Source organism: Stegastes partitus, unplaced genomic scaffold (assembly GCF_000690725.1).
Source record: "Stegastes partitus isolate 25-593 unplaced genomic scaffold, Stegastes_partitus-1.0.2 Scaffold971, whole genome shotgun sequence".
NCBI lineage: Eukaryota > Metazoa > Chordata > Actinopteri > Pomacentridae > Stegastes > Stegastes partitus.
In genome coordinates this window covers 128,278-194,755 of record NW_007578702.1, presented here as the reverse complement: position 1 = coordinate 194,755, position 66,478 = coordinate 128,278, and the positions used below count along the sequence as shown (strand labels likewise).

At 41.6% G+C, this 66,478-nt stretch overlaps 1 protein-coding gene across 2 annotated transcripts; it reads left to right on the top strand.

The window, feature by feature from the left end:
* Positions 1-6,166: 6,166 nt before the first annotated feature.
* wnt7bb (wingless-type MMTV integration site family, member 7Bb) lies at positions 6,167-38,462 on the top strand. Of its 2 annotated transcripts, none has more exons than XM_008294557.1 (4): positions 6,167-6,367; positions 13,460-13,686; positions 30,397-30,668; positions 34,849-38,462. In XM_008294557.1, the coding sequence occupies exons 1-4, from the start codon at positions 6,297-6,299 to the stop codon at positions 35,326-35,328; spliced, it is 1,050 nt and encodes a 349-aa protein (XP_008292779.1). In that variant the 5' UTR covers positions 6,167-6,296; the 3' UTR covers positions 35,329-38,462. The 2 variants fall into 2 exon arrangements, with proteins under 2 accessions (XP_008292779.1, XP_008292778.1); XM_008294556.1 differs by lacking the exon at positions 6,167-6,367 and adding an exon at positions 8,767-8,900.
* The last annotated feature ends 28,016 nt before the right edge of the window (positions 38,463-66,478 follow it).

The following is a 66,478-nucleotide window of genomic DNA, read 5'->3' as shown; positions in this document are numbered from 1 at the left end:
AAACGACTGCTCTTTTGAAAATACCTTTGGTTGATTTTGTAAAGACAGTCTGGAGTTCATGGTTTATCCACCTTTTTTTTTTTTTATTAAACACTCTAAACTGAACGGAGGGCAAAAGCTTCCAGTGGCTTTGTGAACTTGGAGTACCGGCTTCTTCCCGACAGCAGGTTTGTCTTCGTGACTGCCATTGTTAAAAAAGTGAAATAGTGCACAGCTAATATCTCTGTGACCCTGATTGGAATGTAAAAACTAGCAATTGCCCGAGGAGCAAACCGGAGACGAAATTTATCAGGTGCATTTCTAAAATTCTAGTTGATTTCTCAATGAACTTGGCCCTTGTTTTCTTAGCGCGACCTGAGGCCAAGCCTTCTCGGTTTGTGTGAGTCTTCACAAAAGCAGGCCTCAGAGTGTGCTTGAATGGCAAGGGGACGGAAACGCATGCTGTTTGAGTTAGGTGCAGTGCAAACACAGACAGTGCATGGGTCATTGTGTGAGACAGAGAGGAGAACGAACGACCCGCTCGCACTGTAAACACTCCCAGCTGTTCAGAGCGGGGCCTGCATGTGTGTGTGCGTACACTTGTACCCGTCCATAGCTGCGGTCAGATACAAATATAGCGCCACACCTTAAGTCAATGCACTCTGTTTAGCTTTCACAGGTATGTAAACTCCAAAGCCAAAGCATGCATTTGATGTATCCGCAAAGTTTAACCAAAAGGGGAGGAAAGTTAATACCTAATGCAGTTTTGCAACGTTATCGCATCCATATTCCTCCCTATTGAGGCAAAACATGATCAGAGCATTCGCTAATAGCTCTCAGCCAATGAGCCCAATATGCGCTGGAGTCAATAATGCGGGATGGTTGTTGTAAGCACTGTGGACCATGTTGGAGTGAACATTCTTAATGTCCTACAGCGAACCTCAGACTTATTGTTTTATGTCATTCATGCTTTATTGATTCTTTATTTTTTTCATAAATCTGCCTTTTTTAAAAACAAAACAGCAATTATCCATATGAATTGTTGCTTCTGGACACAGGGAACATGTTACATTAATATTTCAGATGGAACCCTGTCCAAAGTGCCAAACTGATGTGGACTCTGTCTGCTCTCAGTCCTTTTTCTCATATCCTCAGGCTTATTACAGGGCAACAGAGAGTATTGCTTGTATTCGCTCCACTGCACACAAGGTCTGGGGTCTTTGCTACAGACACAAGCCATATGTCTGTCAGATTTTATTGGGAATGCAAATGCTTGGGTTCCATTCTCTGACCGAGGAGACCGAAGGTGGCTGATGCATTTCTTATGGTTACATTAGTCTTTTTGTGTCGGTTTTTGAGTGATTGAGTTTGTCCTGTATTTGTCTCACATCTCACAATTTTGCTGTCAGAGTTTTGTCAGTATTGAATTGTACTGTAACTTTTTGATGCTGCAACGGCCTTGGCAAGCTCCAAAAGATTTAAATTACAGGTAGATCTACCTGGTTAAATAACAGCTACATAAACAATGTGATGCCTATAGAAAAGAATACAGAAACATATAGAAACAGCAGTAATGTACTCTTAATGCACTCCACTGCATGTCCCCAAAGTACAAGACATATGCGCCTCTATGAGCATGCCATTCTCATTCCATCTGACAGATCCATCTGCCTCTTGTCTCTCTGATTTCAACTGAAGCATCTAAATACACATTGTTAATCCAGAGCAGTCAGAACAATCAAATATTTTGTGAAGAATTAAATGGAAGCATTGGCGCTATAGGACTTTCTAGTTATTCACAGGATGTGAAATATGTGACTGTATGCATTATGGTGTGCCTGAGTTAATATGTGTTGTGCACAGCCATTCATGGTGTTTTGATCCCTGTGTCAAGTATAACTTTAAAACTTTTTAACTAATCGTTATATTCCCCTTTTTATTCAGTCTATTGTTTCTGACATTTGGAAGGTGTAATGATTGGCTCGTGGGTTACTGACAATAGATAAAGTGGAACAAAGAGGACAGACATATTTTTCTGATTGCACATGCTCATTAGCAAATATTAGCCTGTCAATAAAAAAAGTTTAAGCGGACAACACATTACTTATGCTGTCTTGTGTGTGGCACACGGAGCTGACAGTGGCACCATGATCTGTTCTAGTAGGATTAGCAAGTGTATATTATATTACTTTTATGAAAACATACATACCCAGCTGAGTCACTTACACATACTCTTGAGCCAGGTTTAAACACATGGCACAGTAGCAACAAATCCTAATCTCGCTCATTCTTGGGCCTCTCCAACTTGAAACTGGACTCCTTTCTTTCCTCTATGTCATTTCATTCATTTTACCGAGTGTGCTCTTGAATAGAAGCTACAGCTTTGGCTTAGTGTCCCAGACTGTCAGATTTGGGTAAATTGATCCTGCCTCCCTGTTCTGTCTCAGAGCCCTGGCCTGATCAGGAAAACACCCATGACAGTTTGGCTAGCAGCCTTGCTAAGAAGTGAACCCTATTTAAAACAGCAACATTGCAAATTAGTGTTTGAAGGTTTTAACATGAGGGGAAAAAAACACTGCATTCTCTCTGAGCTTCAGTTAAAACTTTTTATTTTTTATTTTTTACAAGATCTGCAAGTGGTATTGGACACTATTTAGAGGGACCAACTCTCAGAAAACCTGTCTTCCATCAAGAGGGCATGGTGCAGCATTTCAGCCTGGGCTAATCAGCCAGTAAGAAGCAGGCTGGGATACATACCCAGAACCAGCCTGGCAGATCTGTGAGCACACACATGCACACAAATGAGCCGCTAAGGAGCTGATATATCAGTGAACATGGTGAGGAATTAATCAGACCACACCCTGTTTCCTTATCCACAGCTGTGACTGAACAAGGGAGATGAAAAGGTCAAACCCATTGGTCAGGATGGGAGGACTGGTGAGGTTGGTTTAACCTTTAACCTCACGGTTGGATGAACGAGGAGACATCTGACATCCAGGCCTGAAAGGTCACTTTCTCTCAGCATACCGCTGTGAACCATCTTCATTCAGGGCTGCATCACAATCACAGACTTCGTCTGAGCTTGGGTACTTGAAGGAAGTGTTAAAACCAAGGAGAGCAGAGAGTTAGAGGAGATGTCTGATGGAGATGGAAAGGGGGACTTTGTGAGTGCAATATAGCCATTTCCCCCCTCTTGCCTGGGGCCCAGTGTAGATGTGGTGGACCCAGCCCCAGACGCCACTCCGTGGTTTGGCACGCTCTGTATTTCAGCCCTCTCACTGTTTCCAGCTGAACCAGCTCCCATGCAAACACATGGGCAACCGGTGGGTTTTCTTATTTAGTTGTCGGTCAAGAGTACTTAATAATATTCAAAAAGACAGTGCGACATATCATCCCGTGCTTGCCAAAATATGATCCCCCTTCTTTTTTCCCCTCTTTTCTTCTCAACATTTTCCCCCCTCTACGTTTCGGGAAGAATGCATACAGATGAAAAGGAACAGATACACAATGGTGCAATGTTGGCTGACACTTATGAAAGTATAGAACAGACAGAGAGTAGGGTAAGTCCAGAGCACAGAGGATGGGGATTGCTTTCAGGAGACTGGAAGCGGAAATATTTCAAATACAATGGCCTGTAATGCAGCAAAAAAGCATAGGCAGTGATGTGGCGTATGACTTACTCAGATTGATATGTCCTCACTGACCCAAATGCTCTCATCCCTGCCTCAGCTTTTTGAAGTTAAATAAACAGTGTGTCACAAGATCCTCCTTATACCACCCAAGTGCTACAGTGTGTGAGAGAGTCTCTGTGTGTGTCCGCAGTGCTTGTGTCTACAGTTTGATTTGTGGGTCTGTATGCATACTTATTGTATGTGTGGACACAAAGAGACAGATAATGTGTGTTAGCGTGCACAGGAATGTGTTCGCCAACGAGCAAGCGTGGATGTGTGTGACATGTCTGCAATGACAATGGCGGGTGACAAATAACGCTGACGCACGCTGTCCCTGGTCTTGATCCTGCTACAATAAAAAAAAGAGTTGGTCCTTTGAACATTTTAATTAAACTAAACAGGACCATCCCCACCCAGGCCTATGAGTTATGTACATCTGAAGACAAACAAGACCATCTTTTACAGGGTAGACATCAAATACATGTCTTTTTTATGTCACCCTGGGCCTGCATGTTGACTTTCATTATTTCTAAAATCCATCTGGAATTTTGATGGGCATGTTTTGAAGGAAAAGGCCTTGAAACCACAATGCAGGGATGTCTTGAAACAAAGGTCTCTGCGGTTTTGTCTGTTTCTCGTGGTGAACAACAGCCCGGCAGTCTCTGTGCTCAGATAGCTCATGTCTGTAATTTTAGTTTATGCCATCATTATTACAACACGTTAGCCGTTTTTCATGTAGTTTCTTGGAAAAAAAAAATAAAGCAGAATTGATGGTTTATGTGTTCTTTTAAGAAACAGTACTAAGACCATAAAATTTAAAGAAAAGAGAAAGGGGTTTCATGGACTTTTAGACTAGCAAGGCAGAGGTTTGTTTCAGTGACATGATTGTTTTTTCATAGAAGTTATGTTGGGGGGGCTACGGTAAAATCTAAGACGAGAGTGACTTAATCAAAAATAATTGACATTTTATTACATTCTTCACACAGTGAGACTTTGTTCTCATTAACTTCACATATTTAGCTGAATTTTGACTGAGAAAACAATGATAAGTAGGTGTTTAGTTCAGTTCACTTGTAGTGAAAGTTCTATCATTTCTACCCTTATTATGAATTTGAATCTAATAGTAAGAAGAATCCTACTTTAGGACATGTAAGTGGTGTTGATTTGAAAAAGATTGGTTTAAATGTCTAAGATGGAAGTGGCCTTGTCACTAAAGAACTTTGCTTTTACGACACTCTTCACATGGGACGAGTTTATGTCAGAAGTTTAGTGGAATTCATAATCTAAGTAAACCGCTGATAGACTCTAGTTGTCTGTCATGTGGTGACAATTCTGGAGAGGCCCTGCAGCTTTACATAAATGTGAAGCTGCTGCACGAAAACAGGAGGCTAAGGCTTACTATAAAAAATAAAAAAATCAAGCGTGCTCAGAGTGTCAGGAGGAAAAAAAAAATCCTTAATTCCCACAATAAGATGAAAACAGTTGTGCAGACTGACCACGATAATTCATCCTTGGTTCGGAAAGAACTGTCATGCAGCAGTCCCATTGCATGAAGAGATTTATCTCTGTCTGTTGAACTAGATCAGTTCAACAGTGCCGTGTTGCCACCAGAGGGAGTCTTCTTAGTCAGACTATGGTTCCCAAAGGAGTAGATTGCACATTCTGAACATCTGCTCAAAATTCACATCACTCTGACTCAAAGCCTCAGAAATGGGAATATTGATGTTTTGTTTATGTTGTTTTGCTCATGCATTGTACTGTTAATCAAAGTGACTGACAGAGCCTCACTGAAACCAGAGTCATTTATCAGAATTCCAGTTCATTATTATTAGTCATTATTAGTCATGCAGTGAGGGACTTTTTTTTTACTCAAACAGCTGGAAAGCCATTTCTCGTCTGTTTGATTTTATGGGACTCACTGTTGTGGTGGAGCCCATCCGGGGAGCCCACACTGGTGGGGCAATGCCCAGTGTTGCAAGCGCCTATGGGCTGCGGGCCTATAAAAGGCAATTTCACTTGGTTTCTTTTAGTTTTCTGTACAACAACTACACGTGTTGAGCTCAGTCTGGAAGCCCGTCCCATTCCCTGCATATCCATGCTGGAGGAGGAGGAGGAGGAGGCGTACAGCCCTTTTGTTACCTGTATTAGACTACCTGGCTGTTGTAAGTTAGTAACAGAGTCTGAGTTTAAGATGCCTGCAAAAAAATAGATACAGCGAGCAGTGTACAAACACTTTAAACAAGCGAAAATCCACAGGGTTTATTACGCACCGCGGTATGCGCAGCTAGTTCGTTCTACCTGCGAGGCGCAGCAAATGGGAATTTTTAATTAGGTTCTACCGTCTAAGTAAGGACGAATAGGAGGCACTTCCTCCAAGAACTCATTCACCTTTTCAAGTCCGACCCTCTCTCAAGTTTCATTTTGGAGTTCTTAGCCACCTTTCAGGTCGTCATCAGCATCTCACCTGTCCCGGTGGACCATGGATTTCACACGGTCGAACATTTCCAAGGAGCTTCAGCTTGATGTCGCGGAAAATACGCGCTATACGTGCATCTGGAAGGGTTAGGAAACCTGCCAATGTGAACGGAAAGCAGCGTGGCCACTTTGTGTTACAGTGCATGGCCTCTGGACAAAGTGGTAACGATCATGCACAAACCCCTCCGAAAGCGGAGTCTCTACGTGTTCCTGTGTTTTGGCATCATATACCTCAGACTTGGGTGAGTTTTTATTACCTCTCATTACACGCATGAACTGTTTTCCTCACATGCGCACGGCTGAATGTGAAAATCATTGCGACACTGACAAATAAACACGTTAGAAGGAAGCTTCGGCTGCCCTCTGACCTCAAACTTAAGTATGATGTGAAAAAATAATTTTTATCATGTGTATTTAAAAAAAATATATCAAAAGCAGCACACCCAGACGCCTGCACCTGGGGAATGTGTTGTGCGTAAAAGCAGCAGATCGGTGTGATCGGGTCTCCTGCCAACAGACAGTAACTGTGATCGATTCATATTCACTGTCAGAGGGTGAGTTCACCTCATGAGACTCCTTCCCCTTTGTGGCACAAGATCATTTGAGCCGCTGTCTCCGCTCCAAATCCTGCTCACCCCTGCATACCTTCATTAATAGCGGCAGACTGAGTTGTATTTCCACATTCCATTGCCCAGACGGAGTTTTTACCTGTTTTGCAATAGCTCACCTTGATGCATAAACACAGAAGGACGACAATCCTTTCCTTCTTTAACGCAGTGCCCCCTAAGATTGAGCATATGAAGACGTCCGGGAAGACGCACATGACAAAGAACCGTGCGTTTTTGCCTATATTGTGCGCGCATGGTGGTTTATTGTTGTATAATTGTTTGCTTGTGAAACGCTAACTGAGCTGAATGTTTAGTTGTGATGATGCCCCTGCTGAGCGTAAACTGTATCAGATTAAAAAAATACTTTAACTAACAGGTAAGTAAGCAACAGTGTGTACCTGGAAAGTTAGATCAACAGAAGAATAAGTTATTTTAACTTGTTTTCACACTGCTGTTTGTTTTTATGCACCGCTGCATTCGCTCTCTGGATTAACTGCAACCAATTACGCACGAATTAGTTTAATTAGAAGACTTTTGCTTCATTTTCTGCTGCCACCAGTCACGCATTTTTACTTTCAAAATACACTGATCTGGCATATACATCTTTAAGACCTGATTTTATAGTGCTTTCTGAGACTCCTGCAGCCACAGTGAATCAAACAACACAAGTGTCAGTCCTCCCTGTAAAGCCTGTAACCGACTTAGAGTTCCACATATGCTCATATCACATTACAGTAGCTCCATTATGGGCTAAAAGTCACCTATCTTCGTGTTTACTAATCCCGAGCAGTTAGCTCATTCCTTCCATCCTTTTACTCGGGCTAAATCTTTCATGGTACCCTCTTCATTTACAATGACTGGAGCCTGCAGGTGTTGAGTGAGTCACGATGCTGAGGCGATAAAAAAAAAAAAAAGAACCCTGCACTCACTAAACTCTGCGCCAAAATCTTTAAGTATTTTATTTCTCTGCTCAGATCCAATCTCGGTTAGCAGGGGTGCTATTTTTATACGTTTGCTTTTACGCTGATTTTTTATCAATCCTACAATCTGAGGAAGTTCTCATTTAATTTTCAGACACCCGAGTCTGAAAATGAATCTGAATGTTAGAAGATGACAGCCATCAAATCCGATCAGAGCGCAGCAGACAGAGCAGACAGCAGGAATATTATAGACGCCTATAGGAATATTATAGTCTTACCACAGGAACTAATAAGGTCACTGAAACACATATTTGAGTACCACAACCATGCCTCATGTTCCTCAAGAAATATGATAGGAATATGTACCAGAGGACATAATACTGTAAATGTCCCGAGAATGTTATTATGATATTAAAAGAATAGAACAGCAGATAAGGACGTTTCTTGTCAGCGGTATTATAACGCTTTATGCTCACTGTCACAGACGAGATCATATCTGTTACGTTAGAAAGACTTCGTTGCCTTAATATGACACCAACTTGTTGATTCAAAACGAGGCATCCCGCCAAAGAAATGTGCAGATTTTTTTTTTTATTGTTATTATTTCGCGCGGAGCTGTGATGATGAGGCTCAAGCAGCTCCAGCGTCTATGTTTGTTTATTTTTGGCTGGATGGTGGGTTGGGGTGGTGTTGGAGGGTGTGTGTGTGTGTGTGTGTTGGGGGGTGGGGGGTGATGATGATGAATGAAACCTCCTGCACGTCCAACGGGGATCGGATCAGTGTCACCCTATTGTCCCGTTGTGGCAAAGTGGGCGGATAGCAGTGTCTCTCCCTGCCCAATGGCAGGCACGACTCTCATGAGAGTGGAGAGAGGCACTTTTCTGCCATGCAAAATCCCTAAAACCATCATCATTCCGGCTCGGGAACCCACAGTACTGTGTAACAGCCTCCGCTTGCTGAGAGATGACGGAGCCAATCTCAGCGCACACACGGCCCTGGGAGCTTGGAGCTGCGTAGAGCCACCGCACCAAAGACACGGAGACGCACAGCAAGTTCTTTTTTGATCTTGTGCGAAACGGACTTAAAGCCGGGAATTAAGGGAGTTTTTCATCCTGTCCGCGTCGTCTCACTCAATCCGAGCGTGGCCATTTGCTCAATGTCATCATGATCATCCTCTCGTCGCGCAGTGTACTGCTGTCAGTCTACTATCCGCAGATCTTCCTGATCCTGACGAGTGGCAGCTACCTGTAAGTTTGAGCCAATTAACGGCTCCATAATTAACTTCGGAGACTGCGCGCTCTCATCTTCAGCAACACAAAGACGCACGGTTTTTGGTTTTGCTCCTGTACAAGCTTCTGGCTGGACAACGAGCTGTATTTCCTTTGTCTTAATTAAACGCCGATTCAGAGATGATTTTGTTTAGTTTTCCGCATCCACAGATTGAAGACTCAGCTGAAGTTGTTCAGATTGTGTCAGCAGACTGTAACGCGCAGAGAGCAGGCATAACTAAAGCGCAACTTAGCCTGTAAATTTAATTGAATTCTAGGCATTTATCACACATCTCTTAATGCTACACAAACGTAAACTCCAACTGCGAACGCTCAAGAGTGGAAACATCACTCGAGAAAACGATCCACGTGGGAATGTACTAATTAGGTGAAAAGCTCAACGCTCTAATGGCACATCCACGCGGACGAGCATGTGTTGTGAGTAAGCACCGGTGGTTTGTCTTTAGCTGCTGTATTGCAAACATTTTGCAGGATCAGAAAAATAATACTTTTTGGGAAGTGCTACATGGATACATTTTGGCCACAGAGTGGCAGAGATGTTCAAGACAATTGCATGCGCAGAGATGTATTTCACTGTGAGGAAAATTTAATACAATCTGTGCACTTTTACGCATGCGAGCACCGTTAACCTGTCAGAGCGTGTGAAAGATTATCGTCGTGCATTACCTCATCTCTCGTTAATTCAGACTATTTCAATGTTATCGTTTCAACCCACATCTTAAAATATCCTCCTGCACCATGCACGTGATTGACACTATAATGCACTGCGGCTTTGAATTAAACTAGAAATCTCTTGAAGGAGAATACTGGCTTTTCTTAAAAGTTTCCAAAATAATTACTCACCCATGCTCCATCGCTCCTTCCTTTTCTGCCCGGAGACCCCAAACCTGATTCTGAAATAGATGTGGTTTTTGGTTTTCAGTTAAAAGTGGGCTACACTGCTAAGTATAGTGATGGCTTTCACATCAAAGCTACATACCATTGTTTGTTTTGATTATTTAAGAATATTTTCTGTTCGGCATGAACCGCAGAATATGTTATGGGAAGTATATTTCAATATGGATCCCAAATAAGACAATGCAGTTTCCTCGAAATTACTAAAAATAATATTTTGGGTTGTTACAGGGCAAAATTAGCAGATCTGTGGCAAGTTATCTGTCCATTTAGAGCTGAGGGGGCACTGCACACCTCACACTCCACTGTGGAGGAATCTCTCACTTAATATTCCAAAGGCATAAACACTGCTATTTTCACTTTTGCCTATATCACATTGACCTAAGCAGCATGTGCGTGCAGATATGGTTTAATAGTTTGCAGTTTAACATTTTAGCTTTGAGTTAAACAGCTGCGGTGCACGGCTGATCTTAGACTCATTTATAAATGAGCAGCTAAAGAGGAAAATCATATTCAGCACTAAAATAACAGCTAATTTCCTGCTCTTGGAAAAAGAAGAGTATTTATTCACTTGATTTAGTTAAGCTGTGTCTCAGGCATTTTTGTGAGTGCATTCCTCGGGAGAAGATGCATGCCTGAGAGCTTAATAGTGTGTCAGTAAGGTTCAAAGTGTTCCATGTGATGGAGTAGGTGGCTGTAAGCACACTGTATGCCGTGACGTAGACTATAGTTTCTTGTATGGCCACACAGCACTGGCATGAAATCTGTAGGCTCCTCGCCGCTGATACTGCCAGCGACTGAAGTTCCTCCAAAGGAATTCATTTATCCAATGTTTCTCTGACTATTTAATACTAGATGTTTGGCGTTTCTATTTTGTGATTAATATAACATTGACTTTAATGCATGTTTGTTTCAAAAAGGAACTGAAATTATTAACAAAAAAAAAATGTGCATCAAATGATTGTCAAAACCCTGGTGCACAGTAAGTTAACTAATTCATTTGCAGCTAATTGCACAGGAACACTCAACACTAATAGCGTCTAAATGTACTGTGTGTTTTGTGTGCAAGGCTCCGACTTGGCAAAAATTCCTGCCACCTGTTGCTTTTCAATTAACACACAAAAAAAAACTCCACTCATCTTTTTACAGCATCACCGCCGATCCACATTCAAATGGTGTTTTCAATTATCAGCTGGGCAGTTTTGTTTATTAACACAGGACGCAAAACGTTTTAATTATGCCCCATATTTTGCATAAACGTGACGGCCATTAACTCCGACTGCAGCAGCTACACAGATGATCCTGTGACAGTTCGTCTATCTGATGGGAGATCTGTGCGACCGTGGGCGAGCTGTCCCCAAGCTGCTGGCATACACACAGAGTATACGCTAAGCAAACAGAATCGCATTTGTGCACTTTGATGATGCGGGGATTTAAAAGCTTAGCTCTGGAATTCTCTGTTTGGTGTTGTCTGATGGCTTGGGTAGCCCGTGGTAGACTGGGATCCTGTGAATTAGCAGGTGAAGGACATGAGAAAACAGCCAAGAGAGGAGGTTACTAGGAGTTGTGTTTGTCAGACGTGAAAATATCAGTGTTGGATTTTCATCAGGTGACTGAACTATCAGAGATATAAACGGCTCATTTTATTGCCTTTGGATTTATGCAAACAAATCAATCCTATTTGTCCTTAACATTCATTATGCAAGAAAGTGGATTTCTCCAGTTGCACATTACTTGTCTTAATGAGCCTGCCCTTTTGGTTTGTACAGACTGGATGTCATCGTTGCCATGAACAACCACATATACAGCGGAGGGTCACAGAGGGTCAGAGGAGTTCAAGCCTCTTTAACAGCACAGAGAGCAAAGAGGGACTGAAAGCAGCAGCAGGCTGCAGAGTGTTTACTGTGGACACGGTATGCACCTGATGAATGTGTTGGGAGTATTCATTTTTAGCTGCTTTAGTTTTTATTGAAGTTGCGGCCTTCAGTTTGTAGCTGGTGTCGCGCCGCGCGTGTTTTGCGGACCGTAATGAATTATGCGCTTTGTCCAATCAACATCTGGCTCATGGTTTTTATTTGGAAATACACATCTTAACGTGTTTACTGTAATTGGACAAATCTTCTTAGCTCTCTTTTGTTGTTACTTTGAGAGTGGGGTTTGCAAAATCTAAAGTTTACACAATGGCACTTTCCTTTTATACGCTTTGTTGCGCTCCCCTGACTGCAAGACCAAGAGAATGTGTGCAGCTCTCCGTTTGGTAACAGATACTCGTCTCGTGGCCGTTGGGATTTATTTAAACTTATGCGTTTGCAGTTGAGATTTATGTTGTTCTGTGTCTGAAACTTTAGCAAGAATCGAAAAGAGAACGTGCTCGTCTGAGAGTGATTTCTAATAAACAATCACATCTACGGATTTAGTCAGGGGTCTGAGTGCTGTGAACTACAATCTGCATCCACAGGACGTTTCTTCAGTCTCTCTTCTTCTTCTCTTGCTCAGTGTTTCTCCCCCTTGCCCGTTCTTCCACTTCTCCCCCATACACACTGCCATTGCTTTTCGCTGACACACAACTTGCCTGCGTTAGTTTGCCCCGTTTGTGGTCAAGCCTTTGGAGGTCGACGTCATACTTCAAAGGCGGTGTTTGCCTCCACGCTCATTTATGGCTCCCCGTCCCTGACATGTTTGAAAAGTATGTATCTACATGGTTTCGAGGGCTATAAACAGAATCTTGGAGAAAGTCGTCGCTTTGTTTAGTTGTAATCTGTTTTGGCTTTCTCAGCGGTTGCAAAGCCATCTCAAACATATGCTTTTATATTATCACGTCGAGTGATCAGACGTGTCGCAGTCTCGGAGGAGAATTTGGGAGGAGGCATGTCGATTACTGTACGACACATTAATACCCTGCAAATTGAGGCGACCAGTGTTGAAAACCTTACATATTTCAATGCAAACCAGTCTTAGGATGTGGCTAAAGTAAAAGCAGTCCCTTGGAATTTATGGGCAGCACTTTACACCCTGAGTAAGTTCCATGCACATAATTACACAAATCATAGGAAATAATATTTTTTGTGACATTTGGTTACATTTACAGCATAAGACACTGGGCAAGTGTATGTACAGTATTTACATAAGAGTCTGGCAACTGTTCACGCCACCATGTTACCTAACAATTAACACAAAAACCCCAACTCAGTCCTCAAAGTCCCGTCATCCAAACCAATGTGGAATTGCCTTTTCAGTAGTCAAATAAGCATCTTGTTTTCTCTCTCTGGGCTGTTTTAGCAAGTTTCCTTGTGTTTTTAAATGTTTTATGTTGGATTAAGTTTTCAGCTTTTTGATTTACCTCTAATCCATTAAATAGCAATACTTTCATGCAGTACAGCTTTCACTTCACTACGGAATGTACATCAATCACCGGTTGAATTGAATCCTGTGCTGGAGACTCTCACAAAAGTGAGTCAGTTTGACCATCCTTTGGAAGTTCTAACTGAGTTTGTTTGTGTGTGTGTGTGTGTGTGTGTGTGTGCTGTGTCTGGATGCATGTGCTGCTGTGTAAATCTGATGTGTGTGTGTGCACGGATGCATGTCTGCGTGTGTGTGGTGGTGTGTTTCTCTCACCTCGGCAGGGCCCTGTCCTCGGTGGTGGCTCTGGGTGCCAACATCATCTGCAACAAGATTCCGGGGCTGGCACCTCGCCAGCGGGCCATCTGCCAGAGCCGCCCAGACGCCATCATTGTTGTGGGCGAAGGCGCCCAGATGGGCATCAATGAGTGTCAATACCAATTCCGATATGGACGCTGGAACTGTTCAGCGCTGGGAGAAAGGACAGTCTTCGGTCAGGAGCTGCGAGTAGGTCAGTCTGGGTTCTTTCACCAAAGGGAGAGGGCGCAGTGTGTGATTGTGTTTGTGCTCTCCTGTGTGGCTGTCCCTGTGAGCAACTTTGTGAGTCTTTGCTGCTGGAGCTGTGAGAATATATTTTTGCAAAGTCACGACTTGTTTCTTTAGTGAACACGTTTTTTTCAGTGTCAAAGTTTTGGAACAGGGCTTTAATTTAGGTTTATCGTAAGGTTAGCTTTTTGTTATTACTTTGCTTAACTTCTTCGAGAGCAAATAGCGGCTTTCAGACAGGACGCGGTGTGTGCTGCGATGGCCGCGGGCTTCAGTGCACAGCTTCTCGCTATGCGGAGTTTTCAAAAACTTCCAGCGGGACGATGTCACCTTCCTGTTTGTTGCTAGCACTTAAACAACGAAGGTGCATTTGTCCCGAGCTAAGGTAGCGAGCGTTAGCACTAGCCTTGCTAGTACGCAGCAAGCGTTAGCATTAGCCTTGCTAGTATGAAAGCTTTCCGCCCAGAGTCTCAAGGCAACTGCAAAGTTGTGTGAGAATTCAGTCTAACGCGGCACCGGCTTTATTATTATTATTATTATTATTATTATTATTATTATTATTATTATTATTATTATTATTATTTATACTTCCCCTTTGACCTCCGTCCAGTCCAACATGCCTCGTTCCTATTGGCTGCACCATCATACGTCACAGCACGCAGGAGTCAAAGTTCAACTTTGACTGCTGCGAGCGCGCGCGCTCTCTCTCACTGGCGCTTTGCGGCATGTTGTTGTTGCGCGTCGCAAGCAATTGAAATGAATGGGTTTCAGAGCGCAGCGGCACCGCTGCCGAGTCCTGTGTGAAAGCAGCAGAGATTTGATGAAACTCTTTAGCATTAACTCTTTCCCTATTTCTGTGCATCAGTTAGGTTGTGATAATATAATTCAATGTATCTTAATGTGAGCTTTTTTTTTTATAGTTAAGATAATTAAATTGGATTTTCATTCAAGAGGAGGCCACAAAAATACTTAATAATACAAGACTGAGCTTAGTTGATGATCTACATTAGTAGCACAAATTCATGTAAAGTAATTGCAGTCAAAGTATGAAAGACCATTACACGGTTGTTAGTACCTCTGGCCCTGGAGCTCTGTCTAAGTTGCCTGCTTTTGAGATTGATTTGCTCCTAAATGTTATTTCATTTGAGAATGGAAATACCACAATATTAGTTACATCAATCAGTGCAACAAAGACCAGAATTTACTTTTAAAGTGACTCAGCAGAATATCCAGGTTGATGAGGTTAAGGGTGTAAATGTTCTGTAATGATACAGTCATTGCAGGATATTACAGGTTTGTGTTTGTGTGCGGTGCTCATAGCAATGAATAACTGAAAACACATTGAAACAAGGGGATCATAATTTGGATGTCGTGTGTATGTGTGATGCTAAGCAGAGAGTAAAAACTTTTTCTGCAGTCTGTGATCGTTGATATTCATTTGGTAATGATAATGTAGTTGACAATGATAATACCAGCGATTTTCTTTTTGAAAAGGAAACAGAAGTTACATAATGTGTGTTTTCCAGCCATCTTATTGTCTCGGTTTTATGAAATGGTACCAGAAGAGTATCAAAAATGTGGTACCAGCCCCCGACCCTCTGAACCCCATGAAATATGGCTCTTCACAAGCCAAACCCAAGCTGCACACATCACACAGTTCAAACTCAAACCAGTAACACACAGTCTCTTTGACTCTCTATTGTATAACCATTCACGTTGGCATTGCTCAAGAGGATTTCACATACTGCTGATTCCACCCCATCTTAGTTGATGATGTTGTATTTCTCCATCGCGCTCTGGTTTCTGTTGATGTAGGTTCTGCAGCGAGCCTGCTGGTTAGCAGCATGCAGACCATTGCTGGCTAAGTCAAAGTTATGGAAAAGCTACAGAAAAGCACTGAAGCCCTAATGGGGAAAATGTATGGTTGAAAAATGATATCGCAAATGAGGAGACAACTAATGGTGTTATTGCAGAGAAGTCATGTTGAACCAAAATAGATGGACACATCTGTTGTTAATCGGACTAAATTGGTTGTGTCCATGCCTGGCTGCTTCAGGAGCGTGTGCACATGCATGCGGGAAAAGGCCTGAAGGAGGCAAACATTTACATTTATGATGCATTTGTTTGAGAGACTTGGCATTCTGCAAACTTTTTTGCATCGCCTTTGTTTTACAGAGGCTTTTATATATTTCCTTTCATTTAGAAGATGCTTTGTTGCCATTACGTTGCGGTTGGGCTGTGCATTTAATCCAGTGGCTCTGTTAACAATCACTCCTCTTAAGGAGTAGCTGAATTAGCTCCAGCCCCCTTTACAAAAGCATTTTTTTCTTTGTTGTGAATGTGGCGCTTTCTTTTGTAATGGAGCTCATGCTGTTTTCCTCAACACTTAACATCCCCTTTACACTTCCTTTTGCTGTGTTCTTTCATACCCTTTTGAAGCACTCAGATTGAGAAGTGATATTTGGCAGTGGTTCATCGGAAGCATCTGTGCGTCCCCTCTGCTTGTTTGTGTAATAGACGTTGATGTTTTTATGTATTGCCTCATTTACCTAAATTGTATTCTTAAAAAAATACATTTAGAACGTCTAATTTATACAAATCTAGCTCTGCTTTTGGGTTTGGAAAGCATTGTCACTCATCTTTGTGTCTTTGATGGACACGCAGTGTCCATTTACTGCATGTGGTCTGTCAGATTGAGGCCACTGAACCCTATGAGGTCTCTTCCACTTTGTGTCAGCTATATGACATCTACATCCCATTCAGGAATGGCGTCATCCGAATTTCATGCTCGCTTTTGCTTTTCTTGTTTGGTTTCCATAGTAGATCTGCACAAATAAATTCTTAATGTGCCCGCACTGAGCACATCACTGTTGGTGTCCAGTTATGGTCAGAGAACGATGGCTGCTGGGGCTGCCAGGATTGTTCAATAATGATGAGACTCGGTGGCCTTCTCAATAAAGTATCCCAACGATGACGTCTGTCTTTAGACCAACATGGAACTTGATGTCAGTTAGGGTTCCCTAGGCAGATTTAGAAAAGACACTTTTGATTTTGTTTTCGATGAATAAAGAAAATACCAAGGAATCAAGAACATTTTTTTGTTTTTGTTCGAGAGGATAATCACCACAAACTGGCCTTTTTATTATCATTTTTGAACCACACACAGAGTTAATGTGCCGTATATAGAATGCTGAATTGCATCGATTCATGTGAAACTGCTGTTTGATAAATCAAAAGAACACATCTGACAGTGGAACTTAAATTTGACCAAATGCTTCACTCCAAAACGTCGTGTTTTATGACCCCATCTGTGTGTCCGTTGCCGTGGCACCACATCCCCTTTCATTCTGTATCATGAAAGTTCTGAACGTAGTAAGAAATTTTGCTGCTTCTTTTATTCTGAAAAAAAGTTCTAATCAGAGAGCTTTGAGAACAATGGCTGTGGTAGGTTCTCCCGTCTCCCCTTGAAGTGAATGGACTTATTCCTCCACTCATCTGGGGGAAAAAGGAGAGAACGTTGAAGTGTTTGTGCCTCTTGACAGTGTTGACATATTTAAAGAAACCCATGGCTCTGGTAAACTGTCCAAACAGCCACTTACGCACTGCTTTTGTGATCAGGATGTGGATTTGCGGTTTTAAAATTTAACACTAATCCTGAAGAGGTGAGAAATACAAGTTTAAGAGTTATTTTCCTTCCATCACTAAATGCATTGATAAGTGACAGATTAAAACAGCCGACCACAAATATTACTGTGTAATAAAAGTGGTAAATTGAGAAAAAAGCAAGCCAAAAAAACACTTTTGCACACATGAACTGTGAATTTATCCGCTGACTGGTACATTAGTTCCACAGACAATAAAGCTGTGTTGAATTGAACGGCATTGCCTCATTCTGGACGCATGCAATGCAGCAACACTCTTCTGAGATTCTTTTTTTAGCTGCACGGATCTGTTGAATGTTATGCGATGATTGAATTTCGAGATGTATTGCATGCATATTGTATTGCACATTAAGGATAATGAAAATGATCGCTGATTACTGCTATTTGATCACATCATGCTTTAGGAGTTGACTGAATATTTCGAGTGACACCACAAAGACTCAGATATCTAAACATGACCTTTCAACATAGCTCAGTTTCAGTTTTTTTATCCATTGATTGAAATAAGCAATCAGATGATGAAACAAATGACTACGTGTAAAGTAAAGTATCTGAAATGTTTATTGTAATAACTTGCATCATCTACCTGCAAGTGCTCACAGCCAAGGTGGTCAGATGTCTGTCTGGGTCTGTGCTCACACTAATGTCACACCTTGATCTTATTAAAGTTCTGCCCTGTTGAGATGAACCTTGTTCCAGCTGTGCCAACCACCATCACTATATTTACTTATCAGAAATAATCGGTGGGGTGTGCAGGCCATTCCAGCTGCCTTGTGTTGAAGCACATAGTCACATAAATACTGATGCGTGGTTGGGTACTGCTGTGTTTTGATGTTTTTGTCAGTGTCACAGAGGAGGCTGTCGTGGTTGATTTCTGCCTTTCAGAGCTTCAGCAGTAACATAGTTTATTCCAGAATACAGTTAGTGGACCTTTTGTATGGTGGTTATATGCACACAACAAATCAGCTTAGTGGAAGAAATCTAACTGGACCTGAACAACGGAGTTTGTGGATGAGGATAGCTACTGTTTTTTGATTTCTAGGGTTGAATACTATATTATTTAAACATTTATATTGACTGCAGGATGAAGGTGTGTGATCAGCGATTGCACCTTGAGACAGCGAGCTGTGAGGTGGTAAGGGTATTGGATGAGTTCTGGCTGTGCTGGTTCGGTTTAGCAGCATCCCACTAGGTCATCGTGGGAGACCACAGACACCACAGCTACTGCAGAGCCCCTCTGCCATTCAGACACTGTGGAAAAGCGGACGACTGAATTTTCTCTCAACACCTTAATTTCGAAACTGCCACCAGCTCGCTCGCGACATTCTCAGTCGTGACAGTTTCCAGTGTTTGCTGCTCACGATTGAAGATGTAGCCATGTTTTCTAACCATGTCTGTATATATTATGGAATTCTTTAGCATGGCATATGAAATCATGGAATACACCCCTTCAACGAAATGTTCCAATCCCTTCTTTGAATCTGCAAATTCCCACATCATCATAATCAAGTACAGGGGAAAAGCTGTTCACGTTCCGCTCCCATTTAAGTTTTTCATTCAAATCCCCCAAATTATGAACACTAAACCTTTCCCCCTGCTCTGTGATCCAGTCTTAGTTTTGGACTGGAGGGAGGAGATGTCGGCATTTTTTCAAGAACTAAAGATCAGCCGACCGCAAGTCTAATGCATTCTCTCTGTGCTGCCTGCTCTTGGAGGCAGTCTTTCAGTTCTGGAGCTGCTCCATGGTATTACATTTGCTTTCCAAGACAGCGCACATTAATAGTTGGGTTATTGAGCATTACAGAGCTTGAGATATCTTCATTTAGCAGAGGTGATTCCACTTCCAAAGACTGGTCATTTCGTATTTATTTTGCACCATGAACAGAGAAGTATATTCAGCTCAGAAGATGGCTGTTTGACACTTTGCTGAACACAAGACTTGAGGTTCGATTAACCGCCATGGAAATTAAGGCATCCCCATTTTTTGCTGCAGCTCTGTCTCACAGCAGTTCCCCTGTTTCACAAAGAGTGTTGGCTCCCTCATTATGCTCCAACTGACAAATTGGAAAACAACACCGTAAACTCGCGAGTGAGATTTGAAACTGGCAATTTCAGTGCGTCTCTGTTTCCTCTGCAAAAGCAGATTTAAGCATTCTTCCCCTTGTGCCCTGCTATGGTGCTGGCATGAGTTGGTACCTTCAGTCTGTAAAAAATGTGGAAGGAATTATCCTGTGCTAACAGAAATGGCTGTTATTGAGTGACTTGTTGCAGTCTATTAAGAAGTAATAATAAAATTAAAGACAGATCCATCAGCAAGTCAGGAGGAAAGGAGTGGGTTTCAGGACAAGACTGGCAAACGTGGTTTACCCTTCAATCGCAGTCCTTGGCCTGGTTTCTGGATGAATCATTCTCTTTTAAATAGTCCTGTCAAGACTGATCCCATGGCTGTGATTTGTTGATACCATTTTATTGTGCATATTTAAGTGTGTTTCACCCACGCGTGAAGTGCGTCGAAAGCCCCATGTGGATTCTGTTAAACGTCTTACATAAGGGCTTGACGCGTTTCGGATCCTGCAAGTGATCTTTGCCCCATACCTCAACTTAACCACACATATAATTCATCTATCCTACGTCTTAACTCTTGTACATTCACTTTTTGGTTATCAGTGCCATTATTTGGATTCCTTTTCCTCCTTTAATGACATGTTTTGACTCAGGGAAAGTCTCATCCTGTGTGCAATCATACATTCCTTTCGCTATCCACCTGTAATAGAGATGCCCTTCACTTAAAAGACCAGCCCATGAACACCTTACAGCTCTGTTAAAATTGCAATGCACTTGAAGTCAGCGATTAGAGCTTGAAAATGGACACCTTTCAACAGCTACACTCAACATCAAAGGCCAACACTGGCCCCCTTGTCATAAAATGGCCTGCTCTGGTTACTCTCTGTTTGACTTTCCAGCCAGTTTGTCACCGTCCTGATTCATGCTTTTCATCTGAAAGAGGTTTCTTGTTGTCCTGGCAGTGAAATATTACAAAAGTTCAATCATGCTGCCTCTGGCTTATTGCACAAGAACTGATGCAGCACTTGAGCAGGTGAGCCTCTCGCTGCAGAAGGAATACTGCAGTGTTTTTTTTGCTTGTTTTTTTTTTTAATGGCAGTGACAAGATTTGAATTCATCTGCTATTTTTTAATAAGATCGTTTCAACATGCTTAGGTAGAACTGTAAGATTTTGTTCGTAACTGTTGCTGCAAAGCAAAAAGCTTCTTAAGAAGCAATGCAAGGAAACGTCTTCATCCCATGTGACCTACATTATACCTCTTTCCCTTTTCTTCAGTGTACTCTTTTTTTTTTTTTTTTTACCATCTCTCTCACTCTCAGATCCATCAGATAGGCGCAGAATCGTTGCCCCAAGCTGTGGGTTAACAAAAACAAATGGACAGGTGAAATATGGAGGCTCAGGCTGAAGGGTGGCCAGAGAATAGAGGGTGTGTTTGTGTCTGTGTCCCCCCACCGTCTTCCTTTATAGTATCACCTTCCAGCTTGTCTCTTCCCCTCTCCTTCCTCTGTCACCTCAGAAGAGCGTGGTGAAGGCAGTGGTCGATCCACCTGCCAGGACTACAGGGCTGCAGGGGCCAAACTGGCATCTAGTCAGATAAAGGATATTTAAGTCAGCAGGTTCACTGAAAACCACTTGTGTGGGAAGAACTCCTGGACAGGCACATACTTGATCAGGAGATGCAGGGCTCCTTCAAGCAGAGATTCTTCTCAGAGGAGGGGGAAAGGTCACTGCAGACAGATAGAGCCAGACGTAACTCAATGCTGAGGTCGGTTTTTGTCTTCCATGTTTAAACAGTAGAAGAGGGTGAAAAAGTGCAAAGAGGATGTGGTTGGTAGAAGTTTTTGGCTCAGCGTTGTACATGGCATACCCTTTTAAAACTTGAAGTCATGAGCTTTGAGGGTTGCAGTGTGTTAAAAAAAATAAAAATAAAAAATGATGCACTGGATTTGATTTTGTTGGTGCCTCTGCGCAGAACAGAACATCTGTGTGTGGTGCATTTTCTGACATTGTTGTTACGGTTAATATCATTGCACGTTTTAAAAGTGAAAAAAATAACAGCGGTGACTTTGGTGTTATTTGAGAATCATTGTGGTGTCAATAAAATTTTCCCGAACAGTACTCTTATTGAGGAGAGCTCACAAGAAATGAACGGGTTGAATGAAAAAGTTACAGTTGCAGTCACAATTAATTATCATTATGCCCACACTGTGTTTGTTGTTGAGGACTTGAAATTGCCATCACTTTTGCTTTTTTCCCACATATCTAGCATTTCTCCTCTCATGCTGCTGCACTACAAGCTCCCGGTTTGGAGGACAACAAAATACTTGCAGATTATAAACGCATTGGCGGCGCTCCTTCCCCTTCTCGGAATCAGTTGATGGTCATTTGTGGTGAAATCATATCCCCGCAGAATGCAAGTACAACATCACAGTCCAACCTAGGGCTAATAATGAACGGACGAGAAAATCTATTCGAATGGCCGTGTGGTTCCATTCGTGCTTTGTTTCTTCATTTTGACAAATGCAAGATGAAATATTAATTTCGAGCAGCTGAACATTTTCAACAAACTCCTTTTAAATTATGTAGTGATGTCGTCTCGAAAATAGACGTTCAAGTTAAATACCAGCTACAGGATAAACATTCTTTCCTTGAAAGCCAATAAGTCAGTTGCGCGGTGTAATTTCAGCCATCTACGCTGTCAACCCCGTGATTATTCAAAATTTAACAAAAAATTACATGGCATTGCATGAATCTATAAACACACTTGCCTCTGTTTTAAAGCGTATTGTGATTAAGCAGTGAAGCTTCACAGTTAAATTCTTACTACAATGTTACCCTGTTTGACATATGAGCCCAGTCAGTTGGCAATGAGACTTATACCCAGGGCTAGCTTCATAAAGACAGTCAAAAACTCATTCTTCAAAACTGGGGGTTTTTCAAGAGCACACAAGTGGATACTCTGACACTGGTGAACTCTCCCAAAATACCATCAATCATCTCACTGCCGCCAAAGTTTCCCCTTTGTGGGATTAGTTTCTTGTTGGTCGTACACCCGTCAGGCAAATTGTGGTTATCAACTCAGATATGTAATCATTCACTTCGTTTTGCAATGAAGAAACAAGCAAAAAAAAATGTTATTATAGATGGGTGGTTTATCAATCTACTATCGCACATAAGATAAAATATCTCAGTACTGAGCTGCAAGCGAAACTGCAGATTCACTCCCAGACAGCCAAGTACTTGACACCATGCGGATAACAGCGTGGAAATGACGCGTGCATTGTGTTATGGTGGAACGGTGGTGGATAAAAGGCCTATTTTTCAGCCCATCATCATGTGGGTAGCAGTAATCCTCTCTGCCCTCCTCCATGTGAGTCCAGAAAAAACAGAGCAGCCATATGCATATGTGTGTGTAGGATCTTTCCCCCTAACTTTATCAGATAGGGGAGTCTGATGCTTTGTTGTTCTTCGGTGTGTGGGCTGCGGTCATCACGGCTCAGTAAAGGTCATCTCTTACTCTTTTTCTCCCAATGTTTCGCCTCACATCCCCTGCCCACAACATGTGCCGGTATCTAGGGTGGGGCCTCCCGTCCTACGCAACCGAACATCGCTATCGTCGCCAGGCCCCCTTTTGCTTGTTCATTCATCAGTTCCGTCTCTGTCTCAGACTGTGTGGGTGTGTCGGGAAGCCGGGGTCCCTCTCTCCTTTCCACTCTCGCTCTCTCCGCTGCCCACCCACCGTCTGTCTGCTGACTTGGCCCGGGGTCGCCCCGGGCCCTTGGGCCCCTGAGTGCGTGCATGTATGCGCCGTTGGCCCCTCCCCTCCCTGCAGCGACTGTGTTATCGGTGGAATCTGCGTCTGTCTGTGTCTGCCGGTGCCGCTAGACGCAGGAGGAAACAGGATGCGAGAGGATCAACTGTAATCTCACAGCGCGCTTTGTTCCGCACAATCCCAGGCCGATCACTGTATTCTCTACATGCAGGGCCGCCACTGGACATTTACATGTGCCAACAATCACACCACTACTGGGCCACTTAGATGCGAGCGCAGAGTTAGTGGGTCTGAGGCAAAGAGACTCTGGCATGAGAGAGAGAGAGAGAGAGAGAGAAAGACGATGCTCCGAGACCTGGGGCTTCACTTGAAGGTGTAATGAATGTCAGCAAATGTGGGAATGTTAAGCCTGGAGGTTTTCTTTTGTAATGAGAAAGGAAACATGTCATCAGTGGCATATTTGACTCGCTGATTATAGTGATGATGATAATGATATCTTCGATGATATGATGTGGGATTGATATATATCTCAGTAAATATGTTTCCATTGAAGATGAAACAAATTCAAATAGGGTTGAAATTGAGGAAAATCCTCGACACTGTCCTCACATGAACTTGATGATTACCTTTGTACGGCGCACACAGGCCTGCATTTGGAGATCTGAGCAGGTGAGGTCCTGATTCGGTCTCATTATTAGGATGAAAGGGTGGGAAGAAGGATTTGTGCCTGTTTTAGCAAGTCTCGGTATTCAGTCAAAAAGCTTTATCGCCACCTCAGGGAGATCAGAGAAGAGAAAGGATGCTTTTGAAATGTTTTCTGCCAGCACAATTTTCTATGCCTGGGAGGCAGCTTACTTAAATTCTCAGCATTTAATACTGTACCGGCAGCGTTAAATACTCTCATAATTGTTTTAGCTTTACTGCTCAAAGCCCTCCTTATTATATGAATCAAACCTCGGGACCCTACAGCGAGCGGCTGTGCCAAAGCGTGTCACTTCCCCAGCTCTATGATGTGAGTTCTCTGAGAATGTGGAGCCTAGTTCTGGTAAAACAATATTATTTTATTGTACAGGAACACGGCTGTGCTAATTCCTCAAGCTGCAAACCTCACGGACCACAACTTTGTCTATAATTTGCTGGGAGCATATGTTCATAGCAACGGTACATAAAGCGGAACGGAAAACAGTAGTAGAGAGCGCATTAGTCAGTTCAGTGATTGGTATACAAAGCTAGGGGTTTTCCTCCAACTTTCTTCCCCTTCCATGGGGCCCAGGAGACACAGTTCCAGCACAGGCACGTCTTTGGTTAGGGATTATTTTCACTATTTTTGGTGTCATAACTTTATTATATATGTACAGTGTCATATATAATGTTTTGTTTTTGCTTTTTTAACCGAAGACTAGGGACTTCTTTGGCTCAAGTATTCCCTTTTTTTTTTTTTTTTTTTTTGGTATTGTGGAAATGCAGCAAGGCAAGGGGAAAAAGTAGGAAAACTTCCAATGGGATTTTGTTTATAGTAAGTGGATCTACATGTGACTCCAGAAACAGCAGACTTAACATCTCTGCTTGTCTTTATATCCACTGTAAAAGTACAGTTGAGCTAATTGTCTCGACGATGTTGAGAATTTTCAACTGCAGTGTCCTCTAGAACAACAACAAAAAGCAAAAGTTCAATGTGTTGTTTGTGGTGTGCTGTCAGTGAACTGTGAAGTGTAAAGACTCCTGACCACCAGCAGGTGACACTTTTCCCTTTGTTCACTGTGGTGCCATTTGTCTGTGACAGGATGTCCTTGCGCTTTAATGGATATGAAGCTTTAGAATCAAGCATATCGCCGCGTTGTCGAGATGTGATTTCTTATGCAATCCGAGCCTCCCGTGTCCCCGGGGTGTGAGTGCATGTCCGGGATGAGGGGACTTTAAAAAGCTTTCCCCTTCACTGCTTCACCACCAACAGGCTTGGCTTGTGTGGAGAGGCAATTCAACTGCACGGCTGGACTCTGCCGGTCTGTGTGTGTGTGTGTGTGTGTGTGTGAGTGTGAGTGTGTGTGTGTGCATGTGTGCAATTGAGTGTTTGTGCATGTGTGTGTTTTTCCTGTTGTTTGGCAAGACTCCCACCAGAATTCCAGCTTAAACTACTTCTCTCTCTCTCCTTTTCTTGTACTGAATGTCTTTTATCCCCTAACTATATCTGGTCCTCCTCACTTTTGCAGTAATTGAGTCGTATCTTTGCTGTGGCGCTCTTGCAGCTTCACGACGGCACACTTCCTATGTGTCCTGAATTACCAGAATTTAAATCGACTTGTACGTCCAAGTATGCTGACAAGGAATGAAGGAATTTCCTCCTGGTGGTCAGTAGCGTTTTCTAACAGATGCTAATATGAATAAACGTGCAACTAAAATGAAAAAAATACACACTGTCTGCTCTGTACAGGTGAGATTAGCCATAACAGTGACCAATGAATGCAAGCAGTTAGAAAAGCAAAGTGTAAAACGCAGTGAGGCTGTTTCATGTCGTCCATTTGTCTCCCTGGCTGGAAAACAAATTTCTTCTTAACATATCAACTCTTCACAAACAACAACACTGACCTTGAGCTGCTTTTTGGACACGGCTCTGGCCTCCACAGCCAGTCCTTTGTCCAAGTCCCTTCAGTATATCTTTTCCCTTTTTCCTCTCCTGTCAGCAACATAGCCGAACCGTGGCCTGTGATCGGTGAAGAAAGCGAGGCCCGTTGAGGTCAGCGGCAGTGCTACTACGTCAGCTAGCCTATACTACACCGGCTCTCCCTGTATAGTATTGTCGGTTGTAAATCTCCTGTTGCTGTGTCATGTGAATTTTGGCAAGCGGCGCGCCTGCTTGTGTCTCTAAACACAGATTGCCGTTTTAGCGGCGAGCCACTACATCCAGAGATTTCTTTTTGTGTCCCAGTTTCGGCAGATGGTCAAAAGGCACAACGGACATCACAGCAGGGGCCGCTGTCCAAAGTGGTGTGGTCAGTCAATGCGAAGGCCAAAGCGTACTGAGTCAGTATTCTTCAGTACATTTCTGGTTTTAGCTCCTGACACAGGGATATACAGTAACAGGATATTTTGTGCTCGGTTATGAGCTTCTGTACCTGTTCTGAGCGAAGTGAGGCTGATCTTCTTCCTGCCTACTTTCTTGGCTGGCGCAGCAGACACTTGCCACTAAACTCCATTAGACATCTGGTTTAATATTCCCCCATTCTTCTCTCCTGGATGTTTCCAAGTTCATTGAGGTTTTTCTGGTCACTCCAATTTTCCACTGGCAGCTAGCGAGGCTATCCCAGGGTGGTTCCTCCTGGAGGGCTGTCAGGACTCTGGGGCCAGCCTCTTTAGGGCTTTTTGCTGCTGTTATGGGTGCTTTTCCTTCATCAAATGCATGTTTGTTCAGCAAAGTGGGGCCTTTCTTTCCTGAGGGCACAGGAGTAAACTGATGTTGCACACACAGGATCTATGAAACACAATTGAGCATTGTTGTCAACATGTGACTGTCCTGGTTGTGGTTATGTTAAAATATTTGTTTTGTTCAGAACCATTCAACCTTTAATTTCTGCTGCTTTGGGGGCAGAGCTGTTCATTTCTCCTCTACCCAACAAGCGTTTTACATTCATTTAAACCTGAGGATACATTTAGCTGAGGGTGCAGTGGAACATTTATTGGAGTGAATAACTTTGAGTATGAATTTCAACTACATGGGCATGCGGGAGATTAAATGCTCCACACGCACGGATATTTAAGTGCTAAAAATCTGATTTCCGATGTCTTCATTGGTTCATTGCACAAACAAAAAAGAGGGGCTTGATTTCCACAGTTCCATGCCTTGTGTAATTGGCTTTCATTATGGCCAGACAGAGCCTTGGCAGTGCCAGACCCACCGGGGGGTGACAACCAGTACAAGCCCCATCATCATCATTTTCCCCATGAACAGCACAACTCAATGGGTCCAGAAATGGGCACGCATCTATGGCTCAGGGAACCACCCTTTCTCTGGAAACTGCCTTTATCCTGTTTTAAACATTACAGTGACGCTCTGTTTGTGTGTGCAAATGTGTTTTTAACAGTGTATGTGTGTGAGGGTGGAGGGTAGTGTGAGCGCGTAGTGTATTTTTATTATGTGGCCGGTCACCGAGTGTTTGCGTGCGTGTGTATGTGTGTAAATGTGCGCATGTCGCAGTCACGCGCCTACGTTTGTGCATGTGTGTGAGGTGGGGGCAGCAGAATGTTACCACAAGCTGGTGGGGCACAGCTCTGCTGCTAACCAAAGGAGCAAGTGGTTGTGAGTCAGTCCCCAACGGGCAAACCTGTGGCCGTGGTATTAGCTCCACAGTACCAGTGCCAGGATAGGAAATTAACGGTGGCTTTGGGTGAAAACATCTCTGAGAGTTCAGAAAATGCCCCAGAGACTAGAATAAGAGGTGTAAAAACTCCCTCTGAAGAACGAGGAGGAAATGAAATGGAAAACAGCTGCAGATGGCTGTGCACATCATTATATTTAGCAGTACGTAAAGAAAATTACTTTGTAAAAGAAAAAGTTGCATAAAAACAGAGTACACATGGGCAATATAAACCACACAAGACAAATACATTTAACTATATAACTTTATACAAAGGAGTTATGGCCAGGCTGCTGCCTGGTTTTATCGGACTTCACTGCAGAGGCTCATAAATGAGGCAAAATAAGCAAAGATTTTACATCTAGTAACTTTTAAAATAGTTGAAAGTTTATTTGGTCAGGCAAAATAACACAGGACGTGCTGTTTTTTCTTCTCTCATGTCTGAGGCATTTCATTTGTTTCCTTATAATTTTCACTTTATTGTTATACTTTGCTGCTGCAGATGTAAACATTTCCTCCGGTTGCTCATTTGAAGATATTCTTGTTTTTGGTGGACGAGACTGGAGGTATGTCTGCAATATCTGACATATTATTTATTGTGACTACTGAATGCTTGCTGTATCTGGCAATTTATTGTTGTATTTGGTGTTTCACCAGATTCAAATTGGGTTCAGCTGTCCTTTGTATATTTACTTAAACCCCAGTCCACTGATAATATCTGAAATGTTGGAGCAAATATGGAGAAAATATAGTCCAATGCATTACACTATGATTTAACTAGTAAGCATTCACCAATAATAATCATTATTCACAAGAAATAAGTAATGTGTTGTCGCCTCACTCGCCTTCTTCCCCGTCGCTCTTTAGCTGTCCTTATAAAAAGGCCAAAAAAAAGCCCCAAAACATAATCGTTAAAAAAATGTTATTCTATCTAGATGTTGCTCAACTTTACTTACCGATAAATCAGTCTGGTAGGAATTTCTGACCACAGATGATTGACACATCCTTCACATCCAGATCTTCTGCAGTCTATTCTGACATCGAGTCACAATATCCAGAACCACGACTTGCTGTTTAGATCTGAAGAAAACCAGCGATGTTTGTTGTCAAACTGATCTGAAGAGCCTCTAAAATGATTCTCTGAAAACCACAGAAGAACTGGTAAATCATCAAGGTTTTTTTTCTTTTTTGGCTCTCTGAAGTGCAGAAAAAAAAGAAGCATTTTACCTAGAGAGATTTCAATAATTGCAACTGAGTACATTACACAACACACATCAAAAGAATTACAAAACATTCCTCTCCAAAGGCTGAAAGGCTCCTTGAAACACTCTGCGGTTCGCCTCGTTTCTGATGCTTGGCCCCTTCCAGATTACTGCCACTTGAAGGGAGACCAAGGTTGTAATAACCCACAGCCTTCTTTAGACCAGGAGGTGCCTTTTAAGTCAGATCTCTCTGTAGCCATTAGAAGAACAGTAGAGGGCTCTGAAATATGAAGTGACAGGAGTTGTACAGTGTGGTTATTGTCATCGTGCTTTTGTCTAAATGTGTGCCTTCGTTAGTTCTCTTTTTCACCTTACACCGATAACTGATATTCCAAGTCACTTTTATGAGATCGAATCATTCCATGACAAAAAAAGACTTATTTTTAGTGATGGAATAATTAATCTGCTGAAAAATTAACTAAAATTAATTACAAATTAACAATTTTGTTCATTTATCAAGGAGAAATGAAATCCTTGCTGGTACCAGCCTGAGGATGTGCAGTTATTACCTGCAAAAGTATGAAATACAATACATTATTGTGGAACCAGTAGTTTGCAGCACAAATTTGTTTCCACATGACTTTACACAAACATTGTTTTTTTTAGAGATTTAATAGTAAGTAGAGGTTTGCTTTTAATACAGTGGCAACCTTGTTTCTTTACTCTCTATATAGTTTTTCAGAACTGAGAAACCGTCTTTTTTTATTTACTGATGGCAGCGCAGATTCTGCATCTTATCCAGAAGCATAACCCCAAGCAGCCAAAGAATTTTCTCAACCCATAAAGAATAGTGCAAACTTGTATTTTAAGTGTTTGCATGATAAAATGAAAGCACCGAGTGTGAATTGAACCAGAAGAGTTTCACACTGAAGTACAACACACTACACAGGTAAAATTGATCCCACTGATCTTTAGCTGCTGATCTGATCTCCTGAACTCCTGGTACCACCTGGTTTTGGCACTGCACAGTGTTCCCTTCTCGTCAGTGATCAGCGTGAGCGAAGCAGCGAGACCTGCAGACCCCAGCTGTGTGCAGTGTGGGCAGCAGTACAAGGTGCTCCTGCAGAGGATTTCAGCACTTTGGACAGCACCTAGACCAGCTCTCCCCACACTGGAATTCCAACGCTGCACTCTTGCAGGCTGGGCCCAAGGACTTTGCGGTCGGAAATTTGACCACATTTCTACCAAGGTGCAGGAAGGAATCTGGTTTGGAGGGGGGAAGGAAAATTGGTGGCTTATCAAGACGATGAGACAGACTGTAAACATCTTCACTGTCTATGAAGATGTAATCCTCTGCACTGTAAAATATTGGACTCGGAGTGGCATAATGAAAGTTTGCTTTGCAGGAGAGGATTTTGTCTTTGAGTTGATATTCCTAAAATGGAATTTAAAAATAGATGATTTTGCCATTTTTTTCGGTCATTCGCTGCGTACTCCTCTATTTGAGGCCAACATGTGTTGTGTTTTGTACTTTACTACATAACTTCATAACCTCAGTTACCCATAGATCATCTACAACTTGCTCATTTCATTCTAATAACAGCATCTTTTCTCTCGTTCAGGCAGCCGGGAAGCAGCTTTCACCTATGCCATCACGGCGGCAGGGGTGGCCCACGCCATCACAGCGGCATGCAGCCAGGGCAACCTGAGCCAGTGCGGCTGCGACCGTGAGAAGCAGGGTTATTACAACCAGGAGGAAGGCTGGAAGTGGGGAGGCTGCTCAGCCGACATCAAGTATGGCATCGAGTTCTCTCGACGCTTTGTGGATGCCCGCGAGATTAAAAAGACTCCTCGTCGCCTGATGAATTTGCATAACAATGAGGCAGGCAGAAAGGTAAAGAGGCTTGTCAGATACTCAAATATGCGTTACCACGAGTGTTTTTGGAACAACAAATGTTTTTTAAGTTGAGTCTTTGTGAATCAAGGGACACCGTTATAAAATGAATGGTTTTTTTAAAGCTGTTCTCGCCAATATATGAGGTTGGTAATAATAATGTTGGGCTCACTTAGTTAGAGCTGGATCTGGAAAAACAGTCTCCCAAAACTAAACTGGATCAAAAAAGAAACTTAGCCAAACATATGTGGAAACACAAATGAAGTAAAACTTTATATTATTATGAATAACAAAATTGGCTGATATAAACATCCAGTATAGTTTACTGTGGTCGAGCCTGGACTCTTCACACTTTCTGTAGATTTTTCTGTGCAAAGGGTTTTATTTTATCAACATTTCAGCTGCACTTAGTTTTGTTTTCAACTCTGAACAAAGTGGGTTAAATGATCAGGTTAAGCTGTTCCCTTCTTTTGCATCCGAACGATGTCAGCAACAACCAAATACTTTGTTGAGCACAATGTTGTCATATGTGATATATATGGTGCAGAAACAAAAAAAAATCACACCCAAGTAGTCCTGAAGCAGATTTATCCTCAAAGTAAGTCATCGATAATAGGTGACATGAACTAATCTTCCTCCAAAGATACAAAAGATTTTATGAATCAATTCATGACAAACATGTGTGCGCATACATAGATGCAGGGATGGGTGTGCCAATGTGTTCCTCTGAAAAGGAGCAAACAGTCCCAGATAAAGAGCTAAAAGTCACACAGTCATGTGACGGAGAACTGTGATTGATCAAGCTGTGGGTTGATTGATTACCCGGTTAACCTTTCAGCAGCTTGTTTTGCTTCAGCAATTTATTGGCATTTCTTTCCATTCTAGGAGGGAGTCTTTTATTTCTGAGAGTGTGCTGGCAAACTTCATCATGGACATGTTTGTTTGCTATTAGTCATCTCCGAGCAGTCGTGGAGTAAAGAAAGAAGGGAGAGTATGTGTGAGGGGTAAATAAAAGAGAAGAGATGATGTTATGTTGACAATCTAATCAATAACTTGGGCTTTATTGTGTCCACTGGGAAAATAGAGCTTAGCCAGTGGTTGCCAGATGGAGGACTGCCATTCCCCCTTTCCAGTTCCTTTCATGGAATTATGAAGTGTAAAGTCAGGAACAGGATATTATTGCAGTTGTCTGCACAATACCAAAACATGTCACTGCCATTTGACTGCGTCTATTCAGGGTGTGAAAGCAGGCCGACAATGCCGGTGTTAACACAGCAGACTGATAGGGTCTACACTGCATGCCAGGGTGCTGGCATGTTGGACTGTCAGGGTTGGAACTGGCATTGTTGCTGTTCTCCCTCTGGAGCTCGGAAACTCGGATTCTAGGAGGCTGTGCAAAAGTCAGATTCCTTTTTGCTGAGACAGAAGGAAAGCCTTTGCCTGAAAGTCCTTCTTAGACTGGAAGAAAGAGGTGTGAACCTTCTCTGAGTATCTTTCAGTTCACTTGATCGTGCACTTCACGAATGTTGGCCAGACTGGATACTTATACATTGAAAAAGCTGCTCATTTTAGTGTAAATATGTCTAAGGAGCATTCGAGACAAGTTGTTCAGATCACGTCTGGTACTAAAACTTCAGCCTCACTTATAGTCCATACTTGTGATTTGTTGATTTGTGCCTAGTTTGTGGATTGTTGTTGGCTAGCTCGCCATCAATGTGGATTCCTAAGTGTAAATAACTAGATTGTATACAGCATCAGGTGCATTGCTGCCTAGACTGAACTGGGGACGATGATTTGCTTAAAAGCAAGAAAATCTAAGACGTTAATTAGGATTAATTTGCATCTGGATTGTATCAGGATGTGAGACATTGTAAATGACAAGAGAAAAATTGGGACTTTGTTAATTATTTAATGAGTGTTTGCTTTAATGCAACTTTAAAAGAAAATAAAGTCCCTCCCTATTTGGTGGCCTTATTATATTGTAAAAAGTATTTGTGCGTTAAAAGAGAAATGAGTTACTAAAAATGATCCTGGTTCTAACGAGGGAAGAAATTGAGCCTGCAATGAGATCCAGCTGAGATTATGTTTTCTAATCAGTGATAAGAACCATCATTAAAACAGAGAGTTGCAATTACAAGATTAGATCCTGTGACTTAACCAAATGTAAAAGAACACCCAGCGAATCACCACATCCCTTAAATCTTGCAATAGGGGGTGTGTGTTTGACAAGCAATCTTTGGATGGGAATCTGGTCATATTGGACTAATCAGTAACAGATCAGAGGCTTTGATGGACACAGTTTAAGTAAATGTTTCCATGCATCTGTCAGACTCCTTATGCCAGGCATTCCTTGTGGTTTTTGTGCTGTGCATTTTTGGAAATCCTCAGTTTGAATCAACATCCAAGGCGAGATTGACAGCTGACCCCGGCTTTTATGTAGTCAGGCGAGCTCATGTTTTTTCAATCAAATGTCCTTAAATTGGGAAACTGTGACCACATGAGTGCACGGACAAGACAGACAGAGATATTGAGCATCACTTGTGTACGATTCATAAGCGTCTGATAGAAGTGATGACTAGGGCCGCCGGCGAGGCGCAGTGCCAGGAAAAAGCTGCACAACCAACCAGCAACTTATACAACAAAGACACATGCTTCATTCAAGCAAGTCCGCGCTTCTTAATTGGGTTAAAAGAGTCATGTCAAGACTATTAGAGATGTGTTAATAGGACCCATTTGAACTCCACCCCCCTCTTTCCTCTGTTCCTTTGCCTTTGGGAACAGTTCAGCCGTAACTCAAGAGGGTACAATTTTTATTTTGAGGTTTTTTAGTTCCTTAGTCTCAAGGGGCAAAGGATTGACACTTAAATACTGACGACAGCATACAATATTTACCATATGCCCAAGGATTAGGGAGCAAAGAGAAGACTTTCTGCCCTGTGTACCATATGTTGGAGAAAACCTCAAAGAAAAACGAAGACCAAGTTTGTTGAAGGGAGTAAGCTACAAAAAAAAAAAGGGGGAGGGGGGGGCATTATCATATTATCACATCTGTGATAATAATATATAAATCCCTTTTAATGCCACATGGCAACATGGCTTTCTTTTATTTATTACAATGTTGTTGAAGGAGTCGTAAACCTTGAGAGTCCTGTTCAGCTGTAAATAATTAAACAAGTTTGTCTTTGTTTTAAACAGCTGCATGTGCAACACATTTAATGAAACAATAATCTGGATTCAGATTTCCCAAGATGATTGATAGCTGTATGAGATCCATGTTTATTTTTCTCGAGCACTGATGTGGTTTTGGAAAGGTAGACAAAATTACAGGAAGGGATATTACCAGTAAGTACAATTTCCCCTCCTTTAGGACATGCAACTGCATGTCACCCACGACTGAAAATTCAGATAGGCTTGGATTTGTCTACTTCACAGAGATCAGCGCTCTGCCAGACTGGTAATGTTCGACTGTCAAGTTTTAATGCCTGCGGTGGTAAATCATCAGCACAATCACTGCTCGCTAGAAGCATCGGTGGAGATATGCCCCATTGCCATCACAGTTTTGACATAGCAATTTAACAATTTCAAAGAGATGTCTTTGATTTTCCTTACACAGCAGGAACACTAAGCAAGCATCTGCCTAAAATGTACTATTTAATAATAAACTGTAATATTCAGTATAGTATCAATTAAACAATTTACCTGTCTGTGTGCACAAAAAAGGCTAAATAATGTAATGCTAACATGTTTTTATCTAAGAAAATATCAGTGGCTTAGTGTGTGAAAAGACTAGTGTGACTGTGTAATTCTGACTTGTAGGTTAGTTTTGTATTCGTAGTGATACGATGGCGTGTCCACAGCAAAAACAATAAGGGCTTGTATGTATTCAAACATCTCTGGTGCATAGCTGAGTGCATGTCAATAACTAGAATTGGACATATTTTGTTCCATACCTCCAATGTGGTCTGTAGCTGCAGATTGATTTTACATGTTTTGCAATGTGTATCTCAACATTTGTGCTCCTCTCCAGCACAATGGAGGAACATGGAGCTCAACAAAACTGTAATCTACACCCAAGGGTTTGTCCTTGGTCTTCAGTCATTTATTTGAGATTTGAAGTTCAAGTGAATGTCTGTTTTTGCTGCAGTTCTTCATCTGTTTCGTTCTTTCTATCACTCCCCAGGTTTTAGAAGAAAGGATGAAGCTGGAGTGCAAGTGCCACGGCGTGTCAGGCTCCTGCACCACCAAGACCTGTTGGACGACGCTTCCAAAGTTCCGCGAGATCGGCTACGTACTCAAGGACAAGTACAACGAAGCTGTGCACGTGGAGGTAGTCCGGGCTAGCCGACTGCGCCAGCCCACCCACCTCAAGGTAAAGCAGACTCAGGGCTACCGCAAGCCCATGGAGACGGACCTCGTTTACATTGAGAGGTCACCCAACTACTGCGAGGAGGACGCAGCCACGGGGAGCGTGGGCACCCAGGGACGCCTGTGCAACCGCACCTCACCACATACGGACGGCTGCGACCTTATGTGCTGCGGTCGGGGCTACAATACACACCAGTACACCAAAGTGTGGCAGTGCAACTGTAAGTTCCAATGGTGCTGTTTCGTCAAATGCAACACGTGCAGCGAGAGGACTGAGGTGTTTACCTGCAAATAAGGACACGAGGAACTCAGTGCCAGGAAGTGAGGCGCCAAGGACAAGCTGAATGAGGAAGACCTGCGAGAGCGAGATGAAAGTGTGTCTTCGACCAGTGAGAGGTTTTCAAATAAAGAAATGGAATTTACACTATCAGCTCTTCGTGGCATCGTTTTGCACAGCAGAATCTATCTAATTGCTTTTCAGAAAGTAAATGCTAAATATCAGTAGGTAATACCCCAGAACTTTACTGTCACATAGAGATTGTGCTCATGTACTGATGTATCCACAGTGAAGTCGGGACTACAGGTAAAGAACGAGGCCCTCGGTGGGGAACTGTGCTTTGCACTCTGGGATTTCTAATTGTTCAATGCATAGACGCTTGCATGGAGAGGAACTCACAGTAACGTGGGAGTTGATCAAAATGACAACAGCTGATGAGGGGACCGATCTGTCAAGTCTTTGATTTAAAAACTTTTATGGGTTTTGCCGTATTTTCACTAAAGGGGAGCATGAGTTAATCTTGACACGAACCCCCCGAGATTGGCTGGGGCTTATGTTGGAGGTCTGTAGAAATGAAGAACATTTTGTAAGTGTGGCGCGTTGGGGTGCGCCAAAATCTGAGTGGAGAACTCTGTTAAACCCTCTGCTGCCAACTGGAATATGGTGGAGTATGTTAGTTTTCCAGTCACACTGGAACTGTCTGTTCTGAACACTGAAAATAAATTGTCTATTTATGTAATAGTATCTTAAAACAAAGCACTAACGGGTAGAGATGTCTTTTTTGTACTAAGTGTAAAGAAAAATACTTTTTAGAAATTCTGACTGAAGATGTGTGTCTATAGAAGATGACCCTTGTTCCTTCAACCCCTTATTTTTTTTTTTTTTTAAAAAAAGAAAGACAATACAAGGTTTCATTGTTACTGGTGTGTTGACAACAAAAGACATCATTACAGTGTGTTTCACATTCAAACACCTTGGTTCTATTTTATTGTAGCATAGTTTGTTTGCAGTCCTTTTTTTCCCCGACCAATAACATCTGTTTGGATGGTTTTTGCAATTTCAGTTAAGAGACCGTAGCAAAGGAGACACATATAACTGCAGAGATCCTTCCTCATTTCATTAACATTGACATTAAAATTGTGCTGGATGTGTTGTCGAGTGCTACACTTATATTTTCTATTCAGATACAACTCATGAGAACTAAATAAACTCCCATTTGACTCAGTTTGACAGTTCATTGCTAAAACATTAACTGAAGCTGAACCTGCAGTCTGCCTTATTTTTTGTAGAGTAATAATGGTTTATCTTGATATGCTGCTGGACAAGACGTTATAGTTCAATGTGTCATTTTTAAAATATTTTTCTTAACTTATTCCACTTGGGTCCAATGATTTACATTTGCTTTCTCTCATTAGGACTATAGTTGGATTTTTTTTCTTGAATTTAAAAAAATTTAATTAGCTCCACCACAACAATAAAGGATAATTCTACTTTATTGGCTCTTATTTTAGGAATAACAATGCCTCCACTGTTGGTCATGGTATTATTGACTGTACTTCTGAGACATGGGAACATGAAGATGATGAGAAAGATGAGACATTTTGTAAAACAACCCAATGTTTAGACGCATTATCCAAAGCACGTAACTGTAACTAATAATACTTTATTTCACAGAGTGCTCCACTACAGTAAGTACAACACAGTTTGCTAAAGACGAACCAGTCTGACGTGGATTTTTTTTTAAACCAGACAGATTAGGAACATTTTTTTACCAACTACCGTTTATCTTTCTGATTATCTAGCTTTTTTTCCCTCAATATATCAGCATTCTCAAATCAAACTTGATAGGTAAAATGTTATAACTGATATAAGTGAAAGCTACAAAAATACTAACAAAATCTATAGAAACTCCAAAACAAGACTCCAGAAAGTCTGTGTGCCCTGGTGTTGTTAGCACGTGTAACTAAGACCAATAAATATTGATTTTAAGCTATGACCTGTACACAGATTAAGCAGAAGTGATACACTGTGTTCATTGTTCAGCTTTTGAGGTGTTGGGAGTTGTAGTTTTCAAATTTTGAGAAAGCCAAGGTAGCTTTTTCACCCGACCTCCTAAGCTAAACTTATTGCTTCCCAGATCTAGCTTCAGCTTGATTCAGAAATGCAAGAGTGGTATTATTCTTCTCATAATCCACTATGCACAGTGGAAACAGATCGACCTGAGGGTATCAGTTCATGGGGCTAAAAACATGCGGTGCTTTGTGGCACTTTAAGTTTCAACCACTTTATGTTTTGGTTTTTGTTTTTGTGCTTATTAATGTTGTTGCCGTCTGTTAAGCTTAGTCATGTGAGGTCTCCAGGCTCCATAGGCCAGTTTATGTTTTGGTTTACATATTAATTATTAGTGTTAGAATGTAGAAAAACTTTTGCACATTAATAACCACACATTATAGAGATTTAGTGACTGATATAGCCTAGTCTTGCAGGATGCATGATTAGTGCTGTTTTAATATGTAACACATCCATCAGTCTTAACTTATTCTACTCCAGCAGAGGTGCATCTCAGATGGATCAAACACAGCTGTCATGTAAATACTTGTGCATATTTACTCAGTTAAATAACTTATTAATATAACATATCTAGCAAATATTCTCATTCTGACATTTATGTTCTTCTGAAATAGATTAAAATAACTCCAGATGGAGCCATTTAAAATAAAAACGTTGTTTCATTTGACAAGGATGCGAATACATTTTCCAAAAATAAAAAGCTGACATGTTTGATTTAATGATGAATTGTATTGTGAAACATACAAGAAAGCTTATCCTTGAACCCTGAGTCCACATTTTTCTTTTTATTGCTGTTGGTACAAGAACTTTCATGCTCAGTGTTCAGTTGCCCATATTAACTGTTCCAGCAAACATCCAAAGCTATTATTTTCCTAAATGTTCTCCCTTCGAAGAAAAACACACACATTAAATCAGTTCATTGTGTGTGTCCAGGTTTGCAGCTTTATGTAGGAGTCGGTTATTCAACCGCTCAAACTGGCGAGTGCATCAGGATGCATAAATCATTAAAAATAAGGATAAATAAAGCGAGCAATGTGCTGACTTTGATGCTGGTTTGTACACAGCACATGTTCGTAATATGCTGTGGTCTCCTGTCTTGATTGTGGCACGCATGGAACAGAAGTCAATTATCTCTCCCAGCGTGGAAAGGAGCTTCTTCTCTGAGTGTGTGTGTGTGTGTGTGTGTGTGTGTCAAGCGAGATGTGATCCGAAACACAAAAAAAGAGAAGGAAAAAAACAAGGAGTAGCAGGGAGATCGGAAAACTATTAAAAATGAACAGCACAACACACGTACACACATATCCAATAACCCTGAAAAATGTGATTATTCATCAAATTGAATCAGAATTGCTTTTTTTTTCTCAGATTAATTGGGGCTGTCTGACATTGGTGAAAACAGCCACCAGTAAATGATACAGAATGTTTACCTCACCGCTTTACATATTTTCTGTTGAAGTGCAGATAGTACATATGACATTGTAATCTCAAAGGTACAATTCCAGACCAGGACAAACTAAATGAGGATTTAGCATGCAGGATGAAAGAATAACTGGCTCAACACTCAAGCCTCTCATGCTTTTCGGTGTTGGCAGAGCTGATCGGAGTCACTAAATGGGGAGACAACCTTCATGCAAATGACCTGATGTGAATAGGAAGTGGCTCAGTGTGCCTCTTGTTTTTAGACACACAAACAAGAGTGTAGTTCTTTCGCGAGGGTGTTTTTGAGATGGATGGGATGGCTTGATGAAAGGAGGTGCATGTGTAGCCGGAAACTGCAAGTGAAAAGAGTGGTTATTTAGGAGAGGAGCTAATTGAGAGTGGTTTGGAGAAAGAGTGGGTACACTATATAAGTAGGAGCAGCTGTCGGAGCGAGTTGGGGACTGTGTGCAAAGAATATAGTAAAAGAGTGTTCGGCTCGGGGAATCATTTAATGATAGTTAACTTGTCATTTTCACTCTTTTTTTTTGGTTTTCAAAGTGATGCACTCTGTCAGTGTCCTCTCTGATTGATGCTTATTGTTAATGCTGCTCATCACAGAAATTGAAAAAGCTTAGAAGTTTATAGATGGCAGTTTTTTGTTTTTTGGTTTTTTTTTTGAAGCGGTGGGAAATTTTAAAATCGGACCTTAAACGATTTACGGGCACGATCAATGTCGGTGGATTCATCCAACTCTTTCTATGAAGTGGTTCTGTGAAAGAGAGCCACGCTACTTCATCCGTTTGCTGGACGCTCACACTCGTCCTCCTGTATGTGAAAAGCATTGTAGGTGGGCAGCAGAGCAGAAGTAAGATGTGTTTTGTTAGTTGTCTGAAGCCCAGGGGACCGGAACCGCATAAGCTCCCCATACTATGCCCTGGATTGAGAAAAATAAATCCATTTGTTTCTGACAAACATTTTGTCATTAAAAATATGAGATAGAAAAACAGAGTCTGCTGTGTGTGCCTTCTTCTAAAGCAGCTATTGTTTGGGTGTCAGGATCATTAGTTCATTGGGATATATTCTGCAAGCTAATGCTTATGGTCTAATTCACACTGGGGGCAAACGCACCCACTTTTCCAATTCAAGGCCCGGTTAGAATAAAAGACAGTTGCGAGGTAACATAAAAACCACTGGAAAGGATGAAGCCTGCGTCTGCCAAAGCCATGCATTAACTTTATGCAAATTTATCATATGATCCAGCTATTCAGGGTTCACTGGCAAGACATATCAGGGTCTTTAGTGTTTTGGGAGACCAGGGAAGCTTCAACTGACTTCAAGGAGGATGTGAAGGAGTCATGAGGCTGCCAGCTTTTATTTAAACAATTTGAAGAGAACAGGGAAGACAGAAACCTGAAAGAGTCTGGTGGTGGCCACTGACTCGATTTGAACCAATAAAGCAGCCCAGAACAGACTGATCCCCATCTGCTGTAAAGAGAATTTATAATGTCTGCTTACGTAATTAAATGGATCTTAGCCGAAGGCATACAAAACAAAAAGACTTTTAGTTGTTGTAGTTAGTTTTAGACGGGGCCTGTTATGTGCAACTTTGATGTACACCAACTGATGGTACCCAGATCTAGACAGTAAACAAAGCCATTTTTTCACGTTTCCTTCCCTTTTTTGTGAAGTGACAAAAACCCTCCCAAATTCCTTCGAATTAGCTCCAGCGGTCTGCCTCCTTTAGTAATTTGTAACTTTGGCACCAACGTTCAGATCAGAAGCTTGGCCCCTCAGAGATAAGACACATCTGCAATGAGGTGAGAGACACAAGAAAGGGTGGCAAAAAAATAAATGACTCGAACGAAGGGATGAAATTAAAAATCAAGGAGTCAAAGGTCTGCTGAGCTGATTCCTGACATTAACCAGACACCAAGTGAGAAGGATTGTTGTCTTCCAGACACCGCGCTCCAATTACAGGCTTCTCCTCAGTTGAGGAAAGGGATGTTTAACAGTCCCATGGATGATGGATTATTCTGGGGCAATCCTTTAAGTCTTGTTTGTTATTCCAGGATGTGAAAGCTTTGGTTAAGGTATTATAAAATCATGGAAGTACTACTGTGCTGAAAACATCTCTTAGCGCCGCTTGTGGACAAAAAAAAAAAAATTCTTCGTGTCATGATAATGCAGGTTAAATTTTTCAACAAAGCAGAAGAGCTCACAATAGAGTTTGACGCTGCCCACAGCACAGCCTGCAGCAATTAAGAACGCATAGTCTTTTCTTTTTTTTTTTTTCACGTGATTGCTCGTAGTGGTGTTTTTCTGTGTTCCTATAACTTTGTTTTGACTGCTTGTCTTAGTGAAAGACCATCATTTGGAGGTTTCTCATCATCTGTTTGATATTAGTGGTGAGGAACACATGGCCATTCAAAGGCAAAACCCTGCGTGACATCATAGACCACAAGGCAAAGTGGGGATCGTCAAGACCCCAGACTGAGGACTCTGAGCACTACCTGACTGCCTCCATCCGTCTGCAGCTGTATTGTCCAAATGACGGACCAGCACGGCTTTCTGATGTGTGTTTGGGGTTTTTGCAGAACTGTGCATCGCTCTTTTGAACAGGCAGTAGAGATTATTTTTTAAACTCATGTCAGTGTCTTATCATAGCAGCATGAAGAAAGCTAAAAGAAAGAGCCAGTAAAAGTAAAGGTTGTGCATGATGATTAATAAGATGTGACTGGGTTTAATTGAGGAGTTTCATTGTGAATCCAGCACAACTAAAAGACCTATATTAAACACAAAGGCAACTTTTCTTGATCATATAAATTCTGGCTGAGCACATTCAAAACTGTAAATAACTTTAGATTCTTAGATAGTAAAGTGAAAGTCTTCACTCTATATATATAAGTGCAGACAAGACATTAGCCTGGGGAGCAATGACGCCCAATTTGGCGTGCACACCTGTTTATGTTGGACTGGGCCAGTAAGCGGTGCTTGTAAAATATGAGCGAGGTTAATACTTAAGCGGTGACGCCCTCAGGCCTCACAGCTACAGTAAGGACAGCATCAGCAGTCTGAGACGACGGGATGGGTCTAACCCCAGGCGCTGCTGTATTTGTATGTGTTCGTGTGTGCGAGGCTCATTCAGGAGATTTAAAGGGCACATTTATTTGTCTGCTCACCTCATGGTTTTGTCTGAATGCCACTTTTTTTTTCTTCTGCCTGTCAGAAGACAGACACATCCCTATGGGAAGTGGGTTTCTACGTGGACACATTTGGTGAAGGGAGTTCGAGGACAGCCCACACGCGCTTTTGTGCTGCTCAGTGTCCAGTGGTTGACTATGCCACGGCTTCTCCTTGAGGTTATTTTTCTCCTCTGCGTTTTGTTTTCTTGAAGTGAGGTCGGGGTTCTAAAAGGAGACTCCACCAAGGGAAAAACTACGAGACCCTTGTGAGCCCTTTTTTCTTAGCGCCTCAACCCCTCACCCTCTGTTGGGACAATGCGCATGAAAAATGCTCTGGAAGAAGCAAATTACAAATTTCACAAAGATGATCAAATGAAAAATTACATGTTGGTAAAACATTTTCCATGGCCTGTTGCTTTTAACATATACTGAGGTACTGTATTTCCAAGGACTCAGCAGGAATTTCAACAACTAATTGCTAAGAAATTCACTGTTCTAGACCATGATGCCTTTTTCTGAGCAAATTGAATTTGGCATTTCGTTTTAATGCTGCAAATAATAAACTGAACTGACTAAAATTACAACGAAGTCAGTCCAAACCATAGAAACTCAGAAAGGCTCCAAGTGCTTCACTCTAAATGATCTGTTCTGATAAAAAAGCATCAATATGCTACACAGCTGAAACCACAGAACTTGACACTCCACAGCTGCCATTTGTAAAATTCTGGCTTTTTAAAAGTTTTGCTAACTTACGCTACACCAAATGTTGTCAGCAGCGACACGGAATCCTTGAAATAATTTGCACACCTTGAGCAGCATCGTTTTGAAGAACTCACGAACTTGGTTGGTTTGCCACCGTAAATCCACCAGTTGGAGCACCCACAGCGAGTCTATTACTCGTTTTCTCCACTAAACAGTGACACTTTGGAGTCCGTTCCAGAGGGAGAATTCAGGAATAGCCAACCCCAGTATACAGTCAGTGCCAGTGAGATTCAGTGCCAGTGTATCATCCTTCCCTGTCTAGCCTGTGGAAAGAGTAGTGGTGGAGGTGAAGAGGTTCCATGATGTGGGTCATATACATGGAAAGTTCTGCTGAATCCATTGCTTTTCCATGGGGATGGAAGGTCACCGGAACAACACACAAACAGCTCCAGCTCCACATGTAGCTGCGAGAAACACTGGGCCCTGTTGTTCAGACAAATCATCTTACTACGTTTAATGGCTTTTTCAGCTGTGTCAAACCCAACAAGTAATGCAGATTTTAAGTGCTTCTGGCAGATAATGATGAGCAGCACGTTGACAGAGTTTGCTTAACACAAGTGAACTTGTCCATCTCCTGCTCAGGGAGTTGATGGCTAACTCAGTCTGTCAGCAGAGCGCACCACAGAGAAAGCAACATCAGAGAAACTGGTTGCCCAGCGCTTGTATATTTCTATCTCCATCTGTGTCATGGGCTGGAAGTGGGCTAGTGTACATGCCTTTGAATATGTAGGGCATTGGACACCAGCTCCATGTGGTTTGGGAGAAGTTAAAGGCTGGTCGGGGCTTTAATCCAGCAACCCTCCTCCCAGTTTTTCCCCTCTTTTTCTTGTCTCTGTGGGTCTCGTTTCCCCCCACCAGCTCCCCATCTACCACATAGGCCCATCAGCACCCCAGCTCCCAAAGACCTTCGTCCCCGCTCCACTCTTGCCCCCCCAACTCTTCCTCCATGGCCTCCACACCAACTGGGCCTTGCCTCGCCGCAGTCCTAACGGCTGATGGATGCACCGAGGTCACTCTGATGATCTAGAAAAGTCCTTTGGTCCATCGTTGAGTCTTTGATCAACATACTTAACCCTTTCTTCCTAAGAACCCCCCTCAGTGGATGAGAATGTGGGGAGATTGAGTTACACAGTGCTGGGTAGCGGGCAGGCTGACATCCCTTTGGTAACACATGTCTTTGTTTAAGGCAAGGCTCTGGCACTGACAGTCCTCTTCCAAACTCCTCTGCTTCTTTAATACCCAACCAAAGTTAGCAGGGAGCAGACGAGAGTGCACGAGAAAACCTGCAGAGGAAGATCAATAACAATGTTGTATCTGCGCTTAAGGTTTGGACGCAGCCATCGACCACTTAGCTTAGCATTAAGGATGGAAACCACTAACCTAGCTCTGTCTGGAGGTATGTCATCCTGCTAGCATCATCTGTGTAAAAGAAATTAACAAAGTGTAAAAGTGACAAGTTGTTCTTTTACTGGGGCTCCATGCAGTGATATTCAAAGTCCTCATTTTTTAGATTGAAAAATAAAAGTAAAGGGTTAAAGATGCTGCAACTTTGAGAGTGGCATTGATATCCTCATTTAGCTCTTACCCAAAAAGTGAATGTACATACTGTCTTTCCTTGCCATCCATATAGGAGAGCAGCTACCTGTCATTTTTGCCCTACAAATGACATAAACAATGCATTTCTTACATTATTTCTACTAACTTCAATCATTTGGAGCAAAGATTTACATTTTACAGTTGCTAGACATGTTCAAGCGTTCCAATAATGATTAAATAATCCACAATCAGTACATCTGCAGTGAGTTTCATTAGTCAGTTTCTGTCAGCAATGCCAGTAATCATTTCATATGCAGTGCAGGTGTCAACTTGTTGAGGAGGAACCACACTGGCACCAAAACACAGTGTTTTTTTTTTTTTTTGGATACAGAAAGCAGTGTGTTACCACAAAGTAATTTAATTCAAAGACGCTTCTTAGAAATAGGGTACAAGTTTTGCTTCAAGCCAGAACTTGGTGTTTGTAATTATTTATAGCTCATCTGAATGATATTTTCAAGCCATTCTATGAGTAACGCTCGTTTTTTTAATCAATCGACTTGTGAGATTTTAACTGTGAAGTGCCATATGTGTTATAAATCTCATTAGGGGATAAAGGAGTGAAGCAGTTCATTGTGTGATATCAGTCAGATCTTTTGCTTTGAGTTCTGTAAACACAACAAATCAAATTTATGTTCTCCCATTATAATCTCACATAATTTGTGTTCTCACATTTAGTTTAATGTCGTGGAAAATTAGCAAAGTAAATTTTTTTTGCTTTGAATTTGCTCAGTGATGATTTTAATTAGCTCTTCACCATGTATGGAAAGAATAGCAGCTCAGTATGTTCACTTTAGGATCACCTTACCAGTTTTCGGATATGTTCTATCAATTAGTAGGTTTGGAAAGAAAGCAGAGGAAAAATTAATATGTTTCTAATTTTGAGAATCATGGTTTTTACATATGGACTTGAATATCATCCTTCCAAAGAAAACTTCTACCCTTACATTTCTCTCTTTTATTGAGCTGAATTGCAGTAAAATGTGATCCACAAATACATAAACGCATTAGACCTCATTGGGAAGTGCTATTAGCTCGTGGAGCAGCAGTAAAATCCATTTTAAACTCCTGCCAGTTTGCTGGCCTGCAACCTGCAGTTACACCTCTCATCACTCGGACCATTAAAGAATACTGCCTGCTCCACATGGAGCCGAGGTGATGGGGCACGCAGACACTCGGGCTGCTCCTGTCCTGTCCTGTCCTGTCCCAAATGTCTGCTTGGCTTTCTGCGGACTTTTCCCATGTGCACAGGTTGTTGAGGCAACAGCAGCTGTCAGACAGTGGTTGTTGGCAGGGTGTGGTGCCTGACTCGCGGGTCTGACCAGACACTTGTGCTGCTGTGCCGAGCCACGGGCAGAGAGTTGACCCCAAAGCCTGCCTCAGACTACTGGTTGACGTACTGTGGTTGTCGGGGTCCGTGTCAGCTTGGGTGAAACACAGCAGTGCCGATGACCTGGACTTCCTGTGTGTGCGTGGTCACATCAGGATCGGCTAATTCTGACAGAAGATGTCTGGGCTTCTTTAACATGTGTATTCATCTTCCTTTGATTAATCTTTTATATGCGGGCTAAGTAACTTCACAGCTAAACAAACTGTGATTTGCGACCCACAGTAATCCTCCTCTTGGGTCATATCCCTTCTTTTCTCTTTCCTAAAATATGCTACTCAAAGTTCCCTCAGTAAGATCTTTAGATCTGGCAGAAGAATAGTGAACACAGCTTGAGGCTCGGTTTGAGTGATGACTGTCACTATGGAAACGTCCTCATGTTTTCAAGTTGAAACTGACATCTCAATAGGTCCTGCTGTGTGCCGATATGTTGGGATAGTAAATGTTCTAAATGTATGAGGTGAGTTATTAGGAAGTTTGTTAATTATGGGGTGGAGCGAGGTGTACAGTAAATCTTCTAGATTAGAGGCTGGACGTATAAGCAAAACAATCTGCAAACTCAACACTTGGTGCTTTAAAGGCCCCATGACGGCAGAGCTGGATAGCCACAATGTCAAGACATGGCATGGAAGACTCACAAAGTCAAGCTGAGTCTGCATGAAGCTGAAATGGATGAATGTTCATTCACAAAATACATAGGATTGTGGTCGTATGCTGTAACAGACCAGTGCGCTTCATCCCATGCTTTTCATGTTCTATTGAAATACTGCCTCATATTGTGTGACCTAAAACCCTTGAGTTTTGATTTTTAATTCAGAGTGCTGATATAATGACAGAGGAAGCACTGCAGTCGACCTTAACCTTAACCTAACCAACCTTAAGATAACTAAAGTTTATTACAACGTAGTGTTTTTTTTGCCGCCAACATTTTGTTCCGATAACATTTTGCTGGAACTTGTTGGAAACTTCCAGAAACCATAGGTTGCCCTAAATATCCTTCATTGCTCAGATAAAGCTATGGATGTTCTGATCTCAGGAGCGTTGAGTCTGACAACAAATTGGGTGTCAGAGTGGCTTTAAATACAGTTTCTTTGTCGTTATCACCAGAAAATTCTGTTTTATCCACTTTCACTTACTTCTGTTTGGTCATGACGTGCAGCCAGCTTCATGCTGCATCACATACAAATAATCCCAATGATGTCCAAGCGGTTACACAGATCATACAAATTTAGAATTTGGAGAAAAATAAGACAACTAGTATCAGATTAATATGCTCCTTATCTAAATGATTGTGACTTTGCTTGGCATCAAATCCTTCAAGATAAAGTAGGGAGGGCTGTATGGGAGTGAATCTATTGCAAAAACAGGAAGCCAGTATGAAAACTGTGATTGCTTGTTTACTACATGAACAACAGAAATGAAATGGAATTGTTAAATTTACAGCAATTTCGCCCTCTGTTCTTATTCTAGTTACATTTGGGAGATCTTTCTGATTTTGAATGCTTGTGTTTGACATCTTTTTGGTTCATGCGTGTATATTTAAGTAACTTTATGCTTCTTTTTTGATGGCATAAAACAATATGGGGTTATGGGGAAGTCTATGAAGCATCATATGGGTCAAAATAGAGGTGAAATAAAGTGAAAGAGGTGCGCAAACAAACACAAACATTCCTGCAGGGTGAGAGCAGGAGAGCCTGGGTAATGAGAGTGGGTCAGGAGGGAGACAGGTCTAGAGGTTGGCGCATTCATGCACAATGGGCCATGAGAGGCTCCTTTCTACCCTGTGGCAGGCCCTTTCACAGGTTCCTCCTCCCCAGCCCTGAAAAGGACCCCACATGAGTCTTCACTGGCCTGTCAGTCCACTTTCCTTTCCCATCATTCCCCAACAGCTGTTTCTGGGTGGCGTTGTGTCATTATTTGGACTCATTTACAGCCCCCTGCCTGTGAAGAGCTTGGTTTTGTGAAGGTTGTTGTGGTAGCTTGCTCACATTTGGTTTCAAATATGTCGCATGTCAGTTATTTGATGGTTTGGCTGTTGACAAGTGTTGGTTAAACTAATTTGGGTGCTCGGAGAAAAAAAAAAAAAAAAAAAGGCCTCCGATGAGACTGAGCACTTGAGTACATTTTTCAAAAGTGACGTATTTTTTTTTAACGCTGCTGTTTCAACATTGCATGAATGGTTTCCTTTAACCATAATATAATGTTGCTGGCACGAAATGTACGAAAGAAATATTTCCTAATTATGACTGGGGAACATAATCTGTGATCAGATATCAAATGAAACCAACGTGGCATGTTTTCGTGTGGAGAGCAAAACTCTGCTCTGCAATTTTGGCGAAGCAATGAGATGTCTCAGACACTCACTGACACTCGCTTTGACTCGAAAAGACAAGAAATCATCTACCACAGTAGCTCTGACATTTTCTGGGCTTTGCATAAACAGGTGCACCACCGCGACTCTCGTGGAAAGAGTTTTATGTCTAGAACCAACCCACTATCACTCCCAATCCTCATAAAGACCTTGTGGATTGCGCAGGAGGACAGTGGTGGATGTATCACGTGAAAAAGCGATACGGCATACTGTTGTGGTTCTGTGCCAGATGAGCTATAGGAGAGCCACGTGTGGTCAGAGTGGTGAGGGGAGGCCTCGCAGCGTTGGCAGGCACGTGCACTGCTCTCCGCCAGATGCTGCTTCCACTGTCATTTGTTTAAGGCGATTGCGTATTTAAGTGTCTACCTTCATACGCGCTATAAAGTTTCAGTAAAAATGTGATTAGTTTCTACATCAACTGAAATTTAATTTGTTTTAAGTTTGTAATAACAGTATCAAAAGTTGCACTGATCATGCAGAGCTAACCTTATTAGCCATTTGTAAGTATCACAGCTTAACCATTCATTAGAAGATTGTCCAATAGTTGTGTATTTTACATTTAGACTTGTGACTTATGGGATGCTCTTAGCGGTTGATTTAATTAGCTGCTGCCCAAACATGCAAAATTTATTCTAAGGATTTGAGTTATCGCAGCTGTACACACGTTTCATATTTCACTCAGTTCCATGGCTTTGTTGTTATTATCTGTGTTTTGTGAACAAGGTTTCTGGTGTGGCGTCCAGTATAATCAATATTCTTGATAGTTTGAATGTTTTTCATCACGGTGGGAGATGAGAATGCCGTACACCGTGCCATGTTTTGGGTGAAAATATGATCGTTTGGAACACACAGTTGGACAGCGAAGAAGTAGGCAAGGGGTAATTTGAAAAGTTGCGTGGACATTTTTCACAGCAAAAATAAACAGCCAAGGAATCAAGGATGTGTAACTGCAACAACTCGACTCAGTGGGTCCTGTGGGTGCCTTGATAATATGGTTTTGCTGTTTAGTGTTTCTGCTATCGGATATAATACTTGGCCTCATGTTACCAATAACCATCATCCCAAAAAGTTTGATTGAAAAAGGTATGCCATTTGTAAGCAAGAACTTTGTCTGACTGGTATTTGGTAATGGTAGTAGCAGTGAGTTGAGACATCTGAATCTTTACAATGTTAAAGTAATATATAAATAGATGTGTCTGTGTCATAGTTATACTCGACAACACCTAATTAAAGAGCAGTTTTTTTTCAGTAACAAGCACTATTTATCCATCATCACACCACATCCCAACATATCATTACCGCAGTGATAAGTCATTCATTAAGTAGCATGTGACAAGTGAAATAAAATACCTCCCAAGCTTCCCTTCCATCATTGTAACAGGAAGGTCAGAGCTAATGGTGGAATCGAGGCCATAGGATTTCCCCGCCTGTGTATGTAAGTGGCCATACAGGTCATGAGGCCTGGGTCACGGCAGCCATTCTAGTCGGCGGTCACCATGGTCTAGTTGTTAATGATTGTGTTCCTTGCGCTGACACTAAGTGGTGAGTCAGGTCAAGCGGCCATTCAGAGGAATTCCGTCTCGAACATTCCAGCTCCGCCGTTCCCTCAGGTTCACATCGTGGAGGGCGCTAGGGAAAAAAGGTCGAACAATGTGATCTGGAATCTGGGAGGGAGTTCGCCACCGCTTGTTCACAGCTCCCGAGATATGAGTTAAACATGCGGAATGTTAATCTGTCAATGTGTGGTCATGGTGCGTTTTTGTAAGCAGTTGTGATTTGAATCACGAGGCCCTGCGGTTGTGCCCGGGCACTCTCTGCCTATCAGGAGCGATTAGAGGTAACTGGTTCTGACACCCTGATGGCCATGAGAGACATCCCTCGGCCGCCAACAAAGCCACATGTCACACACGGCCATCTTGTTTTCTCCCAGCAGGCCTCTGGAATGTAGTTCATCCCCTCAGCCTCCTCAATAAGGCCATTCTGCAAATTCAGGGTGAGAGGCTATTGAATCTTAACCCTTCAGGGTGATGGATGCAAAGTAGCTCTCAGCATGTGAAACTATGTAGAACGAATGCATTTTAGCACCCTTTATCTGCCCTTCAATAGACTGTCTTCATTGACACAGGCACTCTGAAGCCTGTCTCAGTAAACTTGTCTCCACAATGAAAAGGTGAAACAGCGGGGAAGACATATGTGATCATCAACTTGGGCTCTTAGCAGTGTGAACAGTATCCCTGTACTGGAAACTCAGGACTTTAAAACTGACAAAAAAAAACAGCCAGCATATTCCAAAATTGTTTGAATGAAGTGTATCTGCGACCCCAAACCTGGAGTGTACCAATCATAACCTTCTCTGGTTTCTCATTTGGAGGAAGTGAAAAATGCATTTTTTAATCTCAGTATGCAGGGATAGATCCATGCCATGTTGGAAAAACATTTGCACCACAGCTCTGGTTTGTGGCTGGCTATTGTACAGGGAGTGGTATTTCACTTATGAAGTGATTCCGTTACAGCTGTCCCCTCAACCATCCCCCCTCTGCACGCACTCACTTACTCCCATTCAACCACACACACACACCCACACACACAGGCAGAACTATTTAAACACAGTTCTCCATAAACACATACAAATCAGCTCCAACGGGTGCTTTAGCAAAACTCAGACGTGGACCCAGACCCACAGCTCTCGAAAACAGGTTATTTTAGAATTGACACGACATGCCAAGTTGCACATCTGCAGCGAGGTCCTGCCAAGCTGCCATGTGAAACACAATCTAATGCTGGTCTGCTTGATTCCAATAAATGACATCCTTACACTCCTGTCTGCTGAATAATGCATTTCACTTAAGTCCTCGTATAGCTGAGCTCTCTGGCTAGTTTGGAGGAAACTAATCTTGAAAAGATTATTGTATTTACTTTCTTTGGCGAGGCTCGCAATTGGTATGGGAGGTAGTTGTGGCTTTTGTGGTCACGTGTTTATTGTTTATGCTTTGTATTTATCCCTAATTAATGCCGTGCTGATGAGTGCTGTCACAGACACCAGCGAACAACGGTCTGGTCTCACGCAATGTGCGGGTGATTTCCTCCCCACATTCAAGGCCTTGGAGAGGAGCAAAATGCTTCCTCCGGCTTGTCTCTTTGAGCCGGAGCAGGAAGACAGATGCTCTAGAAAAACACACACAAAACCAAAGACTGTCAATCTGAAGTCCCGCTACTCCTCAAGTGCACGTCTTTTTTGGAAGCCCTCTTCTTGTTTTCAGCATGCGCTTCAGAGTGAAATGCAGTTCAAAGACATGTTATTCAGAATCACAATTGTTGCACATGTTTTCCACAGATGAAGGCTCGGGATCCATATGAAGATCAGTCACAGGGGTCACTGCTAGGTCTCTGTGTCCTCCCTCCATGTGGCTACTCCATCCAACAAATCTCTGTCATATGATTATTGTTTTCAAATGATCTGCTCTCTGACAAATGAGGTGTGACCAATTTTAAAATAATGCAACTTGTCTTCCCTGAGAAATGGAACACTGAGATTTTATACAGTTGGGAGCTGAATCATCATGCTGTGTGTAATTAAAAGTGACTGACACTGAAGTTGATCGATCTTCCACACAGACAGCACGGTTGATGATAGTCTCCTTTGTTTACAATATTCTATTTTGTGGTGCAATACAATATAAAGAAACTGACTTATAATTTGTGATTAAACATTCTAAATTCTCACTACTTAATTTAACAAGCGAAACTTGTTCAGATGTCTGTATTGAATATTTTATCAAAGATGTGGTTTGGTTAAAGAATGAACCTCGAACATAAAACTTTAAACCTACTTCTTTCCTATAAATTTATATATATACTTTATATTAAAGCCTTAGAAAACTTTTGTGCTAATAATGCTACCAAATGGATGCATCTTTACCCATCCAGCACACACAGAGTAACATGAATATTAATTTAAAGCTACTCAAATATTCATATTCGTATATATATATATATATATATGTTTAATCTCTGTTTTGGTCTCCACCAACTCCTGAGAGAAAAATGTGAATCTGTAGCTGCCAAAATGCAACACTATCTTCATTGTTTAGCTGACATTTGCCAAATCTGCCATTTAGTGCTGCAAGGGTGGTGTACATCTGTATATCTGAGGTTTTTTTTTCTTTCTTCCTTCTCTCTTCTTACTCAAAAAAAAAAAAAAAAAAGTACCTGCTGCATCTGGAAACAATGCTATTAAGAGCAGTGAGGCAGAACCAGTAACAGAAACATTATGGGCCATAAAGTCAAAACAATGAGGTGATAAACCCTAAAATTCTTCAAGACAAGCACTGATAATTCTCTGTGGGTCCTTTCCTATGAGCAACACCTTTATCATTAGGTATCATAATTTGCTCAGTTGTTAAAATTAGAATACAGATTTAAGCCTTTAAGCTTCACCCTAACAAAAAGCTCATAAATTCAGTCTGTCTACTGTAGCAAAGAGTTTACTAGTAAAGCCTATTAATAAAATAAACATTATGTTGAACATCCTATATAGTCCCAGAAGTCCTCATTAAATGTCTACAGCTAGTTATCTCTATAAAAACAGCAGCATATCGAATGTAGTACTCATTTGATCCTTTGTTTCCTGGAGTTAGATCTTCTCTGTGTAGTTTACAATAAAGATGTTAAAGACCCATGTGGTTTGCTAACTCGAGCATGGAGGACTGTTTTCAGGGGATGTTGACTCACCCGAAATATACTCGTCTCTATTTAGGTTGAAGCATTTAACATGTCATGACTTATAGAGGAAAGAACTGCTCTGCTTCATCCCGGCCCGGGGTAAGCGTGTCCCCAAGGGAGAAAGCGGACGGCCTCCTCAAGCCGCCGTATCAGCAGGGCTCTCCCGACATGTATAATCTGTAATGCATAGCTGCCTTTTACTACATGGTACTGTTCTACCACTGAGGCCTGACAGTGCCAAGGCCTGTGGTGACTTGGGCGTTGCAGGCTTCAGAAGTTTGTTTTTGTCTTGTGCACGGGCGCCAAAATCATATCTCACCACCTGAGGACAGGGACACTTAGCTCCATAATTCATTAGTGTGTGAGTTGAGAAAAGTGGGTGTGGCACTTTGGTTCACGCTTAGTGTGTCAAGATGTGTTGAGTTAAAAAATGACTGTGCTATAAATAAATTGCAGGCAAATGTAATGTCTTGTACAGCTAACTGTCTGTATTATAGAGGCAAAGCCGTAGCAGGTCAGCCATGTACCTCAAAGTGAAACAAAGGAAGCAAAGAGAAGAAATCACAAGAATCATTCCAACACAGTTGAGGGGCTCAGAACTGACAAAGGACAATATCCAGACTCAACAAAATAATCTGTCAGCCTTTTCTAAACTGTTGACACGTCCGAGCATCTAACACAGAATATTTGTGGATTTATTTGCTCATGCAAGGTCTACTTTAGGGAGAGACTGGACCTCTGCGGGGCCATGTTGACAGACAGATCCTTTATTGACACGCGGTGAAACACACAACCTGGAAACCAATCAGATCTACTCTGACCAGGCCAAACCAAATCAGGCCAAAGTAGACCCAACTCGATCCAATCTAGAATGAAGAAAAAACAAACATTATTTCAGACTGCCAGGCCAAATATTATGCTTGAAAGACACACGTTAATCAAATTGAACTTTCCTCCCTGTGCAAAAAAAGAAAAAAGAAAAAAAAGAAACAACTTCATCTACATGTTTATGTAGTAAGTAGCTGAAGAAAACATCATAATCATAGTATCGAATGAAGCCAAATAGCATCAGCATGTTGATGAGACAATAAAACCGTTTTTATTTGCATGAGGAGGAAAGTGCATCTTTCATCACTTCTTCCACAGTGCCCAAGGCAGCTTCCTTCTCCGTGGTGAGGCCAGCACCCATCCAGCCACACAGGAAGCATCTTCCACTGCTTCCCCTCGCTCTCCTCCTCCTTTTCCTCCTTGTTCTCTCGGTCTCCTCCTCACTTGCCCATGGTGGAAACTATTAACAGGGCAGGGTTCCATGGAGCAGTGTGGCGAGGTTATCGTTCACACAGCTTTCCCTCTGTCTCTCTCTCTCTCTCTCTCTCTCTCTGCCTCACTCTCAGTACAGTAATCCTCAACACACAGCCCAATATAGCGGGGGGAGACTTGCTGCCCTCTGTTTTTAAACCTCCACAGCCGCAGGGTAACGATTTTTCCTGATACACGCGCGGTGAAAATGCGTAAGACTTGACCTTTTTTTCATAGGCCCTCGTGTGTCACAGGCAAGGGGTGACATGGGAAGGAAAATGTGATGGGCAGCCAAACTGTGAAGCAGTTTTGCAAAGTGTCAACAGAAGAGCAATGTAAAGACCCAAAGATGAACAGGCAACTCCGAGTTTAAAAGGAATCATAAAATACAGCAACATATTGGGGAAATACACTGATTTGTTTCATTTCTCAGGAAAAGCTAAGATCAGTATCAATCAAGGTAATTTTTTTACCATTTTTTATATTATTTTGTATCATGTAGCCTTTATTGAAACTGTATAGTAGAGATGGACAGATGGTGTGGTGAAAGAGAACAAACTGGGCTCTCAGCTGCTAAGGGTGTTTTAACCCATGTAGAATGTTCCACCAGTTTTTTTTTTAAAGTTGTGCACGACAATCTGGAAACTTCAAAACAAGTATGTTTTTTCATGCTTGGCTGAGATGGAAAAGTTGGAAAATCAAGAAGAAAAAAACGCCATACATGCTATAATAATACGCACTTTTTAAATCCACACTAGGAGCTCTCTTTCACTTTCTTTTTTCAATTGTTAACACACATTGATGTAATCTTATTGTACCCTCTTAAAAATGTTCATATAAAGTTGATTAAAATGCACAGATTTGCAAATTATTTTTAATTAATATGATGATAGATAGATCGATAGACAGACAGACAGACAGACAGACAGACAGACAGACAGACAGATACATAGATAGATAGATAGATAGATAGATAGATAGATAGATAGATAGATAGATAGATAGACAGATAGATAGATAGACAGATAGATAGATAGATAGATAGANAGATAGATAGATAGATAGATAGATAGATAGATAGATAGATAGATAGATAGATAGATAGATAGCTTTAAGACCGTGTTGTGTTTTGTATTGGATTTTTCACAGTTTTTATTGTGTAACATTCTATTTATTGTGCTATTAATGTCAATAGAAATGCTTCACACCATTCCTTGTTCTGTAAAGAAAAAGATGGGTTAAGAAGTCTGTAGGCATGCAATGCAAATCACAGAATCTGAGAGCTCAGAGTACATACCAAGAGTACAGGATTTGCATTTTCTTCTCAGACTTATATAACAATGTAATAGAAACATCCTGTCTGTCCACATTACAGTGCGTCAGCACAGATATTTATGTTTTATCTTTGTAAGCCTTGATGGTGACAAACCTCACTGAAACCATTGCACTCTGTTGACTTTACAATGGTTCCCTTCCAGTGTTTATGCTATGCTAGGCTAAAATGCAATGCTGCACCTAGAATAAGTGAAATTACCCAAACTGATGAACTCTTGTGTCCGTGGACTGTGTGTGTATCATGCATGCAAATAGACGAGTGCATCAGGTGGTGTTCACGCGTGAGTTTCCATCCCTCCCATACAGCCTGAAACTCAGTCTCTGCGACTGTAATGTACCTGCTAAACACTGTGTACTGTAGAGCAGTCTGTCCCCTCACTTCTAATCTCTCAGCCAGCCTCATCATTCTCCTTTCCTCCTCCTCCTCCTCCCCAGGCGGCTGAAAAGCTGTCATTGATGAGAACACTGCGAGGGGGCGAGAGGTGCTCGGGCCCCATGGGCTCGTGTAGCAGCTCCACTGAAAGACTCCCATTTAAACACACACACCTGTTAACAAACAGCAACAATGAGCTGCATGGCTGCCAGTTCAGTGAGCTCCATACTCTGACCCCACTCCCACCTCTCGTCCCCCCTGGCGGATATTAAAGAACCTCTATTTACCCATACTGGCACACAGCGCACAGGCCCCACAGAGGCTGGCCTGCTCAGGGTGTCCTCAATCTACTATTGTCCAGTGATGGAGAACTAGGCGGATGGATGGCGAGGAATGCCGAGGTAAAACAGAGTGCGGCCTGGGAGTTCTCTTTAAGGTTCGTCTGAAATGTTGAACATCAAATAGAGTCAAAGGTTGCCCTGTTTGTCCTCATTTGTTGTGGTGTGTGGAATGGATTTTGTGTTACATTTACTGCTCTGGGAAAGGTGTCTAAATATATGTGTGTTCGATGTGCTGGCTTGCATCTAGTTTTTTTAATGCACTCCTAAAAAGCGACCAAAGCTGACTTGAGGGTGCCAAAAATGTATAACAATGCTAATTTTTTTATATTTTATGATCGTCCTGCTATTGTTTAACAGTATTCACTAGGAAATTAGAGTAGGGACGACCACGGCTAATCCTGCATCTACTTATACAGCAGTTTTCCCAGATTCCTTTTGGGATATTTTAAACAATTTATCCAAATGAAATGACCAATCAGGCCATTTGTCCTCGCCTTTCAAAGCAGCACATACTCTATGAGTGCCTATCACCAGGATGACCTTTCTCGTCAGTGCCATCCAAAAAGCTCATGACCGTAACAAAACTGTTTCATATGACTGTTTTCTCATCAGCCACCACTAAAACTTGGGTTGCGTGTAGGAATCATAGATACTTAATTATGGTTTGGAACAATAACGATAACGGTTTAAAGAAAACAGTGCTGACTTTTAGTCAGAGACAAAAAGCAAGCAGCAGTCTCCAATGTCAAAGTCATACGGAATTATCCTCCCTGACCACCTCCACAAGACATTTTGCAGTTCTTTAACAACATCACATCACACTACTCCTGCTTTCACAGACAACAGTCATCATTTACAGGCTCACAGAAGATGATATGAAGAGCTTATTTTTGACAAACATGTGGTTAGAGTCTGTATTCTGATCTTAACTTCACTTACTGGCTTGTCAGTCCTTGAAAAAAGCATCATGTAGATATTTGTAATCCTTTTTCATAGTTAATATCTTTTGTGTGTGGATAGAAGCAGAAGTTTTTTTCTGTCTTATACTGTTTAATCTGAAAGATCTGCAAAAATATTCAGTAGTCACACAAGAAGAACAACAAAAAATGTACAACAAGCATGTTTCTTTCCTCTTTTCATAAACCTTTAATCACTTGTTGACCTCCTAGATTCACCCACTGGGGGTTGCTCACCCCCAGATGGAGCGAATCACCGGTTTAGCCAAAACAATGTAGAAAATAGCAAAAAAAAAAGATAACAATATACCTGTTTTGTCCCACCAACTGTTCAAAACTCAATGATATTAATCCTACAGTCAGTTAAACAAGTAGAGCTTAATGACTGAACATCTGCAGACATTTTGGAGGTTTAAGAAATATGTCATTATGAGACCAAAGGTTTTTTGGGGGGTGAACATCCTCAGGCGTAAAGCCAGTAGGAAACAACCACCGCTGATCGCTGCCATTCTTGAGATGGGGCCGCTCTCCAGTTCGGCTCTGACCACTCCTTTTGTGTTCGCTGAGGGGGGGCCGGCCATTCAACCCTATGGGACGGATAATAGCCTCGCTGGCCTGCTCACCCTCCACTCCCCACCACTGCTCCATCCTCCCATAAAATTCCACACTATAATTGCGTTCCCTGGAAGCCAGTAGGAGAAGAGGAGGAAAAACTTCGAGGGAGGAGGGAAAAGAAAGAACTCTATAGTGGGGAGCCTGTATTCATCCCAGGCCTATGCACAGCAAACAACAAACTACGAACCACAGTCTAGGAAGAAAGAGCCACAACGGTCAAAAGCGGTGAAGGACTGGCCCACCAGTCTCCAATTCAGCGGGCCCTGGCTTCTTTAATAACTGATTGAGTTCACAATTAAACCCTGCTTGCTGGTAATACAAGTCTTCTTAGAGGCTCAATTGCCATTGGTGGGAGACAGGGCCACTGTTGTGTCCTGGGGATTAAAGCAGGCAGGGGGAATCAAAAGCCATTTTACAATACAGTAATCAGCATGTTTTCCCTCTGAAAGGCCCTCTGCTCCCCCATTTAGAAAACACAGAGCATTACCTCCTTTCTGCTCTCTACAAAACCCATTCAGCCACCCGCTTTATTATATGGATTAATCCTATGTGTTGTTGGGGTTCTGGGGCTCTGTGAAGCAGGAGGGTGGAGGTGAAGAAGTGTCCACTCCAGACAGGTTGGGGAAGACAAGGAAGCCCGTGACCTGGCCAAAACACATTCCCCAGATGTCTACCTTTCAGTTTGCCTCCTGAGTTTAGATGAACCTCAGCATGAGAAGTTATAAGCTGTCTCTCAGTTTGACAGGGAAAGTGAAAAAAATCACAGGAGGCCACTGTGACTGACAACATGACAAGATTTATTAAGACTAGATTTATTATTTTATGTGTTCCTTTATGTAATTGTGATTGCTAATAAATCAGCATTCTTTCAGGACAGGTTGGGTGAAACACAAAGGGAAATTAAAAAAAAAAAAAGTCATCAAATGTTCCATTATTCATGGGACATAGTCGAAATTCAAGGAGTTGTGTTACATGTGAACTGCACTATGTGACTACATTAGAAAGTTATTGTTATCAGAGACATTTGTGATATTGATTGACTGATGATAAATGCTTTCTACCACCCTCACATGATCAGTAGTAGAACACCAGAGGTTTATGTAGAGGCTGTACACACACGTACAGTAGATGATGTTTTCCACCACATGTTGGTGTAATATGACAGAAGTAGGTAGGTAAATAGGTTACCTGTGATCATCTGTTCGAGTACAGTACATGTTGATGAACTGACTGATAAAAAATGGCATTAGCAAGTAGAACATGTGCTTATGTGTATTCACTGTCTGATACTTTTTGATAACTTGTGTTTCATAATGACATGCAGCTGTGTATTTAAGGATTAGGAATGAATCAATCTAAGTAAATGAATCTTGCTGAAAATCGACCATTTAGTTTTCTGTTTTCTCTGATATTATTTAAGTGCAACTTCATTCATGCACTAAACGCAAACAAAGCCCAAACTGTGCTCCTGTCATCATCTGTCAGATGTGTTCTGTCTCATGAAAAGATATTGTGATGCAACTTGAAAATCACACTTGTCAAAAAAGGATTGAAGCGTGTTATAAACACAACGACTGAATTATGAAACATGACAAAAGATAAGTCACCTAAACAGCAACATCTCCCCAATCACAATGAAAGAACAGTGGTGCTGAATGACAAATTATAATCATTATTCAAGTGAAACCGGTACTCAGGATAAGCATGGTGTAATGTGAAATTCATTATCAGACCCTGAATGATGTGAAACTAAAGACTCAAGATGAAAAAGTTATTTTATGGTCAAAAATGTTGACTGAAACTTCACGCAGCTCGAAACAAGAAACATCTGGAGGAGAGGAAAAGTAGACAGATGTGTTGCAGCAGTGCAGCAACAATACATTTTTTTCTATTTTTTTGTTGATGTTATCAAAGCATCTATTATATGGCCTTTTCTTCCCATTGTGTCTGGGCATAATGTGTTACAAAAGGCGAGATCCATGTATTACAATAGGGAGAGGAAGTATTCCATGTCGCTCTCCTTCAACTTCCTGATCAAAACCACATACATCTGATTCAGTTTACCCTGCGTCATCCACAGCCATCCATTGCATTGATCTCCCTGAAAAAAAAAAAAAAAGAACAGCTGCATGTCAGGAACTTCACATTCTTGACTGCAATGCAAATCAAGAAACACAAGCTTTGATTGTTCGTAATGGGGTGTTTGCTAGTGCACACCAAGAACGGAAAAACCTTGAAGTGACAAACAAGCTAACATCTGTAATCTGAAACATTGCCGTTCTTAGTCACCAAAGTAGTGCTACAGCATTGACCTGTTGTTTGTTTGCTTTGTCAATGAGTTACATCGTGTTCGAAACATCAAATGAGTGAGACTGCTGAAACTGGAAAAAATCAGCGATGGCCAGCGCCAGAAAGCCGGACTGCTGCAGCCAATGAAAAGTGAATGTTTCAAAAAGAATTCAACAGAATTTCAAAGAAGTCATTGTTATGCCAGATTGGTGAGTGCTTTGGGATTAAGAGTCAAATTTTGTTGGTTTAAAAGCACAATCAGTGATCCAAGGAAAACCAAAGACAATAATTTCCAATCATTTTAACTGTATCCCCAGACAATAGAGAGATATTTGATGGTTCAAACAGTTTGATTCTTCAACAACCTTTGTAACTTTTTCTCAACAATATCTGCTTATAACCAAACTGTTGTGTGGTTAAAGACCCCCTTGGATGAAACATTGCTAACATGTCCATATGGTATTCATACATGTGCTTGAAGAGAAATCAGGAGTGAAATAAGCAGTCAACACCAAGGCTGAGCACATCTCACTTAAAATTCCAATTTAAAAAAAAAAATACAGATTCAGGCTTCCAGTGTTTCATAACAACATGCTTAAGGAACTACTTGACTTTTTGCAGGATCAGCGTTTCTGTACCATTATTCTTCTTCTTCAGGATAAGTGTCAGCATGTAGGCCTTACTCAAACATTAGAAGTTGCTATTGTGCAACACAAAACAGTTTGACAGTGTTTCAACGGAGTCGTAGGTGAGTTGGTGTGCTCGAGTTGGAGCAAGTAGTGGAGAGAGAGGCAGGGACTTCAAATATCTGGACATTCTAGAGGAAGCAACAGTGTTGAGGTTCTTTTAAGGCATAAACAGTTTGTTTTCATAAGGAAAAAAAATTCAATACACAATGTTGATAAATGGGATGAGTTTTTAGGGATATGACCATGGTTAACGCAGGTAAGGGATGCAACAGCAACAACAAAAAACAGTGTGCATCAGGTTTTCAGTCAAGATTATACACATTCTACAACAAACTACACTAAGTTTGGGAGAATAGATTTTCCTCTACAATCAGAAATATATTTAAATACCAGTCTTAACCTCTTTAGACCTGGCATCCACATGCATTGACATCACATTCTGGGTTATATTACTGCAGCAGTTCATTTTTTAAAAATGTGTTTTTATTTTTATTATGTTGTTATTGTTATTTATTTTTATTTAGATTTTTATGTTTTATTTTTAAATATATATATCTTATATATTTTTAAAGTATATTTTTATTTTCTTTATGTTTTTTATTTTTTATTTCCTCTTTTTTATTTTTTATTTTTTATTCCTCGAAGAGAAATGTAAAAAAATGCATATCAAACAAGAGCTTGGGTCTTAAGAGGTAAACTGAAATTGTGCAGGTATGTTAAGACAGGAGAGAGGACTTGAAATCGTCAACTTAGGGTGAGGAAAAATTAAGTTATCAAGCGAAGTTCATTAAGTTAACTTGAATTAAGTTTTAAATCAACTAACACAGAAATTTGAGTTGAAATTACACATATTAGTAAGTTGATGCAAATACTGCCATTACTATGCTGACCTGGTCTATCAAAATCATGTAAATAAATAGTTAATCTAAATCAGTACATTTTTGTTTTTTTTGTAATCTTCAATCCTATACTGCATTTAGTTAAATGGTGGGAATAGATTCCTTGAACTTCTGTTAAGAATGCAGTTAAAGCTGGGCAACTAACGCTTAGAATTACGAAAAGATTGTGGCTATAAGGTCAAAATTATGCATAACCAGCTTTTCTCTTTATATTCTGATCCTGCTGTGTGTTCCACAATACAGCTTTTCACAAAAACAAATCAAGGTACAAGAAAAATCATTGACCAGAGCATTAAAAGAAAAAGCAGTAATTCTAAGCCTCCCACAAATACTGATAGTATTTCACACCTACTAATGCTTAAGCACTAATCTGCACTACTGGACGTCATTATCAGTACGTTCAAACAAACCACTAAATGCATCTCAGTGACATCAGCCCCACCCACCCACCACAGCCCTGTGTATTATCTCCTGCATCTTAAAACATGTCTAATGTAACACAGTGAAGTACAAATCCATCTGACGCGTGGGCAGAATGGCCTAAGACCTACTTTTATCAATTTCAAGACGTTCCCCCACATTCCAAACCGGCCTCCCCATCGCTTTCTGTGCAAGCCTGTTGCAGCAACCTTACTCACGACCTCTGTGTTTAAATCAGAAACTCCAGAGAATAAAATGGAGGTCCTCTTGAAGTGCTTTTAGGCAATGGGAAGGATGATATAAGATGGTACTGTATCTCCAGGCCTGTTCTGTGTGTGGCACACCATGTATCATGACAGATTGTTATTTCTCATGTCTCTCTTTTCGCTGCGTTGGCTTGTTTATTTCATAAGGTAGGTAGTGGTAAATTGTTAGTGGGAGGGGGGAGGGTTTAAGAGCATATGCTGTTAGATAAAGAGAAAGAGAGAGAGAGAGGGAAGGAGAGAAATGGTCAGAGGGGGAGGAAAGAGACTAGAAAGTGGGAGGGATGGAGGGAACACAGAGGAGAAGAAGAGAAAGATCTTCAGTGAGTCTGGCAGCTTTCCACTGAAACCATTAAGCATGATGTGCGTGGCCGTGTTTGTGTGTGTGTGCATGTGTGCGATCGCAGGTGCATTTGTATGTTTTTATGCTCCTCTTTCTCCCAGGTAACCACTCAGTCCACCTGGCTGGAAGAACCACACGGCAGTAAGTGGTGGTCTCATAAGTCTTCCTCCCTTGGGATGAGTTTGTTCAGTGCTGTATCCCCGAAGATGTCGGCGCTGACATATCAGCTTTTAATGATGACACAACAGCTTCGATGACGCAACTGAATCCATCTCATATGTTTCTTTAAGCGTCTTTATCTAACAGCCTTAATCAGAGAGTTGAAAAAACTATCACATAATGACAAAGGATGCATACAGAAGGTGTCAGCAACACTTTGTCACATGTTTAAAAGTTGTGAGTGCTTCAGAAAATAGGGTTTTTGCTTGTCAGACTGGCTCAGTTAATTTCTTGCAATCTTTTTGAAGTGTGAAGCCAGACCAAGTACTCAGATCCAGTACATGAGTAAAAATAAACAACACCACAGTGTAGAAATACTCTGTTAGAGGTAGAAGTTTTGCGTTCAGTTCTTTTACTATTAGCATAAAAATGTACTTGAAGTGCCAAAAGTGAAAATAATCCTCACCCAGAGAGACGTATTTCAGAATAAAGGACATTATATTTTTGAATTTTCGTTATTAAAGCATGATTGTGTTCATTACTTTATTGATGCAGCCGATAAAGTTAAAACTCATATGTTCATTAACTGCAGGCAGCTTATGAATTTCGCCTCAATAAAGTTTTTTCCTTCATAATAATGCTTCAAAATTAATTTGCTGACTGTACTACATACTATACTATAACTAAAGTTATTAAATACATGTTTTTGGAGGAAGAGGTGCAATATTTGCCTCTAAAGATACTGGACTAGGAGGATAAAGTAGCAGAAAAGGGAGATACTCAAGTCAACTACAACTGTCACAAAACGGCACTTGAGTAAATGTGTTTCATTATTTTACAGCACTGCCTGAAATGACATGCAATGTTTTAGAAGAAACAAAGAGAATTACTAGAACAGAATCTGAATAATAAGTCACATTTTGAATTATTATTAGACCTGATTTTTGACAGATGACTGTTTTGGAAGATCCCATTCCCAATTTTTCAAGTTCTTGTTGCAGACATTTGCAAAATGTAAACTTCAGTGCAAGCTTCCTACATGCAAAAACATGAAATATGCCTCTAAATATATCCCCAAGAGTGTACAAGGAACCAAAAACTGGTGTTTGCCTTTTGTTAGGTGACAGTCAATGCAAACAGCCTTGTGTGAATGTTGGTTGCAGTTTGAAAATCAGCAGACATGAAGCATCTCCTCATGTTTGCTCCTATTTCAAGTTGAAAACAGTCAGCAGACCTACATCACTGTCAACAAACCAGGTGCAGTCGGGGTGGATCAGCTGAACTCAAGGGATTTTCCAACTTCTTAGTTGCTTCAGTCAGTGTCATTCTTACCAGAGTCCATATTTCCTTAATCTCTACAAACTAGGTGGAGGGAATGACCAATAGTCATAACGGACAAAACTATGATAATAACATCCTGGTTGACAAATACTGGAATTCCCCTTCAGCCAAAGAAGGCTACAAGAAAAACTTCTTGGAATACTGTGCGTCAGCTTGAAAACATACAAACTAATGAAATAAGCTAAAGTAGCAGTTTGTGTGTTGCTCTTCAGCTGCGGACGTGTCATGAATGCTGATGCTCTCCTCAGCCGAAGCCCTGGTGAAACCAAGGACTCTCTTTAATATTCAGTGGCTGCACTTGTTAGCATGCATCATCTGGTCCTCGCTCACTCTCTTACAAATACACACACACACTCACGCCGAGACCCGCACACACTATCCTCCCACTCTGCTGCTTGGCCTCAAGTGCTGAAGGGAGATTAGATTCTGGGAGAGGCATTGCTCCCCATTACTCCCTTGTTTGGTGGCCCAAAAGCGAAATGAAAAATAGCCCTGTGGTCCTAATCCTGAAGACACTCAACACACTCATATTGTCCTCCCAGGGTGCACTTCTTTTGGCTTCCAGCGCTGCCATGGCGACCGGCGGCTATAAAACCATTAGTGGATTTGTAATGAAAGCAGCATGGATGCACGCAATCAGAAATACAGAGCGTGCAATTTCTAACCACATCTAGACAAACATGCGGTCTTCTCTTGAACTCTTCCTATGTTTTACCGTGATTACAATGATCACTCATCTTTTAGCGTGTGCTGTTTAGTGCAAGAAAAACACAGCGAGGTGAAGTGAAAATCCCCTCGATATGGGATCCCAATGATGAGTGGTGCTAGAAGCCCGGCTCGCTGCCAAGAAACCATTACTAATCCCTCAGGGCTGTTAGAGTAAAGAGTGTGTGTGTGTGTTATACAAGCGCGAGTATCGTCTAGCACGCATGTAGCCGTGTCAGTGCGTGTGTGCGAGTGTGTTTCCCCCGCTCTCGAATTTGCGCCTTCCCATGACCACCCTCCCGTCTAAAACAGTCACAACAGCTAGTTAAACATTACAGAAAGCAGGAGGGGAGCTCCACACACCTGGCAAGAGTGGAACGAAAGTGTATGTTCTCTTAAGCACTGACAACATTTCCATAAAGATATCAGCATGTGTGTATGTGTGTGCAGCGAAGTTGGAGGTTTCAAAAGCATCTTGATTTAAAGCAACAATCCAAGAGTACAAATCCAAATAAAAGCTAATTTAAAGCATGAGTAACTAATCAAAATTGTTTATACACAGTTAATATCATTTATGAGTTCCTTTACAACTGCTGGCACGTTTATACCAAATGCAAAATATGCCGTGACAGCTAATGTGCGAATAAATACATATCTCTTTTCCCTTGCAGCCCCACTGACAGCCATAAAATGTGTTTTTGAAAACACGATTGTGTTTACCAATTAGATATCCTGGCTGCAGGTTCATGAACTCTGTCCTGCAGTTTAGCAAACCCAAATAAAACACCCTAACCCTGTGTTACCGTGAATAAACGCACACGAGGCCACGACAAACCTTTCCCATGCATGTCTGCATGACAGCCTCCAATATCCTCACAGAAACCACAGCAAGATGAATGGACACCCACACAGACACGGCACAGCACAGAAGAAAAGGGAGTGCCAGCATCAAGCTGGTTGGTAGAGTCAAGTTCAAAGGTCAGCGCTGGACTGCCTTGTGGTTCAATTTGGCATCCGAGCACTAATTCACAACATACTGGGTTGTTACAGTTGAAAGACTTTGCTGGTCTTTTAAGAAGTGCATAAGTCCATTTTAAGTTTGAGTTTTTAACAAAATACAGATTGCACATTAAGATCATCTGTCCCCAATTAGCCAACCATGTTTTGATCATATTCCAGTAAAATTAAGAGCAGGTGGTTAGGTTGTCTTTTGTCATTTTATTTCCTGAAATTCAACCATTCACCGTACTTTTTTTTTTTTTTTCCAGAAATAAATCTGCCTTCTCAGAAAGCAAAATATTGCTTTTGTGTTTGCCAAGAGCATAACATTTGCTTATTTGCTAATCATATGTTCAAAACAAAATACAGAGTGCACGCTGAGCTCACAGGCTCGACCGCAGGCATGACAAAGACATTAATTCACCCAGCATCATAAAATGTGCCTCACAAGAAGCCAAGGCAAAGGCAAACACAAATAAAATGGCGTGCAAGTCTCTCTCCCCCCCGCCTCCCCTTCTCCTGTTTGGAGGGAAGCACAACCCAATGCTCTGTACATGAACCCGCTATAAAAACATCCTTATAGAGTCTGCCAATCGAAACATTAAAGAGCAAAGAAAAAAATTACAAGGACACCTC

Coding starts and splice junctions, on each gene's coding strand:
- wnt7bb (XM_008294556.1), top strand. CDS start 8,818: ATGATCATCCTCTCGTCGCGCAGTGTACTGCTGTCAGTCTACTATCCG. Junction 13,687..30,396: donor CGGTCAGGAGCTGCGAGTAG/GTCAGTCTGGGT, acceptor TCTCTCGTTCAG/GCAGCCGGGAAGCAGCTTTC. Junction 30,669..34,848: donor ACAATGAGGCAGGCAGAAAG/GTAAAGAGGCTT, acceptor ATCACTCCCCAG/GTTTTAGAAGAAAGGATGAA.